We start from the raw sequence: 63,382 nt of genomic DNA on the forward strand, positions 1-63,382 counted from the left end.
GGCAGTGAAAGCAGAGGGTCTCGACGGACCAGAGCAGGGCAGCAGAAGCTGGCTTTGGGGATGTGGAACGTCACCTCTCTGGGGGGGAAGGAGCCAGAGCTTGTGCCGGAGGTGGAGTGTTACCAGTTGGATCTGGTGGGGCTCTCCTCTACGCACAGCGTCGGCTCTGGAACCTTACTTCTTGATAGGGGTTGGACTCTATTCTTCGCCGGAGTTGCCCAAGGTGTGATGCGCCGAGCGGGTGTGGGAATACTCACAAGCCCCCGGTTGAGTGCCGCTTTGTTGACCTGGTAAGCCCAAACGTGTAGTGCGGATGAACTGGGAACGTCTGGAGGATTCCCAAGTCCAAGAGGCCTTCAACTCACACCTCCGGCGGAGCTTTTCAGGCATCCCTGTGGAGGCTGGGGACATTGAACCAGAGTGGGTGGTGTTCAAAGCCTATACTATTGCTGAAGCTGCGGCGGGGATCTACGGTCTCAAGGTCTTAGGTGCCTCAAAGGGCGGTAACCCTCGAACCTCCTAGTGGACACCGGTGGTCAGGGAAGCCGTCCGACTGAAGAAGGAGGCATTCCGGGATATGTTATACCTGGGTACTCCTGACGCAGTTGCAAGGTATCGACAGGCCCGAAGGGCAGCAGCCTCAGCCGTGACCGAGGCAAAGCAGCGGGTGTAGGAGAAGTTTGGCGAAGCCATGGAGAAGGACTTTCGGTCGGCACCAAAGTTGTTCTGGAAAACCGTCCGACACCTCAGGAGGGGGAAGCAGGGAACCATCCAAGCTGTGTACAGTAAGGATGGGACGCTGTTGACCTCAACTGATGGGATGTTAGGGCGGTGGAAGGAACACTTTGAGGAACTCCTGAACCCGACAACTCCGCCCTCTATGTTAGAGGCGGAGCTGGAGTATGAAGGGGGATCAACTCCAATCTCACGGGGGGAAGTCACTGATGTAGTCAAACAACTCCACAGTGGCAAAGCCCCGGGGTGGATGAGATCCGCCCAGAAATGCTAAAGGCTCTGGGTGTTGAGGGACTGTCATGGTTGACACATCTCATCAACATTGCGTGGAAGTCGGAAACAGTACCGAAGGAGTGGCAGACCGGGGTGGTGGTTCCCCTTTTTAAAAAGGGGGGTCAGAGGGTGTGTGCCAATTACAGAGGCATCACATTACTCAGCCTCCCCGGGAAAGTTTATTCTAAGGTGCTGGAAAGGAGGGTCAGGCCAATTGTCAAACCTCAGATTGAGGAGGAACAATGCGGATTTTGAGGAACGACGGACCAGCTTTTTACTCTCGCAAGGATCCTGGAGGGGGCCTGGGAGTACGCTCATCCGGTCAACATGTGCTTTGTGGATTTGGAGAAGGCGTATGACCGGGTTCCCAGGGAGATACTGTGGGAGGTGCTGCGGGAGTATGGGGTGAGGGGGTCTCTACTCAGGGCCATCCAATCTCTGTACTCCCAAAGCGAGACGGTAGCACGTCGGACCAATTTCCGGTCAGGGTTGGCCTCCGCCACGGCTGCGCTTTGTCACCAATCCTTTTTGTGATATTCATGGACAGGATTTCGAGGTGTAGTCGTTTGGGAGGGGGTCTGCAGTTCGGTGGGCTAAGGATTGCACCACTGCTTTTTGTGTGGTCCTTCATTGGTCTGTGACCTTCAGCACTCACTGAATCAGTTCACGGCCGAGTGTGAAGCGGCTGGGATGAGGAGCAGCACCTCCAAATCTGAGGCCATGGTTCACAGCAGGAAACCGATGGACTGTCCACTCCAGGTAGGGAATGAGGCCTTACCCCAAGTAAAGGAGTTCAAGTATCTCGGGCTCGGAGTAGAACCGCTGCTCCTTTGCATTGAAAGGAGCCAGTTGAGGTGATTCGGGCACCTAGTGAGGATGCCACCTGGGCGCCTCCCTAGGGAGGTGTTCTAGGCACGTCCAGCTGGGAAAAGACCGAGGGGTAGACCTAGGACCAGGTGGAGGGATTATATTTCTTCGCTAGCCTGGGAGCGCCTTGGAATCCCCCAGTCAGAGCTGGTTGATGTGGCCAGGGAAAGAGAAGCTGGGGCTCTACACAACATTTTGTGTGTTTCAAAAATATCTTACACTACAATCTTTAAAAAAAAAATGTTTTTGTGGACTTTCCCTTTATTCTGATGGCAGAAAGTTAACCACTGCTCTATCTGATAATGCAACGATCTGAACGTTATAAAGGGATTACTGATCGACACTCCATTCAGTCTTCAAACAAACTCAAAGTGATAAAGCTTTGTGTTGAATTGTCAGCTTCATATAATCTTTTTCCCCCGTATTTGTTATTTTAATTGCATGTATCTTGTCAGTATGTTGTTGAGACATTTGACATTATCTGCCTGAAAAATATGTTCATATTTTACAGTGTGCAGTTAACACAAACTTGCCTTAAAAAGCAAAATACCCTGAATGTGCTACAATCCAGCTGAGAAACTAACACACACACTCACTCACTCATGCACACATGCCACGTTAACACGAAACATATGTCTTCGTCATTAACCATGGTATGAGTGACTTCACCGCAAAATCGTAGTGTAGCCATTGGAGACTCTCAACAACAATTCCCCAAAAAGCCTGGCCTCTGCTGACTTTGACCCACGTAGGATCACTTCACTTTGTGGGAACACCACGGCCTAGTTCTGCCCCTTTGTTTGTTTTGCTTAGCGTCCCATAGAACCCAGAGACCTCTGGAGTAAAAACACAAGACAGTAGCAACCCACTCGTGTCACATTCCTCCGTCTGGGAACGTCCTAACAACCTGTCACAGGATCCAAGTAGTAGTTAATGGCAGGGAGAGGGAAAGACCATGGGAGTCAAAAATATGAAGCTACTGCATGAGAGTTTGGCAAAGAGAAATTAGTTTACATCAACAAACTAAGAAACAGTGGTTGCTGTGTGTGTGTTGTTACATAAATCTGTGCATTAAATTAAGATGATTGACTTTCCATACTGGCTTAGCTTTCACTATATAAGGCTAAACTGGTAAAACTCAATTCACTGCTTCTTGGCTAATATAGTTTATATTTATATAGTTTGTGTTGGATTTATTTTTCTCTCTTTAACCATGCATACATAATTGCATTTTTCAAACCATAGCTGTAGATGTGTCAGATGTTCCTCATCCAAGAATAAGAAGTGGAAATCAGTGATCCCTGGCTTGGGATTCACAACATCAAATTGTATTTCCTGTGCTTCCATACAGCCAACTAGGTGACCTCATGCTCTCTTTTTTGGCCATGCTTCTTTAGCCACTCAATGCTGCAATACAGCAATAAAGACACAAATATGGCTCACTTTACAACGGCTCTCCAGCTCTTCATTTGTCCCGGCCTTTCACATCCGGTGAAAAGACTACACTGTGGGATAAAGAGCTCCTGATCTTTAGTTTCCTCTCACACCACACTGAGGCTCAGTGTATGGCCTGTGGTGTTTTCCCCTCCGGTTTTGGAAGACGCAAACTATTTTGAATGGTTGCTGTCATGATATTGAGGGGTACTCGAGGAGATTAGCGGTAGTGTGTGGCTGCAGTTTGTGGCTCATTATATCCATTATCCCTAACCTGATGGGATGGCTGACAGAATGAAGAAGGTCTGAAGAGGCAGATGTGTGTTCACCCGATCTGCATCTGTATCTGAGTCATCACGTGTCAGTGTGTGAGCACCAAGTTTGTTCACGTTTGTGTTGTGTTAGTGTTACCACAGATTATCAATTAACGGTAATGGTAAAACCGAAACCGTTTTATTAAAGTAAGTCACTATTTTACTTTTACATTTTTGTTAAAGAGTTAAGTTATTTATTCCAATGACACACATATTACATGTTGTTGCTTTATTCTTCCAACCCTTTTCTGTATAATAGTTTGACATTTAAGTTTATACTGTAAGCGTAATGCTTTCTTGCTGCGAGTTAAAGGAGAAGATACCATTGACATTTGTCAGGATGGCGTCAATCTACTCTTTTCTTAACTCTCAGGAAATTAACACCAATCTATATCTTAAAAATGTCAAATGATTCCTTTATCTATGTTTTCTCCATCAGCCCTCTGTGTCCTCCACCCTGATTCTTAAGCAGGAAACCTTCCTCCTTCCCACTGTTTCAGTTTGCTTTTACAGCCTGCCCACACTGTTTACGTGCACTCCATACACTTACCACCCACTGTGGAAAAAAACATGCTCAAGTGGAAATAAAAACATCCTGTCAGTACTGAATAGAATGCAGGTTGAAGCCATGGCATTTGCATAATCAGTCGATTAACTGCCAGTTAAAATGTGCTGCTCTACAGCGTCTTCTAGCATCAGCGGGTCTCATGGCTCCGTGTGGTTGTAGCTTGTAAAATGAAAGTCTGTGCTGACACAGGCGTCAACAACAGCCGCAAACACTTAGCCAGCTTCAATTAGCAGAGCTGTGCATTACCAGACAAAACCACTGTCTCCTGGATGGTAAAAATCAATGGCTGACATTGACACCAGGACTGAATCACAGCAGTCCATCATCTTAACAGAGCGTCTCATTGTCGCAAAGCTTTACTTTCTCTTGGGGAAACAGTGTGTAAACTTTAGTACTTGAGTGAAAAAAGGTCATTACAAGAGGTCCTATTATGCCTTTTGGGGTTTTCCCTTTCCTCTAGTGTGTTATATAGTATTTTTTGCATGTAAATGGTCGGCAAAGGCTACTACAAGAAAGTTCCTGGCCTCCAAATGAAGTTTCTCTACCACACACTCACCCTCTACCTCCATTGGACTCATTTGTGTACTTCCAGCATTGTACTTGAAAGGTTAAGGTGCGGGACATCTCTAAGCGATTTACCAATCCCAACAGTGCCGACCAGCTAACCAATCAGAGCAGACTGGGCTTCAGTTGACAAAGGTCGGGTGAAATGAGATAGCTGAAAGTGGACAAGAGAAGACACCAACTCTTTGCACTCCTCATTAATCCACATTTGGCAGCTGTGTGTCCACGCTTTCAGCCACACAGAGGGCAACATCACACCCTTCTTCATCACCTTCTCACCCACCGCCTCGCCATCATCACCTCAATCTGTTAACCTTACACGCTTATGTTCAGATCCCCAGAAAACTCACCACTGCATCACATTCCTTCCTTCCTTTATAATCCAAGCACATAATAATACATATTTTTTCCATTGAGCAGACAAACAAAGGGGCCCAGAGGTTGTTGTTAGATTACGCGAGGCTGATAAAATATTCCCCCTCATTAGAGCAGATCAATCCTAATACTGCTAAGCTGTGACCAGAAGGGTGGGAGGGCATGAATAACACAGCTTTCTACATGAGCACACTCTGAACACACACACGGGATGATGTCAGCTGAATTGAAAAGCACTTACAACAAAATACCCCTGTGGGGATAAACACTTTTGTTTTGTGACCCTATAAAGATGCCAGCATGGCTGGAGGTGTAATGTCCCGTTGCATGTGTGAAAGCACCAGATAAATACTCTAACTGACAAGCATATTCAAAATGAGTATGTGCTTGATAGTTGCTTGCTTGTAATGAGAAGATTGACGCTACAAATTAATATGAAGCCAGGGTTTGTGTGGCTTAGTACACACACTGGCAATAGGGGAAACAGCAGTGAAAATGTAATATCTTACCAAGAGACTGAAGTACCCAGGGTAGGTGATAACTAATAACTATTTGTAGGTTTTTAGTCATTTTTATTATGTTTTTCAGCAACGCACCATGGCACAAAAGCAAAACCCTGTCACTGTCTAACCTGACATTTGAAAGTGTTGATTATCAGCCAATCTTCTGACTAAATATGATTGTGGATGTATATTTTATACTCTATCCAAATCCTCAAAGCTAAATGTTTTGTTTCCGTTACCCGCTGGAAGAATTACTGAGATACTTTCTTTATACTACACTACGCTGTTGCTGTTTTGGGAAATATCCATTGAGTGCGTTGAGTCCTAATGGATCTGCCTTGATAGCTCTTTGTTAGAGGGCTGGGCCAAGTATTGATCAGAAATGTACATAGGTTCACTGAAAGCACTCAGAGTAGTTTACATTAAAAGGTCAGGGGAGAAAAACTGCTTCTGATCAAAAGAAGACGCTGAGGTTTGTTTTATATTTGATTTGATTTGTCTAAAAGACAGAGAGGTTAAAACTGCTGAATAGGATGTTTTCATTAGCAACCTAACTGCAATTTCCACATTATATAAAAGAATAAAACACAAGCAAAAACATTTAAAATATCTTTAATCATTGGATAAGCTTGTATAATTTACATACTGCATAATACAATTCTCCACATTTATGAACATCGTCAGTTATATGTTAAACATTTCCACTTCACAAAGGAAAAAATAACCTTTTTCTCTGACACATTGCATAACAAAATAATAAAAATGCATCCTGCCATGGAAAAAAACAACTCACTCAAGCAAGGTATTGATTGGGCTAATCCAGTGAAGTGCAGTCAGTCTCTCTGGCTTTTATCTTTCAATCGTCTAAGCTTTGTGTTGCCTTGGTAAAGTTTCGCACCCTGCTCAGAGCCCAGTGTGCACTCAGTAGGGTTTATTTCAATTTACTTTCATTTCTTTGACCAGTTTGGGATGTTAACAAAACCCTCACAGGGAAAAATACGATTCAAGGAAAGGAAATGCTTAATGGCTCTCTTTGAGCAGTTGTCAGGTACCAAGAGACCCACGTCAGTCCTAGGATACATTGTGCTTGTGTGTGTTTGTGTATGTATCAGAGGAAGGAAGAAAACAGCAGGAGACCGGGAGTGGAAACTTCCTCTTAGCTGCATGCTGTGTGCGTTGCTGCTTAGCTCACTGTTTAACCCTTTATTCTGCCTCCAGGGAGACACAACAGTCTGTCCTTTAGCTTCTACAACATGGCTAAAACATGCAGTAAAAGGGCTCTTGACAGCATTTTAGGCTAATGGAAAAGCTGGACGAGCTGCGTGCTAATGCAAAACAGAGCAGTAGTGAGTGTGAGAATGAGGGAGCAAAAATGGCTTAATGGAAAGGAATTTACTTTGCCATGTTGTGCTGCATGAAAATGAAAAATGTTCCTTAATTTAGGGAATTCCTGTTATCTCGAGGAATATGTTTACAATCTGAAGCTTTGCATCCTTTTGATTGCTGCCTCTCAATGACAACACAGTTAACCACTCCCTTAAGAAATTATATTTGATTACAATTGAGAAGGTAGTGTTTTTAGCCCCTACTTTTACTTTGCCGGGTACATAAAAATAATATATATTTTCTATATTCCTAACAGTCATTATGTTTTCAACAATACTTATTTTAATTGAAATACTGAGCTTTCAAAGGCCTTTTCCAAGTTGTTTGATTAGAAAAGTATCATAGTATTTAGGTTATCACTGTTATTAAACCATGCTTTAATGGTTAATTTTAAAATGCATCTGATCTTTTTCATTTACCCGGCCATCATTCACACAGTAGTGTTACACAGACACTAGCAGTAAACACTGTTTTATGTCACCACTAGAGGTGAAGCCTGCCCGCTCTCATTGTCATGGCAACCATGTGGATATCCACTCGTCTATGTAATGCCGTTTGTCTTGCTGCCCAGAATAGCTGGAAGGTGCCTGGCACCTAGATCCAAGGCAAACACACCACACACTGGGCATCTGATACATGCTGGACATCATAAAAAGATGTTGGTAAGATTTCAGAGAGTAAGCGTGCTAGGCTGTGTTCCTCCGTAACCTAAGAAATACTGGAAAGCTTTAAATTACATGTATTTGTCGCACATATGCCAGTTAGTAACACTTCCAATTGTAGCCATGCACATAGCAGCTATTATCCCGCTTTCAAAAACAATCATGCCATAAGCGATGTTTCCTGGCACCTAGACTGTAAGCACTATAATCTTTGCCAAAGAGCAAAACATATGCTTATGTTAAACTGGAAAACACATGACATCTTTGGGTTCAGTCAACCATCACAGCGACACACTCCAGCTTGATGTAATGTGTTTTACAGGTTTAATCCCTGTACTGTAATGATTTTTCCCTCCATATGGCAAATTTGGAAAGAAAACCACAAAATAGCAGAGCAGACAGTCTCTTTGGCATGAGGTGTTGCTTTACAGCCAACACATATGTTAAAAAAGGGAAGATGTTTCAAATGACTTCATGTCTGAGGCTGGATGAGATACCATAGTTGAAATACTTATCCAGTTATGAGTAGATGTACTACTTTTGTATTCTAAGACATTCAATAGGAAAGAAAAAATAACTTTGAGGTTGTTCTAAATCATTTAAGAGTTCAAGGTCCATTTGGAGCACAGTTTTTCTTTCCTGTCTCCAGCACTGGCCTGCAGTGGCTGTTTCTGTGGTGCTGGCTTTATGGTGCTGTCTCAAAGCGAGAGGGCATTGTGTGTGCATGATGTGTGTGTTGGCACAGACCAAACGTTTCCATTGAACCAGTGTGGTGTGGAAAGTGGGAAAAGAAAGGCAATATAAAGAGAGGGGAAACACTTCAACGGCTTAAAAAAACAGAGATGCTGAGTTTACCATCTTACTGTAGCTGGACTTTAAGATTTCTTGATGTGAGATCTGGCAGAAAGAGCTTTGATCAGATGGACTGGCTTTTTGTTGAGTCTAAGTCAACATGGTATAACGACTTTGCATGTTGTTTTATTGCAAGCATGAGGAAAAGAGTGAGATAAACAATTGACTAAATCCAGCTCCAAACTAGGCATGACAGGCCTGATTTGTATTCTCCCCATCTTGAAGTGTAATGTCTGTAATCCATTTTAATTCTTGTCACCCTACCCCTGCAGCATTAACCTGACTAACCGCAGACTGATAGGAGATGTTGTAGAACTATGATGAATGAACTAAAAACGTTTGAGACTTTTCTATTCTCAGAGGCCAGCTGTGCTCAGACAGGCAATCTGACTCACGCACACACGCGCACACACACACACACACACACACACACACACACACACACACACACACACACACACACACACACACACACACACACACACACACACACACACACACACACACACACACACACACACACACACACACACACACACACACACACACACACACACACACACACACACACACACACACACACACACACACACACACACACACACACACACACACACACACACACACACACACACAATGAATGATAATATTAGATTTGAGAAGAGGTTGCTTATATAAGCCACTAGAAAGGCTTCAAAAAATATTGCTGTTCTTCTCTGATTGTTTTAGGTCTTCAACACATTTCTCAAGATACAACCAATAAAGCTCTCAGCACAGGGCATGCAATATCCACCGAGCCACTATAACACATTTACCAGTCAACACTCACATGGCGAGAGCACAAAGACTGGTGGTCAAGCCATTTGTACACGCAAGCAAGAGGCAAAAAAAAAAGAAGAATAAAACAAGTATAAAAACTCAGATTATCCTAACAGCAGTGCAGTCATCTCAGGAGGGAAAGGTACAGGCATATGCAGTTAAGGTTAACACCAATCAGGCACAACATCAGCTTAGAAAATGTACACAAGATACCATAGAGGTTCAAATAAAATAAAAAAGATTCAGCCATATTTAATATTTGCCAACAACCAGTCACGACTAGTACCTGATGCACAGAGTAGCTGTATTGCGATTTAAGGAATATACAATATTGCAGATGATTGGATAAGCACTGAAGGTATTTAGCTCCACAAACACATGAATGAGTACATTATTTCTCAATAAGGGAAACGTTCACCAACCTCAGTGCTCTGTATTCTATTTTAATATCTACTTTTGTCAGGCAGCAACACGTTTGGGAAGTAACAAGCTAAAGGATTTTTAAAAGGTTTTAAATATTCAGGTTTGTTAACAATGTATTAAGTACTACTGTCTAAAACCATCAAGTGCTCAGTTATATTATTGCCTAGGACAAAACATTTGTAGCATTAATGGAATTTCTGACTAAAAGAAGAAGAGAACACTTTGGTCTTCTATTTGTTTTCATGCAGTGCAGTTGTCTCTATCAGTGCTTTTGGACTTATAGGCCTATCACTCGACATATAAAGGAGATCCCAGAGCAACATTCTTTGAGGGGGTCTGTGTAAATAAACGGTAGCTTATGGGAATATTATATTTTAATAAAAAGTTTAATTATAATTCAAATCTTCTAATTTACACAGGTATTGTCAAACAGTCTGAATTTATGTTTCACTTCTCAGGCAGATCGTCATACTGTGCTATATAAAATAAAATAAACTGGGGGAAAAATAAATACCCTGAGAAAACTATGACACAGGATTTCAACATTTTCTTTCCTAACTGATGTGAGGCAGCCTTGTTTGGCTATAGTACGTTCAAAATCCTGAAATGTGCATCCAGCATAATACTGACATCAATGTTTCATAGAAAGTTAGTGCAGTCACGGCGGGGGCCCACCAAGACAAAAACTATTATTTGTCTTTCAAACCCTTGTCTGTCAACAAGGAAAACTTTGCTAGGTCCATCGTACATCAGCAGTTCTCTCTTCTTCTGCTTTGCTTCAGTGATCTGGTCTATAAAGTTTCAGATGGGTGTTCAATAGTGGTTTTAGTCCCCTCTTAATATCCCTCTTACAAAAACGTCACATCTTCTTGCGACTGCACCCATCGCCAGTGCGCGTCATACTCTAGATGCATTTTGCCGTTCATTTTGCAAGTATCCAAGTCGATAGTTCCGTTTTTGTAAGGTTTGATATTGGGGCTCTGGTTGGTTCCCAGTTTCTCGTTGAGGCTCGGGCGCATTGGGCGGGTTGGGCTGCCAGTCTGCGTGTTTGGTTTCTCCAAGACGCCATTAGCCTTGATGACTTGTTTCTGTTTATTGGCCTTAGAAACTGGGATTTCTTTAACAGTCTCTGAAGCCTTCGTCCAAACCGGAGCGTCTTGTTTGGCGCCTTCAGGCTTGGCTTGGGAAGAGCTAAATAGAAGAGCTGGTTTCCCATTTCCAACCCCAGTTCCATTTTCATTTACCCCAGTCCGGACTCCCACAGCCCCAGAAGCAGAACCAGGTGCAGTGACCCCGTGGCCTCCCACTGTCCGGCCCCCAGCAGTAGCCTCTGAGACCATTGGGGTGGTGGAGCAGATGACGGATTCCGAGCTGGATGGGCAATACTCGTCCATGTCATCCGCCAGGGTATCCAGGTAGCTGCCGATGGAGATGTTATCCAGCTTGTCGTTGGGGTCCTGCAAGCTGCTCCAGGAGCCTCTCCAGGAGGTGTCGGGGCCCTCACCCAAGCTGTACTGGCTGCTGGTTAGGCTGCTGCAGCGGCTTGTGAGTGTGCTGCGCTCCTCCAACAGCCATTTTACCGCCTCGATGCCTTCATGGACAGCCAGCAACTGCTGCAAGATCTTCACGTCCACCGAACGCAAGTGAGCCTGCCGAGTAAAGGAGATGCGGGTTATTTACAAAGTTTATGACTATTTCTATGGTGTTATCAACACATAAAGTTCATGTTTAAATAGTCTGCAGTTTGCAACAGCAAACACTTTTTTTAATGGGAGCCTAACAAAACAAACCCAGGGAACCACAAGGACTCTGCAGATATTTATTTTAGGCATTCAGCTTTGGCTCCACAGGCGTATACAAACACCATTATAATGCTATTCAACCTTAAGAGGTTACCATAATTGGAAGTCAAGTATAACAGTAGCTGGCAGGTCAAGTATACCCAGCAACCACGACACAAATAAGGTGAGGTGAAGGGAAGAAGCTAAGAGACAGAATTAGAGGGACAAACTGAGGTGATTGAGAGAAGAGGCAGATGAAGCTGTTTAAATGTGTTAGCAGGGAAATTCTACTGAAACTAAGTCCTCAGAAAAGCTGTCGAGTGATGCAAATTACTGTGGGAAGACATTTGAACATAAGAACATTTTTACAAAGATGTTTAAATGCCCTGTAAATGCTGCAGAAATGCTAAAAGCTTTATTTAGTCATGATGTCATCTGGTATTATAAATGAAGTAATGATTAATCAGAATATAATATGAAGTGTGTGTGTGGGAGGTTGAAAAAGCTAAACGATGAAAAAGAGGGAAAAGACGGCTGCGGTCATGGAAAATTCCTGCCCAGAATACATCAGCAGAGGTCTGCGGTGAAGTGCAGGGCCAGGAGGTGATATATGGCACCGACATTCAGAGCTACCCACCCCTCTCTGCAGATTACCAGCTTCCTTCAGACCTTAAGCCTTAGTCTTTCAGTATCTCTGTTTCCTCCATGTTCCAATGTTTCTCCTTGTTATTTTTTTCTGTTGTTTACTGTGACCCAACAGGGTAGGTCACAGCCGTGTCTTTCTCAAGGCTACTGAAGCAGCATTTTTCTGTAGTCACTAAAATGTACATTAATAAACAGCATACACACATTTCTTACATTATGTTTTTTTCTTCTTCTCAGATAATTATTAAGACAATTTTCTTACACCTACAATATGTACATCTTAGATATCTGATATTCCCAGAAGTACCATTTATCATGAATGATAGATGTAAAACTAATCGGTCAAAAAAATGCGTAATTTGTTAGGTTACTAGTACCTTACTCTAAAGTAAATGTAAAGCATTACTGTGGCTGATTCTTATAGTGTGTAATTGTTCTAATCATTTGACATTTCACATCCAAATATGTTGTAAATGTGGTAAAATAATACATATACAGTCAGTGCATGGTCAAAAAACTGCATGTATAGCAGTTTTCCAATGTTAGATGCACGGACCTGAAAGACCTTTGCTCTATGACCTTTAGGAATCTCTCTCTACTTCCTATACAGTAAAGGATCCTTATGACCCTCCAGATTATGTAAATAAAACCGTGGAGAAAAACATATTGATTCTTCTAAGCTGCCAAGCTGTTTATCTCTTGGTCATGCATAATGTCAATAGCAGTTTTTTTGTAATGAGCCTCAAAACAACAACATAAAACCTTTCCCTGTAAATGTGTTTAGGAGCCTGAGACTCCTCCATCTACAATACAAGCTGTTGAAAATGGAAAAAATGTAAATGTTTTGCGTTTTCATTGGAAATATTGGATACATTGACCTCTTCCTGCCTCTATAAATCCGTTAAATTATGCACTCAGAGAAAGATAGCACCTCACTTTTACAGCCCTAAGTTTAGTATGTGAAAGTCGGATCGTGTTATAACCCACTACGTTACCCATGCCATGTAGCCTACATCATAAGCTCAAACACTGTTACTTCATCAGATCGCCTGAAACTTTTTAATTGGATGTTTGTGGGGTTTGTGAGGACATAGACTGACCCTAAACCATAACCACTACATGCCTAACCTTAGCCAAACCTAAGTCAATAAGCTAAAGCAAAAGTTTCAAGAACTTGAACCAAAAACAAAGTGTTGATTCAAAAATACATGAAGAAGTAGTGGGAACCAGCATTCTGTCTTACAATGCGAAAAGAGCCCCAACAAAAACCTCTCTTTTCAGACTACACCTCCAGACCCGTTTATGGAGAGAGTTGAACTTTTAACTTTTTGGTTTTTAGTTTGGATGCACTTACTTATACCAAAGTGTCTGCCAGAGGACTTGAATCCAACAGTGTGAAAAGATGTTTGTCCCAAAATCAATAATTACAGGAACACACACATCATTTTGAACGCATGAAAAAGTCTCGCTGGAACAGGTGAGAAAAAGCAGAATGGAAAGGCATGAGCTATGTGGTCAATGTGGTGCAGGTATGCTGATGCCAAACTCACAATGTAGGCCAGGGGTGTCCAAACTGTTTTCACATAGGGCCACATACAGAAAAATATCTAAAGGTGAGGTATATTGCCTCATAAATTAAGTTAAAAAGTTGGCTAAATCAATCAAATGTAGGTCAATTAAGCTTGATACTTGAATATGCTTAAGTAAAACAACAGCCTACATCACAGCTTTCCATGGGATATCATTTATTTAGTTGGCAGCTCATTCCATAAAACTTGTTATGTAAATAAGTTATTGGGCTTTTTTTCTTATCAACTAATTTATTTGAAAAGTGGGCTTATAAACACATGAATACTACTGTGTAATATATTTTTTCATTTATATTCAAGAAGTACAATACAAGACAAGAGCAAGTTTCATTGGTGCGCCATATTCCATTATACTTTTGAATTTGCTGAGGGCCGGTTCAAAATGGCCCGTGGGCTGTAGTTTTGACATCCCTGCTGTAGGCAAATACAACTGGCAGACACAGCTCTGACAACAGGAAATGAGGGGAAATAAATAAAGAGTCAGATACAAGGGAGGCAAAGACTGAAGATTCCGATAAAGATATCTACATCTGCTTATTCATACCATCAGTCCACATCAACTGTACGTGGAAAACCTAAAAGCACACATTGCAGTGAGGAGTGCCAGATCTGTCTGTGTGTGGCTGTTAAACGGTTGGCGTCCAGGGCAGAGTTAGACATTTGGGGTGGGGTTCAGGTTTGAGGTTTGAGGTTTTTTAAGCTGGCAGAGACTGTGCGCCTAATGAGGGTGGCAGTAAAAGTAGCTCCGTGCCTGTCAGCGCTGAGGTTGCATAATGCTAATGCATGCTCTAGTCCATACTCACTCGGTTGCTGAGCTGTCTGATAAGATAGATAAATTCATGGTTGCTCTCACACGGCAATGTACCATTCATTCTTCTTTAGGCTGAATTTTACAGCAAGACAGTAGAAATGGATATGTATCCTAACATTTAAACATTGTATAAGTCAATTAATTGATCAAAAAATAAAATACAATTAAAGGCTAGTAATCTGCAGATTTTTTGTTTTTAAATAACTGTTTGTTCTATAAAATGTCTCAGATGGTTATAAATCTTGAAATCAATATTGAAAATATGAAGACGAGATTAAAACTGTTTGTTAAATGAAGATATGCAAATATTTCTATGATGTCTATCTTTGTGCCAAGAGTGGAAACTGTTCAAGTTACATGCATGCCAACTGTGTTGTATTGCTTGCTATGCTACTGTTTGAGCAGAAAGGATTTGATGTTTTTATTATTTAAGGATTGATTAGAGCCATTAATTATAGGATGAACTCATTATGGAGATGACCCACCTGAATGAAAAAGGTCAAACTGGAACCAAAACATTTTTATATTACACCATTCATGATGAGAGCAAGAAGAGGTCATGCAGGTCTCCTGCAGCCCTGAGGACTGAAACACACATTAATCATCTGTTCTCATGTTTGTGCCATCATTACACAGCCAAACAGATTTCAGTTTTCCTGCTCAGGCATGAAGCCAAGCATCTCCCGGCTGATCCATAGGATTCTGGAAAGCTCATTTTCTTGCTTTTTATATCTGGTACAGAACTATATGAGTAATGCAAACATTATTCAGCTCAAAATGTTCTCTGTTTAACTCCCCTTTCCTGTAATACTGTTCAAAAGTGCAAGATGAATTGCAGCTTTTTTTCCCAGATGTATATTTGTCAGCATAAATAGTTTTCAAGTAACACATGGCCTGTTAATAACTCCTCATCTTAGATAATTAAAATGATATAATCAAACTATTTTTGTATGTTTGGCAATCCTTTTAATCTATGATTATACGTGTTGGCCTCTTCACAGCGAGTCTTGGAATAGTGCGTGTGTTTCTTGGCATCCTATTTGTAGACATCTAATCTGTTAAAACACCAAAAATGACAACATTTAAAATAAAAACCCAGCTTATAATAAACCCAAATTATTCCTTAAGTTGAATTTGATGTGTTATGTTAGACCAGTTTTTCATCCTTCTGCAAAATGAAGTAGCAATGTGAATCTGATCAGATCATCCTCTCTTTTTACAGTAAAATGTAGATAAAAAATGCATTATCAATTTCAATTCACAAACTTTGAAAACCATGAGTTTCTTAACACAGACGCAGTCATGATACGGCACACTGTGATAACTTATGCACAGCTGAATTGTGATGCATGACGCAGAGTCCCCCATGTGGGCAACAGCCTTCTAATGTCACATAGCTTCCTATAACAGACTGCTGAATCACTGCCAGCAGGCGCAGCACAAACACACACTCGTTCCCTCGTACACCAGCAAAATAAACACTGGTGTCTCTCTCTCTCTCACGTCCCCTGTTGTCACGATGTCGTTTCACCTTCCCAATCAAACTCTGCAGAAATATGGCAACCTTGCAGAGCAGAAGGACGGCCCTGTCTCACCGTAAACCTCCAACTGCTCCATCTGTCTGCATTCACCTTCAAATGATCTGTTAAATATCCACTCGTTTTTTAAATCTTATTTTCTCTCATATGCCTCAATTTCACAGATCAAAGCATTGTTCCAACTATTTTTCTACTTTCAGTGTCATCTTTATGCCATTCGTTTGTTAATAAAACAATGTAGTACTAACCTTTAAAAACACAAAACATAATGTGAACATAGCCCAGCAGCAATCACATTTCCAATAAAACATATTTGGTAAAAGAAATGTCATTTGTCAACAATTTAATTAGACTAAGTCTTTAAGGAGATAGTCAGTTGCCAGATAGAAGACTGAGATTAAACAGACTTTGAGATTTTGATCCTCTAGAGCTCAGCTAGACACTTACAGCTGACTTCGCAAAGTCATTCATCTGCCCAGAGGTGAAAGACAGAGATAGAGAATGACATAGAAAAGCTTCAGAAAGAGACAAGAAGAAATGGACAAAAAAGGAAGAATGTCATACCCCGAGCAATAACAAACTATTCAGCCTGTATGTCTCTCTTTGAGAGCTGAATGACCAGTGATCTTTATACCCTGCCTATTGCTTTTACATTAGGTTTCTTGCTGTCCCCACCACCATGTTGATTAATGAAAATACTGCAACCTATAGTATTTGTGTGTCGTTCCACCACCTGCTCAAGCAAAATGGGTAAAAAACTTTTAGAAAATTGCTACATAAAATAAGATGTACCTTTCTTAATCCCCGTAGGGAAATTCAAGCATTTATGCAGCAACAAAGAAGAGGTTAAACTTCACACAAATTTAAATTTAAAACTAAAAATGGAAAATTCTAAAAAATATATATATTCAGATAAGTAACGGTTTTAAAACAAACTGTTAGAACAGAGAATAATGAGTAGGGCAGGTATACATTTGAAGTCCGTATTGTTAAAAATATACACATTTATGTGTGTGTGTGTGTGTGTGTGTGTGTGTGTGTGTGTGTGTGTGTGTGTGTGTGTGTGTGTGTGTGTGTGTGTGTGTGTGTGTGTGTGTGTACGTGTTCATAGCATTGCTCCTGGTAAAAAACTTAAAAGCCTGACTACCATTTATTAACTAGGGTTGATGGACATGTTTTTGTCGTGTGAAGTTACATAAGATTTAAAGGCAGTGTCTTTCTTTCAGTGTAACATGGAATAGAGACAGTTAACAAGGAACAGAGCGTCATATCATTATTGATGGTGACACATTAACACTTGCCCCCCACAAATACACACAAAGACATTTAAAGTAAAATCCTTGATCTTAGAGCAGGCAGATGCTGCAGTCTGCCATCCCCATGCTGTGCGGTTTCGTATACAGTAAAGTAACAGATGAGTCATGACTCTAAATCTCACACACACACACACACACACACACACACACACACACACACACACACACACACACACACACACACACACACACACACACACACACACACACACACACACACACACACACACACACACACACACACACACACACACACACACACACACACACACACACACACACACACACACACACACACACACAATCAAGAAATGTAGAAATGTACATGTGCTGATGTTTATATTAATAAGGGCCTTATAGCTTAAATGCATACAGTAAGAAAGTGTGGAAAAAACACATGCAGATTAAATATGCAACGCTCATGTGTGTATGCACTTGTGAGCATTTTTTTTTAGCATTACTCTGCAGAGACTGCACACCTTACTAAGCAGATTTCTGATGAAAGTGCAACAATTCTGTTTCTGCTCTCCCATTACAACTCACTACTCTCATAGATGAATGAAGCAACCGCACAAATACACACACACACACACACACACACACACACACACACACACACACACACACACACACACACACACACACACACACACACACACACACACACACACACACACACACACACACACACACACACACACACACACACACACACACACACACACACACACACACACACACACACACACACACACACACACTCTCTCTTCTCTCTCTAAGCTGTTAGTTTCAGGAAGAGGCTCTTTAACACATCTTTCTCAGTCCTCCCTCCTTTGCAGCAGACATAAATAATGGCTAAAATTGTTAAGTCTGGCACTCTGCCCTCAATAGACTCATACAAACTCTCTAGATGAGTTACATTGAAATTGGGAACTGCTGGCTATGGAGTTTGTTACAACAATTTTTTGTTTTTATTATACCTAATTATTGTCACTATTTGCTTTTCAATGAATACTGTAGGTTTTGGAATGTTTGGGACTTAAGATAGTGTCTGGTCGGATTTTGACAAAACTAGGAGGGAGGGTGTCACTAAATGGATCCAAACTAATGCCATGCATCCTATCCTATCCCGACCTACATAAAAGTATTAACAAGAAGATCCTTCCACAATAGAGTCATTTGGGACCTTGAATTTGGTGTCAAAAATAATGTTTTGCAAAAATGTTGATTAAGAAATTGAGAAAAAAGAGAAGATGTGAAAAAGGCGGACATTTTTCTTGACACTGTGGCGCCTGGTCCTGCTTCTTCTGGCAATGAGATGCTACAATACTCAACTAATACACGCACTAATTCACAAGTTGTTTTAGCAAACTGCAAAAATGTTTCCTTTAAAATTTGGTTTCCTATAGTAGGGTTTTAATAAGCTTCAACATATGGTGATGTATTATGCATCCCCATAATAATGAATAAAACACAATTTGATGCACAATGTGACATGCAGTATATTTGCCCGAAATGCCAATGCCTATGATGTGTAAATGAAATTAAAAATGAAATCACAAATGTAAACCAGTTAAATGCAAGGTGTTAGAACAGGGGCCAAATGGTAGCTATTAGCTCACATTCCATAAAGTGCAGCTGATGAAATTAATGGAGAGAGACTATTTCCTGTTTAGGAGTCTCCAGACCTCTAAAGCATCTGGGCATCGTGAGCTGGCATTGCCACAACACTGGTGTGAAATTAGTTTATGCTTCTACCATGCGACAAAAACTGATATTGATGTTTAAATGTTTCCAGTGTGTTTGGAGCATTTCACTCAGAAGACAGCCTGCTTTGTTTGGAAGTTTGGTGGTGGGGCATGTGCTCTGTTTTACAACCACAGGAATGTATGACATACATGATCACAGAACAGTTTAGTGGTGAATTATTGCTGAAAACCTCTACTGTTTAGATGAGAAGGCGTATATGTAAACAAGTGAGGGACATGTTTGTTTAATGGAACAACTTGACCACTGCTAAACAAGATATAACCTACTGTCAAAATAAAGTGCAGGCTAGGCTGTAAAGAACAAAGAGTTTGTTTTTTAAGCTTCTTCATTTAATAATCATTATATATGTCAAAAACAAAATGGGATTTTCAGACAAAAGGATCAATGTACCAATATATCAGACCAAAGCTAAGTTCAAGTATGTATAGAAATTGGTGTTCTAGTTGAGAAAAAGCACAAATCGATATCAATGTATGAATTGTGATTAGAGAGTCAACAATCTGACCAAACACAGACTGTGAGTTCACCATATCTTTGACAGCTTTAGTGGCCAACTACCTTTCTACCAACCACAATCATCTGCAGCTGTTGACATGGTGAGGAGCAGATTAATCACTGAGTATCAAAAGACATCCATTGATAAATGTCACTGATACATTTCATACAGTGACCTCAATATAAATATTCTTAACTGTGATAAAACAAAAATCCTTGACCTCATCATTCAGTGAGTCTCTGTGTACAGCATTGATAGATAACTTGATTTATGGACCACATTGCTGTACTTCGACAAAAACATACTGCAGGGATGTAGCCTACAGTAAGACCAAGAAATCACTCAAGCCGATTTAAGCCATCATGTTGATTGTTGGTGTATATATTAGCTGATAAGTGTCTGATTCTGGTTCTGAGAAAAGTAAATTGCAGTAACCTGCAACAATGGTAAACTGATTTTGAGGTCATTAAGAAACAAATCTCGGTCACAATTCACATCTTTTACAGATATGTGTTAGTCAATTAGGCTAATAAATATGGTATTACTTTGTGATTGTTTTCCATTCATGAATATGCATTCCAGAGTGTTTTCTGTGTGTTGCAAAGGTTTCTCAACCATCCTTCTGGCATGATAAAATGTTCTGCTAATTTGTGTTTATATATTTACAACAACAGAGTCCAGTGGAGCTGGTTCAAATTCATAATCAATATGATATCTCAATATGATGGGGACTTCATTAAATGCCACATCCTAGAAAATAAGAGGCTGGCACACAACACACACACACACACACACACACACACACACACACACACACACACACACACACACACACACACACACACACACACACACACACACACACACACACACACACACACACACACACACACACACAATCGATTAGAGCACTCTCACCATCTCCATCTTCAATTTCCTGATCTTGTCATCCAAACTCTTCCTGCCCGTGTCCTTACTGGTTTCGTGCGCTGGGGCCAGCTTGGTGTCTCCCCGGTTAGAGGACGCCTCCTCCCGCATCCACCTGAGCAAACCCTCGGGAGTCTTCCGGCCGATTTTCACCTCTATGTCTTTCAGATCTGGGACTGTCTCGCTGGCAGTGCCTTCGTCCATCGTGTTCGTTTGTTTTATCAGAAAATATCCACAAGATTACGTCTTTTTCGTTTCTTTGAAATGTTTGCCTGTTAAACTCGGAGAGTCACCTACAATTGGATTGCATGGCATCCTATGCGACTCCAGCTGAGTTACACTGCGCCAGGAGAGAAAAACAACCTGACAGCATCAACACAACATCGTGTGGTTATCCTAGCAGAAAAAGTGCTTAAAGAAATTCTTAATTTAGCGATATTGTATTGAACAAACTGATGAAGCCCACATATTTAAACAAACCGTTCACCAAGTGTAAGCAGAAACACATCAAATGTTCTTTTCTTTTCCGTATGTTGTTAATATGTCCTATATACCTCCACAGTAGGCTGAGTCCAGTGTCCGGTGTGTGAGCGCTGCAGACCGGTTATGTGTCTGGTTGGAGATCACTACGCGGAGCTACATTGCGCAGATTCCACCTGCATGATGACAGCAACCAGCAGCCGCAGAGTGGGAGAGCCCAGACTGTCAAATCAAGTGTGATAATACCATACAGCTTCCTGTAGGACCTTCAAAATAAAACATCCACAAAGAAACACGGACTATCGTAAACTACCAAATATTTCAAAATAATACATATGAAATTTCGTTTGGGGCTTAGCCGGAAATCTCGGCAGTAATTTCAAAATAAAAGCCCCCGCGCTCGGTAAGGTTTTTGGTTATTGTTTGAATAACGCTCGATACGCACCTCTCAAAAAACCTCCTGGATTAGTCGACCCAAGCTCCGAAACTTCCCCACTACACGTAACATCACTAGTAAAATATGGTTTTAATGTGGACTGATTCACCAGGAAAAAAGTTGCTATCTTGGTTGGCTTGTCAGTGTTAGTTGCTCCAGGTGTGTGTCATTAGGAGGGGATTATGTTACAGGCTTTCAGGAACTCTCCAGCATCCTTCTGACAGAAGACTAATACATATTATAGCATGGCAGCAAGGTGTAGTTGGGCAAACATAGCTAATGTTACCTTACCATACAGCCATGGAATTGAGCCATGGAACAGCAAATCTTGGAGAAGAGGAATGCTAACATCAGATTTTACTGTTTAACACAGGTGTGTTAAACAGTAAAATGGTTTAACTTTTTTCTACTAACGCCACTGTTCCATTACTTTCACACTTGCCAACCTGCTCTACACACATTAAACCAACACAGCATCATTTAATCAACACAGATCTGAACAGGTAAACAAATGTTAGGATTAAGCCTGTGATTATGATAGAATACAAATACAAATTACATTCCTTTGGAAAATCTGTTTAGCTTTACAACCATCATTTTCTAATTGAACAGCAAGGACAGGCATGCTTCCACCCAGCAAGCCTCTATCCGGGCAATAATACACCTTATAATTCAATTTCAGCTTTGTTCAATTTCATAGGCTTCCGTTGCAGCTAATATTTGAGGATTTCAGATCAATTTATTAAAAAAGGCATTTAAATCCAGTAAAGTCCTTGTAGAGGTGGGGTGGGTGAAGAGACAAATCAGTTTAATGAAGTATGACATAAGTGTCTGTTCTTCAGAACACAACACTACTCAATTAAGATATACACACCCGCCTCTGTGGCACCATGTTAACTCTCCTGGCCGACACATACTCAGTCACTGTGTCAGCCACATTACATTACGTTGAAACCTCAGCTAGGAGACTGATTGGCAAACGTGTTGTATTGGCCATAGTTTTGGGCAATCAAAGTTTAAATTAAATGTTTTCTGTTAGAAAACTCAATAATGAGTGTGGTCATCTCTGCTAAGGGGAAACAACATTTGCTAACAAAGCTTTACCTGGAGATTATTTTATCCACTGGTCATTATTAACAAAGACACATGACCAGCAGAGACAGAGACAAAGAGACAATCAGTGTTGTTGTCTGCAGTCAGAGAAGGCCTCTGGAGAGCTGAGGACTTGCTTTTCACTGTGAACACTCTCAGGCTGCCAGAGGGAAGCTAACTAAAAATCTTGCTTAGAAAGGCATAGGGTTTTCAGCTATAAGCACCAATTACATGCAGTGAATCTCAGGGTAGAGTTGTAGTCGAAAAAAGAGATTATTTTGCAACTAAGATTTTATTAAACTTTAATCCTCCAGTAAATAATTATATAAAAACACCACAAAAACACCACAAATCTTGTGCTAACACATCTCTTCGAAATAAGTTATCTGGGTAATCAACTAAGGAAATCAGTGGACTAATCGACTGAGAGTAGGAAGCTCTTTTCAGGGGAATAAGGGAAACAATTTGGCAGCCTACAGCTAAATGGGGAATTGACATCCGCATACATCCATTCTTAATAATGCTTTGGACTAGACAAAATACTGCCAGTTTATCAATGGCATTAATAACTGAGAACAGCTCAGTCAGTTTAATGAGAAGCTATAAAGTCTAGATTAATAATGCGTTCCTGTGATCCTATGATCCTTTGTATTCAGTGTCACATCTTGTGAGGGGCCCCAAATGGCCCTGCTATGCTGCTGTCAATGTAAATGTTATATCTCTGCAGAGAAGGATTTCAGAGAACTTTGATGCTGCGGGGTTACCACCTTTGCTGACGTTCATACTGTTCACCATATACGAGGCGATATTGCCATTCTCGTCTCTGACTGTCTTTCCTTTGTGCCAGAAACTAAGACAGACACCACAACAATGAAGTAGGTTAACAAGGGGTTAGTGAAAAAAACCTTTATCAGTAAGTGGGACATATATACTAATCCTACATTAAAGGGGAGTACTGCTTATGCTATAGGGATTATTAGGGGTCAACATATGACCAATAATACCTTTGTTTTGTCTCTTGGCTGCTGGTCTTTAAAATCCATCATCCACACTGGACCCTTTTTGAGCCAAATTCTGCTTTAAATTCTGTCTTTGGATAGGAGGGTGCATAGCCGCAAAAACGAGCATCTGCAATCATTATGTTACCATGCAATCAGCCTGGTATCCACCATGGCAACCGTTGTCATGAGGAAAACGTTTTCAGATTCTGTACACCCACATGGTAAATGGAAAACACTGCCAACGAGGAGGCAAATCTTCAGAATACATTATGCAACACATCAACAGTAACTACCAGGGGAAGCACAGGTGACTCAACCCTATTCAAACCTGGCTGAGGTGTTTGTGTGTGGCTTTGAATATGCGCTCAATATTTGTGTGGGTTTGCCTCAGGTGAACCAGTTTCTAACCGCATGAGAAACCTGCAAGTTTGGTTTTCTTTAACGTTCTCCTCATTTCCACGTGTGCTGACATACAATGCTTCAAACTCCTTCCTTTTACTGCCAAACTGTTTAGGTTACCTGTGTCTGCTCTAACTTTAGGAAACTGGTTCATTTAGATGGGCAAGATGCTCTTTCTATAATCCTCCTGGATTTTTTTTGTATTGTTTTTTTCCCATTTACAGCTTTTATTTCACCCCAACTGTCAGAGGAGGGCTGATCTCTCTTTGAATTATCCCTCCAACGGGTCTCTTATGTGCTGAGGTTTTGTGTAGTTTTCCCTGCCATTGTTAGAGAGTGGAAACTTGCTTGGGAACCACTTTTGATGTGGGTCTGTAATGCCCATCATTATGCAGGCGATAGTAAGTTTAAAACACCTAGCTACTTTCCTTATTGTTTTACTGGATTATTATGAGGCAAGTTTACCCTCTGGTGGAAGTGTCTTCTATGTACAGTAGAAGCTTTCTGAAACGAAAATGTGCTTTTGTGTGTGCCTGTTTTTCTAAAGTAATTATGACTTGCAGTATAATGAAAACTCAGAGTTAATGTTTGCTTTTAGGTGTTTATAAGTTATATCAACAGCTTATAATCCATGTTTTTCTTTTTAGTTAAGATTAGATAAAATCTTTAGTCATCACATGCATTACAACCAAATGAAGTTAAGACTCATGATATGTAAAAAAGTACATATGTATAAAGGAATCAAAAGAGTGAATAGTAAGGGATATTTCAGAAAACGTTTGGATATATATGGTACAATTTAACAGTATGAACACTATGATATGAAAACCCTCAACCAGATGTTTTCAAAACCTCTGCATCACTTATTGATAATCAACTCATTTTTGTTATGTCTTAATGTTAAAATGTTGTTGTCATTTACAGTTGTAGCTTGAGGTTTCATTGAGTTTCCTTGACAGTTTTCCCCAGTCCACGGTTCCAGATGGTTCACATTCTTTTGTTTCCTACAGCTGACACAGGCAGGGGCAGAGATGGTAAACTTGAACATTCTCCAAAACAAGACTTCAAACCCATGTTTCATTAAACTCAAGGCAAACATAATAGTAGCCTGTCAGGGTGGACTTTAAGAAATGTCAGTTGGTTCTTCTGTAAAAAAATGTTTTTGCGATGTTCTTTATGAATTAGGGACACATTAAAAGACTTAACAAAGAGGAAGTTCATGTTTCAAAAAAGTGATTACGAAAAATATGTATCCATAGTTATACACATCATCCCCCTACATCAGCTGTTCCACTCCCTAGTCACTCCCAAGCCTAACCTGCTCAACCTGTTTGCACCTGGGTGTCAGGAGTGGGTGGGTGACCTCTGTTGCAGCAGATTTCACTGAAGAGTAAGGAGGACACAGTATTTCCTTGTCTTGGATCTTAAAATATACAAAAAGCAGTTTTCTTATTGTATTTCTTGTCTTTTTTTAATAGGAGGAGTAAGACGCCATGGACCCAGACAATAAAGAGGACATTGAGTCTCTCATGGAAGACATGGACTACATCCCAGGCCACTTCCACCTGGACCTCAGCCTCAACTGTGATCCTGTCGGGCCTGTGAAGCTGAGACTCAGAGACACTTACCTGAAACAAGAGAGCCTTAGAGGGGAGCTGGAGGCTGAAGCTGGATATCTACAGTACGCTGTCCGAAATCTTCTGGGTCTGCTGGCTTTCCATTTGGAACACTTTGACACAGCTGAGGAAATATTCAGGTGATCACACACTGTCTTTTTTTTTTTTTTTTTTGAAGGCTGAATATCAGTATCAGTAACACTAACGTTTGCTAAGCAAGAGTTTTGAGTTATATGATTTCACTACAGATCTTAACTAGTTTTGTGTTTTTTCTGTCTTTAAAACAGAAACACCTCACAGGCTGAAATGTGTCTCACTACATATCCTTAATATCTGTGAGCTGACCAAGAAACAACACACTGAATGTGTTCACAGCAACACGAAAGCAGCACAAAAGGCCAACCTGCCCTTTTACCTGCTATAGTCAAACATCAACCAAAGTCAAGAACCCACTTTCATTAAGTCACAGTAGTTGACAGATTGTGAATGGCTACCCCACAAATACAGCAATCTGCATACCAAACATGCGTCATTAGGACCACACAAACATGTGGGTTATTTGGCTATACCCGTAAAACATTAAGCAGGATCAACTAAAGTACGAGTTACAAGAATAAGGCCACTATCCGCAGTGGTATGAAAAAATCTACTGCCCATGCTTACTATCCAATAACATGCACAATAAACCCCAATGTTGTACTAATTATTGAAATTGTATTTCCCTCTGATTAACTATTACATTTTATTTTTAACATTTTGTAGTTGGTATAGTACTGTAAAGGTTATGATACTCATGACTATGTATTTCACAAGTGAAGTTGTATTTTTTTTTATTTGATCTTATCTATGCATTATATTATGTACTTCCTCTTTGCTGCTACTAATCAGCCTTTCCTGATATCTCGGTTCATTGGAATAACAAAACGTAGAGATCAAATGATCAGAGTTCACTGCACGCTAGCATCTCTGTGAGGCTCTATAAAGACACAGCAGTTCTTTAAACTAAATGTCAGCATAAAGATTACCATGTTCACCATCTTAGTTAGTGTTCGCTCATTAGCACATTGAAGGGTGTTTAGTACATCCAGCAGAAATGTCCCTTAAAAAAAGGACAAAAGAACTGATTGGAATTTAGTGGTTAAAGGTCACAGAATCCTCAAGAATGTAAATGTTAACAACGACAATGATAAAGTGTTGACATTAAGGACAAACATGGATGAAAAACTGCAACTTGACTAGTTCGCATAGGCATACAAATGCCAGGTAGTAATTCTAATTTAACCTTATGATGGCATTGAAAAAATAACTAAAGTTATCACAATTCATCCTCAGGGTAACATGAATGCTTGTAACACATTTAATTGAAATCCCTCTGATAGTAGTCAGAATCGCAAACTGATTGTGGCGTTATAGAAAAGGTCAAAACATCACCAGTATCATTTACCCTCTGAAGACCATGAAGGTCTTTTAAAAACAGAATCCAATTGTATGTTTGTCAAAATAAGAATGAAACATTGAGTATTTTTGAAATCACTTTCAATGTTTAAGACCTTTTTATGGAGGAAGCTATTTCTAAACTCTCTGTTTCTATCTATATCTCTGTCTCTTGCCTTTTCAGGAGCATTTGTAAAGAAGACCCTGGTAACCTCAATGCCTGGGCCAACCTGGGTTATGTTTATGACAAGCTTGGTAGAGAGCTCGACGCGGGCGAGTGTGTGGAGAAAGTGTCCCACCTCATGGGCTTAGACGCTGGAGAGGCCTCTCAGGAGGAAACCAGGATTCTGGCAGCCCGCTGCCTGGCTGAGCAGGCTTACGTTTATCCCTACGATGTGGAGCTTGACAGCGAGGACGACCTGAGAGACAGACTGACAGCAGCATTGACGCTATACAACAGAGCCCTGGACTATGGGGGCCATCTGGTGAGATTCTCATGCAATATTACTTAGGATACATCTTTACAGATCGTTAAACAGGTACGATTAGCATGTGCAATTTAAATGTAAGGAGAAGCGTTGAAATAATTACCTTACATCCATCATGCAATGTCTCCTAACCTTCCAGCATTTCATTGTTTGGTATATAATGTTGATGATTCCTTAATATTATTAAGTGTACTTCTCATCTCTGATTTAATTGATCTGCAAAAAAAGCTCTTGTCCAAAACTTACCACTTTTCAGAACAAATGTAAAATGTGGTTTTGACATTTTTTGAAGCAGTTAAGTTATGTGTTATGTTTCCTGTACAATACTTTAATTGTATACCTTACTAAAGACTTGTTGTTGTTTTTCAGATATCAATAGAGGAAAAAAGAAGCTGGTATTTTAAAATGGCCACTATCTACATAAGGTACAAAACAAATACATAAGATGAACCACCACACTACATAATTTGTAATTTGTATTAAGTCATTTTTTCCCTGCAGGCTTGACGACATAGTAAAGACCAAGGAGGACTCTGAATACTCCAGACTCTCTCATTACAATAAGGGTCTGAAGCTTCTCAAAGAAACACTAGATTCAGAGAAATCGCAACACAAAGGTAAACACATCCGGAAAACACGTTAGGAAAACAAGTCAGCATTCTCTATGAACATATCTGCCTTGTTGTACATTTAGAGGCATGAAGTTGAACGTGAAGTGCAGCTCTGCTGAAATTTTTACATGCTGCAAATATTTTGGCCTACTTTAGTTCAAACCTTACATTGAAATCTATACCAAGGAACATTGAGTATTATAGTGTTTTAGTAATACAACAATTGTATTTAGGATGCAGTAATAGCGATTTCTTTAATCTAGAGGGAGGCAAACTACAAATGGTTTAGTCAGAAACTGGTAAACACTGATTTTGTTATCTCCCCTCAGCTCTTGCCTGGTGTTATGTTGGCATCTTGTTGGAGAGGAAGGAGGAGTTTACCACTGTGCCCATGTCCATACATGACTGTGGCTACTCTGCCTCTGATCCTCTATCCTGCTATGGAACTGTAAGTAAACTCAAATATTGAGATATATCACCAAATATCAGGCAAGCTTGGAGAAAATAAGGGATTCTTATACAGTATGATAATCATTTGACTAAAATCAACCTTATATTATCAGTTTCTTCCAGTAACAGACACTGCCCTTTGTAAAAGTTACTTCCTGTGTAACACTTATGCTTCTCCTCATTGAGACATTGGTTGGCATGTGTTAGTGTCAGTGATGTGGTTTAATCCAAAACAAAACCATTTTAATCTCACATATATCATTTTAGAACAATCCCCAATCCCTCTCATCAAATACTACCTATGTTAAACACACTTTAATCCTCCGTTGTCGTGCCTATGCGTCCTGATTTATTAAGGAGGTTAAGTGATTTAGTATAATATTTTCATCCTAACATGCATTATACTTGTCTTTGTCCTCAGGCCATAAACTTGGCTAGTGATGATGCATTCACCCTGAACCTTCTGGCTAAGGTCTTCTTTCTGCTGGGCAAACATGAGATGGCCACAGGGATTTGCAACATGGCCCTTAACGTGCTCCCAGACCCAGAGCTTAACTGGCAGGCTTACTGCACCCGCGCTAAGGTACTGCCGTCCGTCAAAGCATCCTAAAATCAAGCTGGTAAAATTTTGTCAGCTATCATGTTTTTTTTAACAAATTGAATGTTCAACTGAACAAAAATGGTATAAAAAATTAAAAAATCACAGTTTGAAGTGCGGTTTTCTAGTGATACTTTTCAACTACGATTGTCCTCAACTTCTTTGTTGAATAAAAGCTTCAGTTGTTTAACCTACAAAGCAGTTTTCTCCGCAAAAAATCATGCTTATACAGTCACTGTATATGCAAGTAGGACATCTGAGTTGATATGGAACAACAAGCCCTACTGTCAACTCACTCAAAAATCCTGCATGCAAAATGTATCATCACAGTGCAATATCCGTCTTTCGGGATGTTTTCATTACTCAAGCTGACTACCCGATGACAATAAAATAAAATGTTATGTTGTGCAACCTTAGTATTTATATTCCCTTATTTTAATAAAAGTGATTTTCTTTTTTCTTTAGATCAATATGATGCTTTATGTCAGGGACCTGGAGAAGGCAAAATATAGACAAGGTGGAATCCCAGACCGACAAAAACTAGTTGAGGCCAGAAAAGATTTGGACAAAGTCCTGACTGTACGTCCATGTCTGCGGACTCACCTGGAGATGGCACAGGTAAAGACATAAACTTCTTATGAGCAATACAGAAATAGAAAACTAAATATAGATTAAATAGAAAGACAATTTTCTGATTCATGTCTTTTCTTTTTAGGTGTACTACTACATGGGAGTAGATGCCCTTCAGGAGAGCCTTTTGGTGGACGAGGGGGCAGTGAACAGTGCATTGGTGAGTCTGTCCCATGCCCTTCAGTTTGAGCTGGGGGACAGCCTGCCGGACCTGCACGTGCTCAGAGGACGCTGCCTCCTGCTGAAGGGCGAGGAACAGAATGCTGCAGACTGCTTTAAACTTGCTGTGGAGTTGGAGAGGCCGGGGAGCACGGACACCACAGCCCTGCGCTGCCTCCTGCAGGCTCTCTTGACTCTGTTTATGCTGGGAGGCCCTGACCCAAGCCTCGCCATTGCCCAACTGGAACTGTGGGTGCAAAAGGCAGAGGGGAAGTACCCTAAGGACATTGTAAAATCCGAGCTCAGGTGCCTTTACAGGACTCACACGGAGGAAGTCACAGAGTTATCCCGCGCTCTGATCAGGACAGGCCGACTGGACCTAGTGAGAAGGCTGCTGGAAACAGTGGTGCCTAAACAACTGGTGAAGAAGAGACCAGTGGCTAGGTCTTACTCCTATACATGAAGCAAAAATGTGACTTTAATAGATACAGGGACATGCAGTAAAAAAAAATCACAGCATTTCACAGATTAAAATGAACCGTTTAGAGCAACAGTATATTTTTTTGTTGTTAATCTACTGTTAAGATTTTATTAACTGACTGTTGGCAAGGCTGGACCTACAGACTTACTACAGCTGGAGTGTTATTGTTGGATATTGCTTTTTAGGTTTGCTTCCTGGTGGAAATATGTTTCTTTCACAGTTAAATAATCTCTAAAACAGTGTTATATTTCAATGTGTTATTACTGATTACCAAACGAGGTACAGTATACAACACTAGGATGTTTCTTGCTATTAATAAAAAAATAAAAATGTAAACACTTGTTATGTTATTTATGGTCTTGATCCACAGAAACATTTAATTAAATCAAACACTGGATTAATTTAAAACAGGGCATCAAGGGTCTTTGAATGTTTTGAAGTGTGTTGATATGGTTTGGCCATTGGAGTTCCAGATCTCAGCCACAACTGTGCTCATGTGCTAATGAGTTAATGAGGTATTCGTGTAAACACAAAAAGAAATATAGAGAGAGCTTTGTTACCCGTGCACTTTATTAATTGCAACACTGACATTTCATTGTAACAAAAGATAGCTGTAAGGAAACTCCCTGTATTAAAATCCCCTTCTGCCAACTATATAGAATTATGGCTGAAGATGTTGTTGTGGAAGAGCCAACTTGGCTGTTATGTTAGCAAGCTATCTGTATTTGATTTACATGTGTATGTTACATTCATGCCAGGCACAACATATCTCCTTGACTAAAAACAAAAGAAAACTATTATTTTTTGCTGGGATACTTCAGTTTGCCCCTTCTGCATCCTCTCTCAAATGTAATATAATTAATTAAAAGGGAATTTCTACAGGAGAGCATATGTTTTCCAGCATTATGTCGAACCTCTGTCTACCAGGATAAAGAAGTTATAATGTTAATATTTTCTTTTGGAAAACTTAACCAATGAGAAATACCTTCATGCCAAATAGGTTTCTCATTAAACACTGACGTTTCAACTTCAGCTTAATTTCACTATGAAACACATCAAGTGTATCCCATCAGTGAGTCAAACACAGCTAGAGGTAAGGTTATGCCATTAAATTAGCCATGAATATCATGCCGTCATTTTCCCTGTCCTAAAAAAGTTGTACGATTCTTTGCAAAATGTCAGTGTCTGACTGGTTTGCCGCACCTGTGTTAGTGCGAAAATGAACACAATGCTGATGATGCTGCTTTAGCTCACCTTGCCTTTGGGTTCAGGCAGGTTCTACAGCATTGTCTGGCTTACTTGCCCAATGCACGAGGTGTCACTCCTCATTCAAGGCATATTCTTCCCCTGCAGTTGGACCTGACAAAAACTCTTTCAGCTTAATCAGGTGAGGTTTTTAATTTTGCTGTCAAGAAAATCTATATATTTATTTTGAAAGTAAAATTAAAGCTATTTTTTTTATTTGGTAGCTCACATGATCCAGTAAAGAGGAGGTAAAGGCGGGACAAAAAGTGTTTATTATTCTTTTATTTTGAACATAGCCACATGCATCATATTTGTAATAGTATTTGTAATTCAGGGCAGAATACTGTTCAAAGTCACAGCTAATTTACGAAAGATTAACTGAAATTAATCTATAAAAATAAATAAAAGTACCTGTTGGTATTACATTTCCATAATTCTACATGGAAATCGTCTGTGTTTAGTATCATGGTGGCTGCTGCTGGGTCCATGGCTATTTAAAAGGCAAACTGCGGTCCTTCACTCAGTAAAAAGTATAACACTCACATCAGTGCTGCCCAGGCCTTCAAGACACACGCTCATACACTCCGAGGAGTACTGTGTACCAGGGGCGGTTTGTGTATTAGGGCGATTTGGGCGACGCACCACCAACAGGAAAGAGGGAATCAGCTTTCTAACACAGCGGCAGTCAGAAATCAAGGCTGAATTAATCTCACCATACACAGTGGCCTACGATGACAATCATTCTCTAACAATTTGTTGCTGATATAAAATTAACATAAAGCGGTGATTTTATGATTCTAATATCGAGGAATAACTCAATAACACTGGTTTACATCACAATAGAGCCACCTAGAGTGTCCACGCATGTGAATCATTCGGAACATATTTGTGCATTGACTTCACTTCACTCAAAAAATGATGCCCAAACTGAAAGAAATATTCTCCCAACCTAATGAATACATAATCAACAGCACGACTCAGCTATCCTGCTGCTTCTTTTTTTGGGGACCATTTCACGCGAAACCTTTAGAATATTATTTGAGTGTTCAGACCTATTCAAACCTTCATAATGACATTTTTCATTATGAAGGTTTGAAATGAAACTTAATTCAAAATGAAACTTTGTGATAAAAATGTAACTGACTTTGCAGAATACGAAATTATGTGTTATTCCAGTTATCAATGCTTGATATAACTCAACAGTCAACTGATAAGCAGGTTCAATCTTTGTTTTTCCTATATAGGATTTTTTGTTTTTTGCTAGTATTAAACTGACCCCGAGTTTCAGGTCAACACAGCCCTACTAATATTTATGCATAGTTCCTTAAGATGAAAGAAAGCTCGACCGCCAAAATGTTTCCAAAACAAATTGTACAAATATTGTGGTGGCTTTTAAGATTTTCTTGCTAAACCAGTTTTCTGTGTGTTTACAGGTACATTTCTATCCAGCTGTGGTGAAGTTACAGAGCCAATGGCACACCCTTTGACAGACTGGAACACGGGCCTCTTTGACTGCTGTGAGGACACCAGCACCTGTAAGAATCAACTCCACAACCTTCAATCCTATTTATTAAAATTACTGTCGGATTCATTTGTTAGCTTTCAGGATTGACTCATTTGTGTCATTCTTTAATCTAATAAAGCCAGTTACTTTTGATATTACACCTCTATTAAAACTGCTTGTTTTTCAGGTTGCTATGGTTTCTGGTGCTGCCCTTGTCTTGCCTGCACAGTTTCAGGGAAATTTGGAGAGAACCGTTGTCTTCCATTATGTGACATGCTCAGCCCCGCTATAACAGCAGCCTGCGGCCTGCCTCTGTGTGTGCCTCCTGCAGCCCTGGCTCTACGGGTTGGCATTCGACACAGATATGGTATCAAGGTATAACACGTGTAAAACTGATGCGCAGTGAAATCTTAAATCATGTTTGAATTTAAGCCTTGTGAACATCCACAGAAAATGTAGCCAATAACAATATGTATACACTTGAATTAAGCATCAATAATGATATTGCCTGCATTCCTACAAGCAATAATATTAAATTGAATCGGGAGGAGATTGAATATACAATTTTTTAACGTAATATTATTGCTTTTAACTAGCCTAATACAGTTATGTGAAATCTGTTGACATAATCCCTTTAATTAAAGTCAACATTTCATTTTTTTCAGGATAGATAATGTAACACATTCCATAATAATAAATCAAAAAAGGGCCTTATCAGTACTCTGGTTCTCCACAGGGTTCCCTTTGTAAGGACATCGCCAGTTCCTGTTTCTGTGAGTGGTGCTCCTGGTGTCAGATGCAGCGTGAGTTAAAGTTTCGCAAGAAAAACACGGTGGTCGTTGTCAACATGCAGCCTCCACCAATCATGAATGTTCCTGGATACCAACCTTCTGCTGGTTTCATGGCTCAACCAGGAGTTAGATACTGAGCCTTGCAACTTCTCATTGGTCTGCTCTGTCTTATGAAAGATTTTGGATTTAGTTCAGATTATCGGTGGTGTTGTGGTCCTTTAGTGTAAAAACTGATTATTTTTGGCTATAGGTTTGGGAGACAGTGCTTGTTTGTACCTTGTTTTATTTTGTTTATTGTAATCATTTTGAAACATGTCTCCTTGGCATTAACGTCTGCAGGTTCAATTTCAGTCCCAAACTGCCAGAATAATGATAATCATGCCAAGGTGAAAGTTGGTAGATATGACCAGTCACTTTTTAAAGACTAAGGAAAGCGTTGTAAATGTCTCAAGATGATGGATCGGGAGAACTCTTGAAAATAAACCTTCAAATGAGAAAAGGGGCATTGAAGAAGAGGTCTTCAAATTGTTTGCTGAACATTTCCAAAATACTTACTTTTCTTTGTCTCTCAGGTTTTAAATGTAAATGTATGTTGGAGGAAAATGTGTAATTAACGTGCATGACTTTGTCTAATGAAGTTTACCCAATGGATGTTTGAAGGATATTTATACCAAAGTGGATTTCTCTAACTATGGGTGTGAATTACTATTTTTGATCTACACGCAGCATTAATTCCATAAAAGTTACAAAAAGTGTTTTCTAGAAAAAGGATTCTTTAGTTATTCAATCTTAACATGATTCTTTCCATTTACCAGTTACCATGTAATAATGTGTTGACTGAGTTTTTGACCATAATAATAAATAATACAAAACTGACCTCACCTTGGTGGATGCTTTTCCCCCTAATCTGTTAATATTTTGGTCACGTTTTTGTCATCCAGAGTTGCATCTTTGGAAACAGCCTGATTTACAGTTCATCACTGTGTCCAATGAGTCTCTACTATCATTTTAGTATCAGGTAAAGACAGTTAATATATCAAATGAAAATAAATTTACAGAAGAAAGGACAAAAACTAAAACTTGATAAAAGTAAGAATTTACATAGTGTGAAGACAGCAATGCTAGGAGACAAATCTATACTACAGGTGTTGTCTTGTGCGCACCTACAGTAGAGTGTACTCAGTCTCTGATTATATTGCCAATGTAAATCAGTGGTGGAATGTAACAAAGTACATTTACTCAAGTATTGTACTTAAGGACTATTTTTCCATGCTTGTACTTTACTTGAGTATTTCCATTTAATGCTAAATGTACTTTTACTCCGCTACATTTCGGAGGCAAGTATTGTACTTTTTGCTCTACTACATGTATTAAATACTAAAAGTTTTTGACTACTTTGTACATGAAAACACAATGTGATGCAATACGTTAGCTTTTTATATGCACAGTAAAAGTATCCAAAATTGGCTCCACATTGCCAAACTTCAACATTAAAATGATTTGAAATGTACATTAATTTGCTACTGATAAAAACAAAATAATATTATTCTACAACACTGTAGAATAGATCCATTCTGCTAAATTAGTACTTCTACTTTTGATAAACAAAGTACATTTGACTGTTAATACTTCTGTATATATTATTAAATTCATGATGTTTACTTGTATTGGAGTATTTCAAGACCACAGTAATTCTACTTTCAATTAAGTAGAGGCCTTGAGTACTTTTTCCACCACTAGGGGAATTGCAAATTGCCTCATGCAAATAAGTCTTGAATGACCTCTTCAGACCTCTGTTAAAACAACAGTTAAATAACTTGATGTAATCTCAATATCTGCTCATTTAAAGTCACCTATGAGTCAAATGTAAGGCTTCTAAAACGTTTCAAATTAAAAAATAAATATTTAAAAGATCATTTTAATTGATCCATTTCTCTAATCAGTGGAAGAAAAACATGTTATCAATAAAAATAATGCCCTGTTTTCAAACACACATAGGAAAAGTTTTATCTTTAAATGTCTACCATATATAAATAAAAATCACTTAAAACATGATGTACACATTTTTCTTCCCAAGTAGTTTTGTTGTCAGTGCTTTGTGCCAATGGATTAGGGTTTCCAGTTTTGTTTGAATTCTGCCGTCCAACATGCAAAACCTGCCACACCCAATTAAAGTCACATCCTTTCATTATTTGACAGCTTCAGAGTCACCTAGACGGTGCCCAGCTCCATCAGGTAAAATATATTTGTAGTAATGGTCGTTTATAAGTTTAATGGCAGGCAGTAAATGTGAATTTAAAAGTATAAGATGAATAGAGAAGTGGGGATTCTGCGGACAAAAATGATTGATTTGAACTTTGTCTGTTTCACAGCCATGGTAGTTTTTGTAAATGTATATTTATCATAATATCAGAGGCATCCTGGGTCCTTCTGAATGTCACCAGCTGGTTTGTGTTAAAAAACACATACAGTATACTAAATGTTGTATTTATCTGTCATCTAGTATTGTGCTTGTACCAATAGACTTCATCAAGTTTTAAGTTGTTTTATTTTGTAAGCCTATCATTAACATACTTCACTTTGTGTAATACTCGCATAATGTATAGCTATCAGTTTAGAAATTGAATTTTACTGTACTATAAGGACATAATTCACCATTGTCTTTGATTTCAACAGCAATATGCTTATGTGCCTTTTCTTTCCTATGTTTTAAAATTTAGTTTGTTGTTCATCTTTATTTTCTCCTCTAAAATGTATACAGTATAAATGCGAGGACAATGTTCCTTCTTTGACTGCATTTTATTTTGGCCAATGTTGCCACCTTTTTTTCAAAAAGTTCTCTTAATAACAGGAGAAGAAATGATTTGCCAGTGGCTGTTCTGCTTTTAATATGTCAAAGCCGAGCCCAGTTCATTTTCATCCAAATAAGTCATGCAAAGAGCTTCGAAAACCAAATCAAATTATCTACACAAAGTCCAATCTAGTGCAATAATTACGTTTTTAGGCAAGGGCTCCAACTGAATAAGTGGTAAGAGATTTACAAAATTAGCTTTTTGTTTACCACAAGTGTTTTTTGCTTTTGTCACAAAGTAGACACTTCACAGGTGATTTAAATACCCCAGATTTGAATCACACAGAGTCAAGTTCTTTGGTTTATAAAATGTATTTTACAAGTTTTAAAAACATGAAATAGCAAAAATATACATTGAATTGTTTCCTATTGTAGATTAAAAAGGATCACAATAAAATACTCCAAAGATTATAATAGATAAAACGAAGGGATCAGGGCTTTACCCAGCTACTGGCCATAGACGAGGAGAGAGAGGGAGAGAGGGAGAGAGAGGTGTGAGAGAGGTGGTGTCCGTGTGTGCCTTCAGTTACCAGCACTCTCTTCCTGGTCGAGAAGTATGAGGGGCCGTTTAGGCCATAACTATGAGGGGCCGTTTAGGCCATAACACACTGGAATTCTCTCCCCTTCCCACTGAAACTGTCTCTGCACACTGAAAAAATATTTCACGGCACACTGGAAATAACTTTCATATATATTAATGGGTGTCAAAACACACTGGAATACTTGCCTCCACACTGTAGAATTGCACAATAAAAGCACAAGAGAGAGAGAGAGAGAGAGAGGGAGGGGGGGTTTGTGTGTGAGAGAGGGGGGGAGGGCGCGAGAGCATTTTTCAGTGTAACCGGAAGGCATTTCAGTGCGTCCGGAAGACCATTAGACTAGTAGGCCTAGTGAGAAGAACATGACATTTCAGCGTTATTTCATTGCATATTTTTTTGTGTTTCAATATGAAGGTGCAACTTTTTTATATTTTGATCAGTCTGCAGGCCTTATTCGTTATTGGCAATCGCGAGTACATCGTTTATTTTTTTTATTTATTTAAAAAGGTTTAGAGAAAAAAATAAAATAAAGTCTTATAATGAACTAAAACAAGTTAATCGAGGAATTCATGGAGTGCTAGGTCATGAAGACAAGTTATGGCACAGATATTAACAAGGTCCGGCGCAATGCCAAAAAGCGAGGCTATTCCTTGCCAGTTAAGCCCAAGACCCATGCGCAACTCTATCTGTTCTGCTGTCAAATCGTACCGTGGGCGACCAGTGCCGCTTCTATTAATAGGTGGTACAATGGTCATTTCTCTCGGAAGATCGTCATCGACCTGTTGCAGAACAGCCATCATGCACTGATATAATTGTTCAAGTAAAATTGTACACGGTCTTCCCTCCAATGTATCATGTTGCCGTACAATGTTTGTTATGTGGAATATTGTCCTAGCATGGGCTTCAAGTTCACGAAAACACCTCACATTTGGATATACCTGAATTATTTCGAGACAATGTAGAATTTGCGAAAATATCTCAATAACATCTTCGTTGTTTGACCTAACTGATACGTGACATGCGAGGAAAATTATTAGGCCTACAATGATCTGTTTGTGCATCATTTTATGCTTTTGTCGTAGGCTACCTGAACTCGTACAACGTACAATGAACCTGTTATCGTCTAATGGCTTTCCGGACGCACTGACATGCCTTCCGGTTACACTGAAATGCCTTCCGGACACACTGAAAAATGCTCGCGCGCTTCCCCCCCCACCCCCCCTCTCTCACTCTCTCACACACACACACACACACACACACACGCACACAGACATTCTCTCTCTCTCTCTCTCTCTCTCTCTCTCTCTCTCTCTCTCTCTCTCTCTCTCTCTCTCTCTCTCTCTCTCTCACTCACTCACTCACTCACTCACTCACTTGTGCTGTTATTGTGCAAATCTAGTGTGGAGGCAAGTATTCCAGTGTGTTTTGACACCCATTAATATATATGAAAGTTATTTCCAGTGTGCCGTGAAATATTTTTTCAGTGTGCAGAGACAGTTTCAGTGGGAAGGGGAGAGAATTCCAGTGTGTTATGGCCTAAACGGCCCCTAAGGCAGCGCTGGGGTGACGATGTGCGTGTTTGTCGTTGCAGCATTAGATTTAACCGCTCGTACTCCCGACAGTCTCGTCGTTCCGTTTCAAAGCGTCGTACCGTCTTGAAATCCGATTTCCTGCACGCCTGCACCACGTCAGGTCCTTATCTCGTCTCGTCTCGTCTGGTCCTCTCTCTCTCCTTCTCCCGGAGTCTTGTATTAGATCAGTCTTAATTATGCGATGGCTTCAGGTGCGTCCTCGGGTGTCTCACCAGTGTCCCAAATAGCCTGCCAGGTGAATCAAACAGAAAACAAAAACAAAAACAAAAGCACTGCACTCCAATAATATTTAAGACACAACACCACAACTCATATTATAAATAAAACATGCATACACAAGTCACTTACTACTCTCACTGTGTGTTGCCATCTAGTGGACACGAGAGAGTTAACAATCTATCAACAAATTGATATGGTCTTGCTTAATGTACCTATTGAATCGGTCCCATTTAATCATTATCAGACAAAATTTGCCCCCCTGAGATTTTTTTCAGGAGCCGCCACTGCTCAGGTGTCTCATCGGTGTCCCAAATAGCCTGCCAGGTGAATCAAACAGAAAACAAAAACAAAAGCACCGCACTCCAATTAAATTTAAGACACAACACCACAACTCATATTATAAATAAAACATGCATAAACTGGCTTTCTGGCTGCACTTTGTGACACTTTGCTCTGATTTTGTGTTACAGGTTAATTGTTCACTGTGTGTAGTTCAATTTATCCAACATCCGATGGAAGCACAACCTGAGAAAGACTGGAGCAGTGATCTCTTTGACTGCTTTGAGGATGCAAGTACATGTAAGAAATAAAACCATGACTTAAACCTTTTTTAAATCATTTTTGCAATATCAAACCCTTATCCAGCAAGTAACTCTGTTAGTGTATCTCCCTGTTGTTTTTCAGGTTGCTATGGTTTCTGGTGTGGCCCTTTTCTTGCCTGCACTGTTGCAGGACGGTTTGGTGAGAACCGTTGTCTCCCATTATGTGACACAGCCTGCGGCATGCCTCTGTGTGTGCCTCCTGCAGTCCTGGCTGTTAGGGTTGCCATGCGAAACAGATACCATATCAAGGTAGGATGCTTCTACGCCTATATGTACTAGATTTCACAAGACACATTTCATATAAGTAAAGCAGTTTACAACTTACAAAAACAAACTTTTTTTTGGTTGCTTCTCTGCAGGGTTCTATCTGTAACGACATATTAGTGTCCCTTTGCTGCCAGTGGTGCTCCTGGTGTCAGATGCATCGTGAGTTAAAACATCGCAATAAAACCCCCAATTTCATCGTGGTGCAAAATCAACCCATTGTACAAATGCAGCCTGCTGCAATGATGATGGTTCCCCAAGCTGGTTTTGTGAGCCAACCAGGAGTCACCGTGATATCACACTGAGCTCTATGGATTCTCATGTGTCTGCTGGGCCTAGTGAAGGAAGTTCAGCTCAGGCTGCTGTTGATTTTGTAACACCGTTTTTTAAAGTGTAATCACTTAAAAAAAACTAAATGCAATCGCTTTGAATTGTGTCTCTGTTTTGTCAGAGTATTGAGTGTAAGTTTCTTAACTATAATGACAATCATTGTTTAAAATTTCTCAGGAAAATTACTTTGCATGTATTGTGTCAAGGATAGGATAAAGAATTTTCATTCCACCAAAATGATTTGAGTGTGGTCTAAATAAAGGAATTAATAAAGTTGTAGAATGAGGAATAAAGTACTACTCAGCATCTTCATTGTAAATGCGGTTCACCCTAAAGGCCAACAGAGGGCACTCTATGATCAAAATTGATTGCCAAAAGACTTCATCGATTACAAAAGAGGATACACCCAGGGGTGTAGTGGGCGTTGGACGCGGGGGTACGCCGTCCACCCACTTCTCCCGACGTGATATATAAAAAAATAATAAATATAAAATAGCTTAGGCTACAACTAAAAAAAAAATTAAAAAAAATAGCTTACAACTCAAATGTCAATCCGGAGATATTGGCAATGGTGAGAACAACCTACATAGGCTACATAAGACATCCCCAGTATCTGTCCGTGACCTATATTGGCTACGACATGAACATAACATGAACATTCGATAATCGTCATCAACCTGAGACTTAAAACAAGACAAAAAAAAACAACGAGAACGTGGATGTGATGTGTAGCCTATTTTGATTTCAGTGTGGTTAGTGTAGTTATTAAAATGTCAAATCGACAGAAAAGTATTGATTTTTATTTTCGGAAAGATGTCAGCAATGAAATTCAGGAGCCAGAGACGTTGACTGAGCCACAAGCCAGCACCACCACCGAAGTTCCCACATCTTCTGCTAATGCTAGCGCGGAGGTGGTGGGGAGCTCCCATATTTCTATGGGGAGCTCCGACAGCTCACCGTTCGCGATCTGGACTGAGGAGATGTGGAAGAGAAAAAAGGAGGCCTATCCCTGGATCGACGCAAAGGACGGGAAACTGGGCTATATGACACCTGTGTGTATTTCTGCATGTTAAGCTGAATATATGTATGGCTTTTTGGGTGGGAGTGTGTGTGTGTGTGTGTGTGTGTGTGTGTGTGTGTGTGTGTGTGTGTGTGTGTGTGTGTGTGTGTGTGTGTGTGTGTGTGTGTGTGTGTTTGGGGGGTGACGTCACAAATAGCGTACCCTCACTTAAAAAATCCCCACTACACCACTGGATACACCCATCCATTGCAATCATCTTCTTTGGTAAACTAATAGTGTAATACTCCAAACTTCTGCAATAAAATGGACTAGCCAAAGATCATAATTCATACATAAACATATTCTTAGTGATGATGGCCGTCTCGTTTCACATAAGCATTGAGCACAATGTGCAGCGAACTTTTTTCTTTTCTTCTTTTCCTGTTTTCTTGGTGCTGTTCTCGTTTTCTTTCCTTACTGAGGACGGTTAAGCCATCATGAATCCAAAGTTTCGTACAAATATAAAAAATATTATTCAAAAAATATGTTCTGACAGGTTAACAAATGTTTTAGTTTTATTTGGTCATCGCTGACGTTAAATTGACCGGACTTTGTGCAGATTGATATGACGCAGGGCCGCCCCTCCCTGCGTCATATCAATGAGTGCCCTACGCAGTGTAGGGCCTCACATTGCGCTGGGGGCCTCATATTATGCACGCTAAATTTGCCCCGCCTTGAGACGAGAAAAAAACAACAAGAAGTTCGAGCTTCAACCGAAGGTGGGTATTTCGTATAGGTGGAATGTAGCTTTGGCCATAACATAAACTTCAGCTGCAATTCAGGTCATGAAAGGCAGTCTCTGTATAGCCTATAGGTTCTATTAGGCTAAAGCTTAGTATAAAGCTTAGCTTAGGCTCTAATGTGTCTACAAAATTAAGCAATACTTTTGAACCCTGCTTTATCCAATGTTCAGATTTCTGACCTGGAAATATGTATGCAATGTATGCATTTTTCAGTTTACACCTTTAAACTTAACATTTCATAAGACTTGTAAAACAAAAAAGTGTTTTTTTAACGTTCGGTATCAACTGGGGAAGCTTCATGTTCATGGTGACTGTGGGGTCTCGCCTTAATTCCTAACAGTCCAAATCATGTGATCCACAACAGAGAGGGCCTCGTGACAAAATGTCGCTTAGGGCCCCAAGTTGACCAGGGGCTGCCCTGATATGACGGCACAGTCTCTTGATAAGAGCATCACACCTTTATATTTAAATGACTATCTTAATGACGAATAAAACATTTAAGAAGTTGAAAAGGCAAATGTTTCTTTTAATACATTCCATTTCACTCCCATACCGGACATTATTACTACTTAATTAATAAATTAATGATAAGACCTACCTGACATTTTTAGAATTTTAGTGTTTTCACTGATTTGAACCAATAATCAATAATGTAAATAAATACAATAAAATGAAACAGCTAAAGTGCATATCAGCAGTTTTTTAAATTTAAACTCTTATAATCTTACTCGTACTCTTATGACAATGCATCACATACATTTTATGTAAATATGTTAAGGAAAATTCAGCCGTTTCTGTTGAAACTTTTTTTTATAGTTTCCATGACATGTGACCCAGTCCCTCCAAATCAATGAACCATTCTTTTTCTACACATGACGAGTAGGAAACACCTCTTTTTATTGACTTTTATTTTATCTTATTTTTTATATTAATATTAAATATTCATCAATGTTGTTATGTCATGTGACACACTGACTCCAAGTCCACACCAGATATATGTAATATGTTTCTATGAATATTTTGTGAAAATCTTACTGTTTTTGATTGAAAAGTCTTAATTGTTTTAATACTGTCCATATTGTGTGATTCTAGGACTCCAAGTCAATGCAGCATTGTATCACTTTATGTGGTGGAAACTTCTGAAGCAATGGAGACGAAACTCAGAGATACACTGGAGAGCAGGAACTTGATGACAAAACACTGTTGGGTTTATTCTGAGTTACGGCCGGAGAATTGACAAGACATAGAATAGGAAGAGGTTTAAACTAGTTCCAACTGGATAAACAACATTCTTCAAACGTCAGACTAAACAAGCTCAGACATCTAGGTCACAAATAAGGTGTTTACCGGAGCATAGTGGGCCAGATAAACCAATCTTAGGTCAGCATGAGCTTGTACCCACTGTGGGAACAACAAGGCTTCGGAAGCCCAGGCCTTAATGAAGATAACAGCAGCTGCAGGACCACAGAGAGGAAGACATGTAACTGAGCTAAAGATTTACAAGCTTACACAAAATATTCCCTAACACTTTACAGGACAAGTAGGACAAACCTCTTCATTGGATTTTAGTTGACCTTCTTTCTATAAATAATTTAATGAAAATTCAACATTTTCTTTATTGGAGATCTAATTGTAAGCAGCATTGTTATACTACACCGGAAAGCAGGACACACCTCTTTAAACAATATAAATGTAGACCTATATAATTATTAGAACAATTTTCATATAAAACAGAAGAACCAAAATCCAATAGAAAACAGCTAGTTGTGCCTGCCTTGAAAAATAACCGGTTGCAGGAACAAGAGATAGGTTATCAGGAATGTGTGTTAAGGAAGTTATGATCAAAACAGAAACCTAAAAACAATGGTACAAGTAAACTAAATTCCTTAAAAGTATTCCTGGTGCTCTGGATTATAGAAGGATAGGATCTATTACAAGGAACTCAAAGGAGTTATGTTTCATTGTATGCAAATGTCACTTGTTGCTTGTTTACCACCCAACAAATACAATCTGTTTTTAAAGAGGTGTGCATGGTTATCTTTGTCTTGTGAATATGTTTTTTAAACATTAATGCAAATGTCATTAAACAAAAGGGACACCTCTAAACCTATAAACAAATGATTATAATAACTTCATTAATAGGATATGCAATGTTGTGTGGAACTAAAAACACCAATTTAACTTGGAACTGAATTAGACAAACAGACAAAAAGGAGGAGCAGATAAAATATCAAAGACACGACAATTATGAAAATGTGCTATCTGATCAAAATAAATAATGATTGGTTACCTTGATATGAATTCAAATTAAATCACAGACTTCATATCGATTGATCTACCTTTTCTGCTGCAACACCTTAAAAAGTGAAGTCTCTGGGTTTACTTGCAGAGTGTTTCCTTGACCTCACCTTCAAAGAACAGCGAGGAAGTTAGTGTGGGGATGGGTCAAATGAGGTGGACTAGGATTACATATGAATTTCAATATGAATACCCTGTTTATACCCCTGTTACCCCATAAAGGATGTTGAGATTTCACAATAGGATACATGGTGGAGTACCTAAACAAGCTTAAAGTACAGTGTACATCTTTTTTTATTTTAAGTTCAAAGGCTAGAACATCAAACTATCAGTTTCATTTTCGTAATGTTGTGCCAATGGATTCAAGTTTTGCAGCATTGTTTCTGTTTATCTGTATGACACAGATCACCTTATATATCTAAACCATCAGGAAGGTTCTCCTTCATTCACAGCTTCAGTGTCGCAGAGGTCTCCAGCTCCATCAGGTAAACATTTCACCTTTATCCTAACTGTATTGAGATGAATTTACAAGTATAAAGTGATGAGGAAGAGGGTTTCTGAAGACAATTTTTTAAATAATTAATTAAATGTATACTTCTATTACAATATGATAGATTCTTAGGAACAGATCTCAGTCTTTTGGTTTCTTTCTGCAGCGGCAAAGCACACCCGCGAATGTTAAATATTTGGTCTTTTTGTTTATAACCCTGCAGAATTCCTCTTTTTTCTTAAAAGTAAATGGATTTTAATGGACTTTAAATCAATTATTTAGCAAAAATAAATTAGAAAATATAATGGCATATTTCAAATTGTATTTGTTTATGCTATTTTATTTTTATTGTAACGTATAATGCCTTGTCTTTATTTTGCTGAACACCTGTTCAGCTGCTCATTAACAAATATCTTATCAGCCAATCACATGGCAGCAACTCAATGCATTTATGCATGCATGAACGTAAGTGTATAAATATATATATATATATATATATATATATACGGTATATATATATATATATATATATATATATATATACGGTATATATACAGTGGTATGCAAAAGTTTGGGCACCCCTCTGAGATTTCATGACAATTTGCTTTTCCTTTATAATAGAAGATCACAGCAACAACATTTGTTTTCCTACAAAGATGTAGACGTTTTAGTGTTTTCCAGACCAAAATTCTTAGGGTAGCATTACATAGTTTTATTATAATAAAATAAAATGCAAAAAATGGGATGTGCAAAAGTTTGGGCACCCTTATAAATAGCATTCATTTCAACACCTGTACGGATTTATAGCTGACAGGTTGCTGCACAAAATTGCTTTGATTAGCTCATTAGACCTTCAATTACAAAGACAGGTGGAACCAATCATGAAAAAGGCTATTTAACATAGGTAATAGCTGGCTGTGCCTGGCCTAGGTTCTTTCTTAGGGAGTGGCAAGATGGGGACCTCAAAACAACTCTCCACTGACCTGAAAGCTAAGATAATCCAACATTATAAATTAGGAGAAGGGTACAAAAAATTATCTGACAGGTTTAAACTGTCTGTCTCCACAGTCAGAAACGTAGTTGTGAAATGGAAGGCCACAGGAACAGTCCGTGTGAAGGAAAGATGTGGTAGGCCGACAAAAATAGGGGAAAGGCACAGGCGAAGGATGGTGAAAATGGTCACAGAGAAGCCACAGACCACCTCCAGAGAACTACAACAACATCTGGCTGCTGATGGTGTAGTTGTTCACCGTTCCACAATCCAGCGTACTTTGCACCAGGAAGAGCTCATTGGAAGGGTGATGTGCAAAAAGCCTTTCCTGAGTGTTAGTCACAAGAAGAGTCGCATGAGGTATGCAAAAGCACATCTGGACAAGCCAGAAGCATTTTGGAACAAAATACTGTGGTCAGATGAGACCAAGATTGAGTTATTTGGTGGAGGATCTATCATGTTATGGGGCTGTGTGGCTAGCACAGGTACTGGAAAACTTGTTAAAGTTGAGGGCCACATGAATTCCTTACAGTACCAGGAGATTCTTGACAAGAATGTTCTAGAGTCAGTCACAAAGTTGAAGCTACGCCGGGGTTGGATTTTTCAGCAGGACAATGATCCTAAGCACCGATCAAAATCCACCAAGGAATTCATGCAGAAGCACAGGTACAATGTTCTGGAATGGCCATCCCAGTCCCCAGACCTTAACATCATTGAAAATGTATGGATTTATTTGAAGAAGGCTGTCCATGCACGGAGGCCAAGAAACCTGACTGAACTGGAGACGTTTTGTGTGGAAGAATGGGCCAAAATACCACCTGCCAGGCTTAAGGGACTTGTCTGTGGCTACAGGAGGCGTCTACAGGCCGTTATTGCAGCAAAAGGAGGCAATACTAAATATTAATGGAATTATTTCTTAGGGGTGCCCAAATTTATGCACATGCCTATTTTTGTTTGAATGCACATAAACATGTTTCTGTTTGACCAATAAAAGTTATTTCACTACTGAGATGTTTCTGTTACCATAAGGTATAACATATGTTAAAATGAAGTTGCTGCTTCAAAAGCTCAGCAAGTGACAAACTGATGCAGTGGTTTTCCTAAGGGGTGCCCAAACTTTTGCATACCACTGTATATATATATATATATATATATATATATATATGCTTAGTGCAGCATGCTCTGCATTTCTCACAGGAATGTATTTTTTAATAGCAATTTATCTGAAAAATATTTGTATTTCCTTTACAAATGCTTGTCGAGATCAAGAAGTTGGAAGGTTAACATTTAAAGATGCTTCACATTATCTCATATACAAGTTGTGTAATCAGTCCAAGATCTAAAGTCATATTACAATAAACCGAAACTGTCAAACTACTCCTCAGGTAGCTACTTTCATTTCACATTGTTGTGTGCAATTGATTCATTTTGAGGCATTGTCTAACAGAAAGACATCAGACATGCAAAACAAGTTATTCAAGGCTCTCCAAGACCTGATCAGTTCATCTGCTTAAAGGTGAATGATGCCACAAGAATGGAATGTCCATAGGTGCTCCAACTAAATAACTAGTAAAACAATTGCAATATATGAGCTTTGTATAATCAGGATTTTTTGTTGCTTTGCTCTGATTTTTGTGTGAACAGGTACATTGTTTACTGTGAGGCTAAAGTCATGCAACATCAGATGGCTGGAAACCCTGATACAGACTGGGGCAGTGGTCTCTATGACTGCTTTGAGGACGCGAGCACTTGTAAGAATCAAAATCACTACTTTTTTCTTTTATTTGGATATTCAAACCCTTCTTTAGCAAGTAACTGTTGAGTATCTGTGTGTTTTTCAGGTTGCTATGGTTTCTGGTGCTGCCCTTGTCTTGCCTGCACTGTTTCAGGACGGTTTGGAGAAAATAATTTTCTCCCACTATGTGACATTATCAGCCCTGCTATAACAGCATCCTGTGGAATACCCCTCTGTGTGCCTCCTGCAGTCCTGTCTTTAAGGGCTGCCATTCGTCACAGATATCATATCAAGGTAGGATGTTTGCAAAGCTGATGCATACTGGATGTCACATGTCACATTTCATGACAGTGAAGCTACTGTATGTTGAATTTCCAACACAAGGTTTATTTCTTTGGTTCTCTGCAGGGTTCTCTCTGTAAGGACATCGCAGTGTCCTGTTTCTGTCTGTGGTGCTCCTGGTGTCAGATGCATCGTGAGTTAAAACATCGCAAAAAAGGACCCAATGTCATCGTCGTGCAAAATCAACCTGTTGTACAAATGCAGCCTACAGTGATGATGGTTCCCCAAGCTGGTTTTATGACCCAAACAGTGGTGATGTCACAGTGAGCAATGCGGTTTCTCATTGGGTCTTCTGAAGGAAATTCAACTCATGCTGCTGTTTGTTTTGTACTGTAACACCAGTATTGAAGTGCAAGTTTGTCAATAAAAAAACAGACAAGTGCGATGACTTGAAATAAAAAAATGCAATCATTTTATCAGTTTGTTCTCCTTGACAAGAGAAAGAAAACCCTTCTGCTGTGATCAATATGCAGCACCAAACCAAAATACTAAATCAAAAAATGGTAAAGTGCAGCAGCTGGCTCCAGTGTTGAGGGTAGGTCTGAGCTCTGTAGCTTCTCATTGGTCAGTTGTGTCTTTTATGCAGGACTTGCTTGTTTTTCTCTAAATTTAGCGATTATTTGTGTTTTTTCCCAAATATACTTATAAAATAATCAGTTTTCTAATTTTCAATAGCTCCCATCTCATGTAACCCAGTGATTTCAAGTTAAGTATTGTTTTACTTATCTGGAAAAATACGATATACCATTTTAAGCTATTGAAAAAATAAAAGACTTTTCAACAAAGAAAAAAAAAATATTATAACAATTTTCATATAAAAAAGAATAAATAACATCCAATAAATAGAGGCGTATCTGGTCCAGTATGGATTTGGGGTCACATGACATGGAAGCTATTGAAAAAAAGAGAATTTATATTTTGGTAAAATATTTTAGTAAAACTAGTTCAAGAAACGTCAGTAATGAAAAGAGGCATGCCACATTAACTTTAATTTTTATAGCATAATGTTTACTTTGGCGGGTAATATAGCACAGATTTACTTAAAATGCGGTTTTATGTCCTTCAAACTAGTGACAGCACTTTTATAAAACCCTGTGGTTAAAGCGAGGGCTGGATGTGAGATAGCCATCCTCTCACTGCCGACAGGGTGAGTAAAATGATTGAAGTAAATCGAACCAGAGAGATGAAACTGGGAGTGTTGTTGCAGAACAAAGACATAGCAAAACAGGAAATGAGTGTTATTGTCAAGAAAGAAACATTCAGGTAGAAGTAAATTCCTTCACAGATAATATCGTGTCAGATAAACATTCCTCAAGTGCTCTGGATTAAAGAAAGAATCTAGTACACGAACTCAAAGGAGTTATGTGTCGTATCGAAAGGTCACTGGTTGCTTTTCAACGAGGAAACACCAAACAGATGAAACCAGGGTTCTTAAAGAAATTTGCAGTTAACCTTGGCTATCTCTTTTAAACTAAAAAAAAATGTCATTCAACAAAGGGGACACTTTCAAACGTACTCACTCATATTTAGAGAACTTCATTAATTAGTGTAAGAAAAGTTCTGAGAAAAAAAAATGCTATTCTTAAGCTGCTGCAACTTTTCACACTTAATGAAAAACTGAGTTCGTATTGATTCATGTACCTTTCATGCTGCCAAATTACACTACATTACATCTAGCTGACGCTTTTTTTCTAAAGAGACTTACAATAAGTGCAATAAACCATGAACAATCAAACAGAACAGCAAGACACATGCAGTACATGAGTTTAAGGCATGTGACGTGTATATGAATCGATGTTGCTTGAGTTCACTGACCTAGCTTGCATCCTCGACTCCACTTCTAAATAAAACTTGAACCCAATTGTATTGCTCCTAATACACTAAGCTTGTAATTTGAAAACAAACTGAAAACAAATGTTCCTCTGTCACTTATGATTAATCAACGTCTTTAGAAATCAGCAATGTAAGCCCGTGTTTCTTTGTATTAGTGTTTGTGGGGTTTTGTTATCCTTTGTTTTGATAATTGGATTCAAGTTTTGCAGCATTGTATATTAAGTTGTTCAACATAGACAGGCTGCCACTGCTTATCCAGCTCTATTCAGCTTTAGCCCTGTAAAGCCTGACACATCAAATAATAGTCAGGGAATTAATTATTTTTTTGTTAACAAAATACAGAAATGACATACAGTATACTTGATAATTATTTACATGTATGAGGGTTCTCTCTGAGAGAACGTTGCAGTAGCCCGTTTCGGTCCGTGGTGCTCCCGGTGTCAAATGCACCGCGAGATCAAACATAACATAATTCCTGTTGTCATCAATATGCAGCATCAAACCGTGGTACAAATGCAGAATCAAAACATGCAGAATCAATACATGCCACAAATGCAGCCTGTCTTTGTGACGATGGTTCAATCACCTCCAATGGAGTTCTGTGGCATCTCATTGGTCTGTTGGAAATATTATTCTGCTCAGAGAAATACATCTGTTTATCTAATTTTGGGGTTGAATTTCCCATCGGGGATTCATAAAAGGTACAACTTATCTTATCTAAGTAGGTATGTATCAGTGAATCACAAAGATCCAAGCTCATTTGTATTTGGTTCCCATGGTACCAGAGTATGAGGAACAACTTTCAGTTACTAAATAGTTATAATAGTTATAATAAAAAAATGTTAGCCATTCTTTCAAATTCTTTTTATTTTCAAATCCTTATTTCTGGGTGTATCTTAAATCTTCCTTTGTTTCTGAGAGTTTGTTGAAAGTCAACGAGAGGCCTGCTAAATGAATCAGAAACACTGCTATATCCACACGGTCGACTGCTTTGGCAACTTTCTTCTGAAAGCCAGTTTCCTATTTCTAATTTACTGAGAGGATACTTATAACTTACTTTACTTGTTTATAGCTATTGCATCTTTTGATTAGTTTAATTAATGGTAGGTCATTTTGTTAATTTATTTTTCGAATAAACAACGAGAATAAAACAGATTTTCAGTCTCCAGTTTATAGATCTACAGAAAGAAACACAAAATCCACATGGACTATTTTCAGTGATTTAATTTGTTTTGTATTCCTTTGTATTGATACTTGGTTTCCTGCTTTGGATCACAAGAGACTTACACATGTTCCATTGTGTCTTTTCTCAAGGAGTAAAGTCAGTTCACTGATGTTGAAAAGAAAATGTGTTTTAAAAGTCCCAAGATTTAAAGTACCATATTTTTACAATCCTCGTATTTGCTTTCCCGTGGAAAACTGCTCCCAGAAGGGCGAGCCCTTTACGACTACGATGAAGCTGGGAGAGCCTGCCTTGATGAAAAACCTGTTTACAGGACAAAGAGACAGTGAATCAGGATATGAAAGTGAAGCAAGGTAGTCAAGAAAGAAACCTTGGCACCATGGTAGTAACACATTCCCTACAGATTCCTAACATCATCTTTCATCCAATTAAAGTTGCCTATAAACTAAGAGACAGCAAAAACCTGACAGCAGGGTTTTTAATGAAATGTGCATGTTTTTCATTGTTGTTGTTTTGTTTGATAGGGAAAAAAACTCATAATTTAATATCTAAATATATCACACTTCAGGAGAAATTACTTCAAATATGGACGCACCTTTTCTGCTGCAACACCTTCAAAAGTGAAGTCTCAGGGTTGACTTGGTAGAGAGTGTCCTTGACCTCATCTTCAAAGTAAAGCTAGAGAGTGTGGGGTGGGGGGGGGGGGGGTGGGGTTTAAAGGAGGATAATTAGGATTAAAACTGCATTATTATTATTTATTACATGGCTTAGATGAAACCTTGATTAGGATTGGTAAATTCTGACATCTCAGAGGTTAATACGACAGTAGTACAGACCGCTGTTAAGCACTAAGATGACCGTTGCTAAGGAGGATCAATAGAGAGAAAGGAGAAGAGGTTAAAAGACGGAGCGCTGGACGTCAGATAAATCAACAGAAGCAGACACACAGGAAGTGGAAAATAAACTGTGAAGGGCTTGGACAGTCACAGAAAACATCAATCAGAGCTGCTTTCATTTAAAAAAATCAATAAAATCATTTCAATTAATACTAGGAATCAAGTCGTTAGATTTGTTTTTCTGTATTAAAGTACATGGCATACATTTTTGCAAGTGTTTGAACTTGACTGCTATAAAAAAAAAATGATAATAAACTGTGTAATCAAAACTAGATTAAATCCACCATTTTTTTAAATCACAAAGCCATCCCAGTATAAATCCTGCATTCTGTTATATCAAACCTTCACTTAAGATTGTAGAGTTACATTTTTACAAATCAGATTTCTTTAGAAAAAGGAGTGGCATTATGTAGGAAATCAGCGTAACTTTTTAAAAGTTATGCACAACGATCGAGTAGCAGAATAAAATAGTAAAAATTACACCCTTTGTTGACTTATTCAGAGTGGTACTGCAAATTGTTGACATCTGTTATGGTGAAGAAAAAATGTTTTTTTTCAAAGTGCTTTTAACTTAATTTACTGACTTTCTAAAGGAGTGACTGAGAGGCAATAAAGGAAAACACACAAACCTGCAAATTCTGTGGATGGTATTTTCTTTCTGCATCCCAAGGGGGGAGTTCTTCTCCAAACATTACCGCCAGATGATTAACAAAACTGAACAAGACAAGTAGAAAAAAGTCATATTGTAGCATTCTAACAAACAGTACAAACAAGTTTAACTTTATTTAAGTGAAATGGGGAAAGGAAACAAGAAGATAAATTCAGGACGTGACAGAAAACATTTACCAGTCGTTCTCGCAGAAAGCAGAGATGAAATCAGTCTGCTGGTGTTCAGGATAGAGGAAGAGGACCGGCCAGTGCAGAATGTGCTGCTCGTCCAGGAACACCTGAGCTCCTGTGGCCTCCTGAGAGCTGAGGCAGTCGAGGCTCAGCTGTGACATCGCTGCCGAGGAGCTTTCTTCCTTGCTCCGAGGCTTGCTGGACTGGAAGAGCTTGATGCCTCGATCCTGCACAAAGCACACAAAGAAAACTGAGAAAAATGGCGTATTGGATGTAGAATAGTGTGAGTTTTGACTTATTGTTTCAGATATAAAATCATTTTCACAAACCAATTACACAATCCTATAGGCTAGTTGCTTAACTGAGAACATGTTTGAGTTTGATTCACCTCTCAGTTTAAATGGTATGCTCACCTTAATAGCAGCCAGAAGAGCTTCTTTCTCACCCTGCAGCTTTTTTTCCTTGATTTTAGCCTTCCTGGCATCTCTCTCTGCTGCTCTCTGTTACACAGAAAGACATGGCTTTATACTTGAGTGGAACTAAAACTTCCACCCCAAAAACACTTGAACTCATTAGTGATTATGCCTTGTGTTTATCTGCTGTAGATCTCAGCTCCTGCAGCTTCTTGTCAGAGGGATGGACCTTGAGCCCCTCATCACACCACTGAACGCCCTCTGCAAAGTTACGCAGCTCTATACAACTCTGAGCACCTGCAGAAACACACACAAGATATACAAAGATGTCATTATTTTAAGCATTGACTTACTTTAGCAACGTTAATGCAATTTTCAAGAAGAAGATAAGCTTATATCGCACACCTCTGATCAAGGCTTTCAGGTGGTCTGGTTTGATCTTCTTTGCAGCTGCAGCATCGTTGAATGCAGAGCGCATGTTACCTGGGGGAAAATACAAACAGAAAAATAAAAATGCAAACAGAAGAAGTGAGGAAGAAATAGAGAAAGAAACACATACAGATTTGAACATCTTCCCATATTTAGAATCAGCTTTATTGGCCAAGTGTGTGTACTGTTACTTATACTACAAGGAAAACAAAGCCGAACATAGCAGTAGTGGTAAGGGTGTTGGTGTATATGAGATGATAAATGTAACAGGTTGCTTGCTATACATGAGGAGGGTGAATATGACTTTATATTGAGAGTATTCAGCGGCATATCCAACATATATTCACATGTTTTGGGTAGTACAGTTTGAATTTACGCAATAGAAATATACGAGTTACTGGAAAAGTGTGTGTTTGGTGTACCAGGATTATTCCACAGGAATTCTTTCTGATACTAAATGACTGATGTTTAGTGTCCATCAGAGTGTACATTTTACCAACTGTGTTATTTTATATCTTAGATATGTTCTAAAGGCTTTTGAAGGGTGCCAGATAACTACGAAATATATTGTTAATTGAGCATCAAAATCCTGATGCTAATAAACCATTATAAGTCTGTATCCTTAACATTTAATGTATTTGTGAGGCATGTAAAGAGATCCTTACCCAGGTGGAAGTGTGCTGCTGCCCTATTGGTGAGCAGGACAGTGTTGAGGTCCTGGTCTCCACATTTCTTTTTTAAACCTGCTGTGTAGGACAGTATGGCTTTCTTGTAGTTCTTTTCCTTGAAAAACGCATTTCCCTCATCTTTCAGGTTGGCTGCTTGCTCTGACAATAATGAGGGAAATGAAATAATTCATTAACAGTTTCTGACATTTACAAAAGCTGTTTTTTTATTTAGGATAGCGAACACAGTTTTTGTAAAGGGGCTGGTGGTCCACCTACCTTCTGGGGGGGCGTCTTCATCATGGATCATGGCCTGCAGACAGGCTAGTTCCGGGTATGTTTGTGGGTCAATCTCTTCAGGGGCTTTTTTCATGAACATAGGTATTTTATCAAACTCCTGAATGAGATTTTAAAAAACCCATTGTGGATAGACAACATACCTCTGAGTTAGCATGCTAGCCAACAACAACAACATTAAAGTTATAACGTAGACATATCTCTTCTCTTGGCAACTGATAGATTGTAATGCTTACCTCTTCCCAGTTGTCTTTACTAAAGGCATTTTCATATGTATTTGTCTTGAATTTATCCATGAATTCGTCCATGCCATCGTCGCTGTCATCCTGAGTGCCCGCCATCTTTGGATCAGTGTGCGTTTAAAGCCTGTTCCCGTTTAGAAATGTGCTGTCAACTATGAAATAAGACTACTGCCACAGCACACTATCTGTAATAATGTTAAATCTTCTAGAAAGAGTTGCCCAGCTCATTGTTTACACATGTGCACGAGCGGTACTACGTGTATACAGATCCGTGCGGAAACATAGCTTGGGCACATTAGTTCCGTGGCCGATGATATAAGACTTTACTTAAAATACTTAAACTTTAGTGAAAGATAGAAGTAATTTTTCCAACCTGGGTATTTTTACGTTATGCTTTATTATTTTTCAACTCAAATACATTTGTTAAGGAAAAACAATTTTTACCCCACATAATGAACATAACATATTATAAGCTTTGCACTACTATTCATCCCTCAAAGGACATGGTTTCTTTTTCAGTTTTTCCCAATTGCCAGCATTGTGTTGTAATGTATGTTACAGTTGCAAATGTATATTAAAACACAACAGTAAATCATTATTTATGTACACCTCTCATGTTTTATTTTAAAAGATTGGCAAATGTATTGTGACATTCTTAAATTAAATGTATGTATGAGCCTCATGGCAAATGTCAAGCCCCTTGTTATTACAGAAAGTAATGTCAACCAGGATGTATGTTAAACATTTGTATAACTTTAAAAATGATCTCTCCTTCTTAATAAAAAAAAACTTTAATAAAGAACTATAAGGATTTAATCTTCTGTCCCCATCACCTCTATGATTGCATCATGCACAAAGTACACACGATCATAAAATAAAACCTTTATTTCCACATTCACAGTTGTTATTCATACAGTTTCCACTCTTCCTAGTAGATCTAAGAGTCCATCTTTACTTAGAAACATTGTCTCACCTGTCTGCTGACAGATAATCTCAAACCTGGGAGCTTCTTCCATGGCTCCCTGTCCCACTACAATAACATACGGGTAGCCCAGTCTGTTGGCATCCTTTAGCCTCTTCCCAATGGTCATCTGCGTACGGTCATCAAGAACAACTTCCCCTCTCAAACGAGGCAGAGTCTCTCCCAATGAGTGAACCAGTTCCTCAGCTAACACTGCCGCCCCGTCCATCTTACTGCCCTTCTTTGGGGGTAAAACACACGCCTGGTAGGGGGCCAGAAGGCCAGGCCAGCGGATCCCCTCTTCTGTCGACAACACCTCAATGGCTGCCGCGAGAATACGGGTAACCCCAAGACCATAGCAGCCCATCTCTGCAATACTAGGCTTGTTCTGGGCATTGCTGAAGGTTGCATTGAATATATTAGAGTACTTTTTACCCAGGTAAAAGGTGTGGCCGACCTCTATACCCTTAGATTCTTCCAGCTGGCCAGTTTTGCAGTTAGGGCAGTCACTTCTGTCTGGTGACAGGGTCTCTACATTAGCAGAGAAGGAGCAGTTCCTACAGACCAGAAGTCGGTCCTCACCGATGTCTGCTGGCAGCTGGAACTCGTGGGAGAGTTTACCGCCAATGTTGCCCGTGTCCGCCTGCACCTGAACGCAGTGCAGACCGAGCCGTGCGAAGAGCCTGGTGTATGCCTGGCACACAGATTGATAGGTCTCGTAAGCTGCTTCTTCACTTACATCAAATGAGTACATGTCCTTCATGTAGAACTCCCGCCCTCGAAGAAGACCAAACTTAGGCTTTGGTTCATCTCTGAATTTACGGGTGATCTAATAAAAAAAGAAGAAGTACGTTAGAAATTGCAGCTTTATCAACAAATACACTGATGTCAACAGGTATACAGTACATGGTACCTGATAAAGGAGCAGAGGGAGCTGTCTGTAGGAGAGAGTAGCTTGGTGAGCCACCAGAGTGGTCACTGCCTCCTCGTGTGTGGGACCCAGGCAGTAGTCGGCTCCATGGCGGTCTTTCAGACGGAACAGCTCCTTTCCCATCAAGTCCCAGCGCTCACTGGTTTTCCAGAGATCTGCTGAGCACAAACTGGGCATGTCCAGCTTCTGCCCACCGATGCCCTGCATCTCTTGGTCAATAACTCTCACCTGTTGATTTAAGACAGCAGTTATTACATGTGGTACCATAGGGAAAATGTTGTACATTTACACATGTATTCACTATCTTACCACCATAATAGACTTTGCTGTGATCTTTCCTTTTTCTGTTAATGTTTTTTTTTAAAATGGTATCTCAGTCCGCCGGATAGCTCAGTGGTTACAGCTGAGGGTCCATATGCCTAAAACACTGCCTAGTCAGCTGGTTTGATTCCCTAGCCAGCCAAAAAACAAAGTCCTCCCCTCTGTCTCCCACTTTCAACTGTATTAATCTTTAATAAAAGGTGGTCAAAAATATCATTAAAAAAAACTAAATTCTATCTCCTCAGGCCTCAAAAGTATACAGAAAAAACAAAATACATCTGTATGATTCATTTTTATTTGAATTAGGGGTTATTTCTTTTTATAGCAGGATGAAGTAGTCATTTCAGAAAAATCACATTTAGGTTGTTGTTTCGTGCATGACCCAACCAGATTTACCATGCCCACTTGACATGTATCATTTCTTTTAACAAAAACGAGTCTCACCAGCTTCTCCATGGAGCGGACTGTGGCAGGGAGGTAGTAGTAACAGCCAGGGTTGGACGGATGGATGAGCCCTGCCTGCAGCATGAGTCTTTGACTCTTACACGTCATCTCCCCTTGCAGCCGGCTGTCCTGTCCCACATCACGCAGGTTTGCAGGCTGGTAGAGGCGTGACACCAGGAGTGTGGGTTTGATTTTTCTGGAGTTGTTCGGGGCGAAAACAGCAGCTTGCTCAGCACACCCTGAATGTTTCCTCCGGGGTAGTACTGCGGTTCTGTTGAGGCGCTGGAAGACTCTTGACCAAACCTGATTCATTATGGGCTCCTTGATAAAAGCAGACCTACTGAATAACACAAATCAGTTGGAAAGAAATAAGTACATTATTGAAGAGGAGGAATGAGCATTATTGTTGTCTGCATTTATTGTGTTATTTTACCATTTATTCAAATGCTCTACGTTAAATTTCTATTTTGTAGAACTCTGCAGGTTTAGATAAGTAATACCATTTTAATCAATAAATACATACAACAAAAATGATGTATTATTATTATTATTATTATTATTATTATTATTATTATTATTATTATGTATACAAACAATACATTATTGGTCTCTTCATTGTTTCTACACTGTGGTATTGCTAGTTTTGCTTTTAAGTACAAATTAAGAGTATTTTTCTAACTATGGTAAAGGTACTCATGATCTAGGTAAAATTATGTTTGCAGGTAACATTACAGGTGAATTCAGGGTCGCCACAGATAGCTAATAATTTCATTCATTTAAATAAGCCACAGACGTATAACGAAATGACTTTTGTGAATGTAGATACCACTGACACATGTCCTAAGTGTGCTTAGCAGACAGTTGATAGACTGCTGGACTTAGACATGTCTCTAAATCCTGCTCTGATGGATAGTTTAGCAGTTTGGCTAGCTTTATTACCATTAGCCTCCACATTTAGCACATAACAATGTAGTTAAGGTCACAGAACAAGTACACAAGACTTACCTTTGGATCGACAATGTGAGATTGTTCCAAATATATTAGGAGAGAAAATAAGCTAAGAGTTTCATTTCTATTAAGTTCACAGACTGCAAAACACTGAAGGTCCCTGCACCACACTGTCTTCTTTAGCTACTCACCCGGAGACCAGTTGATTTGATGTCACATCGCCCCCTGCAGGCCTGGAGGAGTACCGACGGTTCTTATCACACACACACACACACACACACACACACACACACACACACACACACACACACACACACACACACACACACACACACACACACACACACACACACACACACACACACACACACACACACACACACACACACACACACACACACACACACACACACACACAGGTACACATAAAACCCTTGAATCTGTTCCAAAAGGAAGGCTTTTCCTCCTTCTTGTTTCTCCTTCTCCTTAGTGATTACGTTTAAATCTCCATCAAAGAAGCCCTCACAGTTTTAAAGCCTTCTTTTGTTGCACTGCTCCTCAAGGGCCTTGATTTCTGCCTTATCATTGTTTTCCTTAAGAGGGGCATTTTTGCCTGGAGTGCTTCTTTGTCTTTACCTCAATGCAATTGCTTTTGACTTGATGATCATTGTTTTTTAACTGAAGGTATAGATAACTTCATTGGTCATCAACAGACACAAATATTAATTGATGACAAACAAAAATAAAATAAATAGGTTTGTCCTTTTTGTCCAGTGTAGCTATACAATGCTGCATTGATTTGAGCCACTGTCACATGAAATAGAAGCTATTGAAAATCAATTAGATTTTTTGACAAAAAAACAGCTGAATTCTTAATTTAAAATATTCAACAAAATAAATGTTGGACTGAAATCCAGTATGAAGTGGCATGTCCAACTCTTTCAATGCCTTACTGATTTGATTCACTGGTGCCTGACACATGAATGGTCTAAAAAGATATGCCACATAACACAAATTAGTCCGGGGCAAGATGGCAGTATGGAAAATTACAGCAGATTTGTGGATATGATGGTAACTAAGTGAAACCCTGTGTATAAGAAAGAGAGCGCAGGTCAATCCAGAGCAAATGCCTATCGAAATTCAACCAAAAATCACCCTCACAAATAATTAGCTTAAGACAGACACTTAGGCAATAAAGTCAAACTGAGAAAATAATATGCGATTGCATTGTTAATGTTATCTGAAAAAGTCCATCCATCCATCCATCCATCCATCTTCTCCCGCTTATCTGTCAGGGTCGCGGAGGTAACAGCTCCAGCAGAGAGCCCCAAACTTCTCTTTCCCTGGCCACATCAACCAGCTCTGACTGGGGGATTCCAAGGCGCTCCCAGGCCAGCAAAGAGATATAATCCCTCCACCTGGTCCTAGGTCTACCCCTCGGTCTCTTCCCAGCTGGACGTGCCTGGAACAACTCCCTAGGGAGCCGCCCAGGTGGCATCCTCACTAGGTGCACGAACTACCTCAACTGGCTCCTTTCAACGCGAAGGAGCAGCGGTTCTACTCCGAGTCCCTCCCGGATGACTGAACTTCTCACCTTATCCCTAAGGGAGATGCCAGCCACCCTGCGGAGAAATCCCATTTCGGCCGCTTGTATCCGCGACCTCGGTCTTTCGGTCATGACCCATCCTTCATGACCATAGGTGAGGGTAGGAACGAAGATGGCCCGGTACACAGAGAGCTTTGCCTTCTGGCTCAGCTCTCTTTTCGTCACAGCGGTGCGGTAAAGTGACTGCAGTACCGCTCCCGCTGCTCCGATTCTCCGGCCCATCTCACGCTCCATTGGTCCCTCTCTGAAGAACAAGACCCCAAGATACTTGAACTCCTTCACTTGGGGTAAGGCCTCATTCCCTACCTGGAGTGGACAGTCAATCGGTTTCCCGCTGTGAACCATGGCCTCAGATTTGGAGGTGCTGATTCTCATCCCAGCCGCTTCACACTCGGCCGCGAACCGATCCAGTGAGTACGAAGGTCACAGACCGCTGGAGCCATTAGGACCACATCATCTGCAAAAAGCAGTGATGCAATCCTTAGCCCACCGAACTGCAGACCCCCTCCCCCACGACTATGCCTCGAAATCCTGACCATGAATATCACAAACAGTATTGGTGACAAAGCGCAGCCCTGGCGGAGGCCAACCCTCACAATCGGTCCGACGTGGTACCGAGGACCCGGACACAGCTCTCGCTTTGGGAGTACAGAGATTGGATGGCCCTGAGCAGAGACCCCCTCACCCCATACTCCCACAGCACCTCCAACAGCATCTCCCTTTGGACCCGGTCATACACCTTCTCCAAATCCACAAAGCACATGTAGACCGGATGAGCGTACTCCCAGGCCCCCTCCAGGATCCTTGCGAGAGTAAAAAGCTGGTCCGTTGTTCATCTGAAAAAGTGCAAAACACAAACCTAAAAAACAAAACGAGTATACTAAGATAATCAAAGACAAAGTGAAGAATGCATTCAACTATACTATTACAATCATGAAATCGTTACCTTTTGTTGACATTATACTTTACTGCAGTCTTTGTTAGTGCACTTTCACCGGAGTTAAAGCATTTTATATCAGCAATTTGAAACCATTATTCCTTCAGTGAGTCGATGACACACGGACACCTGATGGCCAGCTCACACACACACACACACATTAGGATTGTTCCTTTTCCATCCGCTTATCTAGAGGCTCTTGGTGTAAGATTTGATTCTAAGAGAAATGGACGACTGATTGTCTCCTTCAGAATCCCATTAGGGTGGATTTTATCTGCAAACATCTCCTTTGCCTGTTTTTGATGTAATACATACTTATTTAAAGGTTTGGAAATGTATTTGAAAATAATATATAAATGTAATTTTCAAAATCAGTACAATATACATTTAGTTTCACAATGAAGTCAGTTTTGTGAATGATACAGTTGAGTTATTCATATTACACATTTTGACAAAATTGGTAATCAGGTTCTTATCAATGACTTCATTTGAATACCAGAAATGCTCTGTTAAGTTTCCTTGATAGATTATTCATCATTGTTGTTTATAAATTCTATTACATTTGAATCTTAACCACCAGGAACGTTGTCCTACAATTGCTTTGACTTGTGTTCTGCATGATTAAGGACGTTATAAACAACTTAGGCTGAATTTTGATCCGATCCTCTGTTGTTGATTATGGCAGCTGGGCATCTCCATCTCTCATTCAATAAATTACTTGAACTGCATTTCAATTACATCTTCATAAATATGCCTACAATTAAACAGTCTTCTCCTAATTTATTGCGAGTAAACAAATCCTCACCTACAACCACTGCCGTTGAAATCTTCATGTTTTAAAATGGAATACTGAAAACATGTAAGAGCTTTGTAATTTAATAGAAAACAACAACTACCCACGGTAATGAGAGGGAACCTGTTTTGTTTTACCCCAGCTGCTGATCAGATTGCTAAAACCAAGTTTATATTCTGTTAAATTGCATAAAACACTCTTATTGTTTGAATTCAAATGAAAAACCACTGATTTGACTCAAGACACAACATCAGCAAACACAGCTGAGAGTATTTATAGAGAACCAGAAGCACTTGTTTTCAGTTTGTTAGTTAGACATTATGTCAGCCTGCTGATTAATGTACACGTCATTTAGGGTTATTTAAGGTCATTTTGTACACCTCTCATTTAATCATTGAGGATAGTCGGACAAACCTGAGTAAACTATGACGAGAGAAGCTTTTATTACAGCTATCGATGCACATCAGCTTGACAAATACAGACAAAATATCCCAGACCCAAATGTAAAAACCTTTTTGTTCCACTCTCTGCATGGTTTGCTGAGATACCTTACACAAAACTAGGAGCCAGAGCTGCATCAAAAAAAGACAGACGTAGTCTCGCTAAATCAATAAACCTGTGTCTGGTGATTCTGCTTGATAACCTCAGCTTAAAACAAACCCCAAATCAAGGTCCACTTACTGGCTTTTGTTGAGATTTTAAACGTATCACAGAGTCATCAGGAGCTGCTGCTCCATTTCAGTAGAAGACCATGATATTCACTGACCTATTGCCATTGCATTGGTTTCTCCAATTTCACAATGGCTGACCAAATGATATTGTGTAAAGATCAGCCAGTTATGACCCATTTCACCTTTCAGTAATCCACTGTTAAAGACTTAAACTAATCTAATTAATGCTACAAATGTCTAACTCATTAATAAAACTCAAGGTCTTATCCCAGTAAAACACAGAGTGTTATTCTTGTTACTTCTTATGAGGTTTAATCAAGCTCCATCAATCTGCTGGGATTAACATATCTATATATTTTTCTCAATATTTATGATAAAGAACAACAATTAAAAGATTTCTAATGACTTTAAATGTTTAAAGAAGTCCATTTGATATACAGAGCATTTGGTCTATTCTATTATGAATTTGTTGTTTTCTACTAACATACTGTAGGGACAACCACACAGCCAACCGAACATGATATAATGTCATTGACATCCTAAGTGGGACCTCCACCGTCAATGATCGAAGTGAAATGTCCTGCTGAGTATCGCACCAAGCCATCAGCAGCACCATAATGACCATCATGATGGGACAGTCAACATTGACTTTTATCCTTTCATATGGACCAAACTGCTGTAAAGACAAAGAAGAAGGGCCATCAAATGTTGTAAACAGATGAAACACCTGTTTTGGAATCACTTTGCATGGCTTAATTTGCCATACAGTGCAGTCGGTGCAATCACAACCATACATCACATAATGGGACAGGAGGCATCACTCATCTAATGTGATTGTCAGTTGAAGGTTGTT

At 39.5% G+C, this 63,382-nt stretch overlaps 7 protein-coding genes across 13 annotated transcripts; 4 read left to right on the forward strand and 3 right to left on the reverse strand.

Moving 5' to 3' along the window:
- Positions 1-9,579: 9,579 nt before the first annotated feature.
- On the reverse strand, positions 9,580-21,637 carry lurap1 (leucine rich adaptor protein 1). 2 transcript variants are annotated; one of them, XM_063892256.1, is made up of 4 exons: positions 21,574-21,637; positions 21,203-21,394; positions 20,640-20,988; positions 9,580-11,424 (listed from the first exon to the last, which is right to left on the reverse strand). In XM_063892256.1, exons 3-4 carry the CDS (start codon positions 20,850-20,852, stop codon positions 10,624-10,626), a joined length of 1,014 nt encoding a protein of 337 aa, XP_063748326.1. In that variant the 5' UTR covers positions 20,853-20,988; positions 21,203-21,394; positions 21,574-21,637; the 3' UTR covers positions 9,580-10,623. The 2 variants fall into 2 exon arrangements, with proteins under 2 accessions (XP_063748326.1, XP_063748325.1); XM_063892255.1 differs by having other exon boundaries at positions 20,640-21,394.
- A 3,791-nt stretch (positions 21,638-25,428) lies between these two features.
- ttc22 (tetratricopeptide repeat domain 22) lies at positions 25,429-30,861 on the forward strand. 2 transcript variants are annotated; one of them, XM_063890595.1, is made up of 9 exons: positions 25,429-25,446; positions 25,535-25,812; positions 27,291-27,591; positions 27,964-28,019; positions 28,096-28,211; positions 28,535-28,653; positions 29,077-29,238; positions 29,719-29,871; positions 29,969-30,861. In XM_063890595.1, the coding sequence occupies exons 2-9, from the start codon at positions 25,550-25,552 to the stop codon at positions 30,503-30,505; spliced, it is 1,707 nt and encodes a 568-aa protein (XP_063746665.1). In that variant the 5' UTR covers positions 25,429-25,446; positions 25,535-25,549; the 3' UTR covers positions 30,506-30,861. The 2 variants fall into 2 exon arrangements, with proteins under 2 accessions (XP_063746665.1, XP_063746664.1); XM_063890594.1 differs by lacking the exon at positions 25,429-25,446 and having other exon boundaries at positions 25,455-25,812.
- Positions 30,862-31,815: 954 nt separating this feature from the next.
- On the forward strand, positions 31,816-34,940 carry LOC134869186 (cornifelin homolog B-like). Its single transcript, XM_063890643.1, has 4 exons — positions 31,816-31,910; positions 33,202-33,303; positions 33,460-33,647; positions 34,009-34,940. Exons 2-4 carry the CDS (start codon positions 33,240-33,242, stop codon positions 34,198-34,200), a joined length of 444 nt encoding a protein of 147 aa, XP_063746713.1. The 5' UTR covers positions 31,816-31,910; positions 33,202-33,239; the 3' UTR covers positions 34,201-34,940.
- A 244-nt stretch (positions 34,941-35,184) lies between these two features.
- On the forward strand, positions 35,185-40,801 carry LOC134869185 (cornifelin homolog B-like). 2 transcript variants are annotated; one of them, XM_063890641.1, is made up of 5 exons: positions 35,185-36,298; positions 39,509-39,588; positions 39,735-39,843; positions 39,949-40,115; positions 40,226-40,801. In XM_063890641.1, the coding sequence occupies exons 1-5, from the start codon at positions 36,211-36,213 to the stop codon at positions 40,433-40,435; spliced, it is 654 nt and encodes a 217-aa protein (XP_063746711.1). In that variant the 5' UTR covers positions 35,185-36,210; the 3' UTR covers positions 40,436-40,801. The 2 variants fall into 2 exon arrangements, with proteins under 2 accessions (XP_063746711.1, XP_063746712.1); XM_063890642.1 differs by lacking the exons at positions 35,185-36,298; positions 39,509-39,588 and adding an exon at positions 39,048-39,280.
- A 4,018-nt stretch (positions 40,802-44,819) lies between these two features.
- LOC134869913 (cornifelin homolog B-like) lies at positions 44,820-48,501 on the forward strand. Of its 2 annotated transcripts, none has more exons than XR_010166469.1 (4): positions 44,820-44,836; positions 44,966-45,046; positions 47,687-47,793; positions 47,884-48,071. XR_010166469.1 is itself a non-coding variant. In XM_063891865.1 (4 exons), exons 2-4 carry the CDS (start codon positions 47,715-47,717, stop codon positions 48,384-48,386), a joined length of 468 nt encoding a protein of 155 aa, XP_063747935.1. In that variant the 5' UTR covers positions 44,949-45,046; positions 47,687-47,714; the 3' UTR covers positions 48,387-48,501. The 2 variants fall into 2 exon arrangements, 1 of the variants encoding a protein (XP_063747935.1); XM_063891865.1 differs by lacking the exon at positions 44,820-44,836 and adding an exon at positions 48,186-48,501 and having other exon boundaries at positions 44,949-45,046.
- A 2,659-nt stretch (positions 48,502-51,160) lies between these two features.
- On the reverse strand, positions 51,161-55,197 carry ttc4 (tetratricopeptide repeat domain 4). 2 transcript variants are annotated; one of them, XM_063891864.1, is made up of 10 exons: positions 54,912-55,197; positions 54,658-54,741; positions 54,379-54,540; positions 53,690-53,767; positions 53,457-53,581; positions 53,285-53,371; positions 52,878-53,098; positions 52,661-52,745; positions 51,731-51,813; positions 51,161-51,438 (listed from the first exon to the last, which is right to left on the reverse strand). In XM_063891864.1, the coding sequence occupies exons 2-10, from the start codon at positions 54,686-54,688 to the stop codon at positions 51,339-51,341; spliced, it is 972 nt and encodes a 323-aa protein (XP_063747934.1). In that variant the 5' UTR covers positions 54,689-54,741; positions 54,912-55,197; the 3' UTR covers positions 51,161-51,338. The 2 variants fall into 2 exon arrangements, with proteins under 2 accessions (XP_063747934.1, XP_063747933.1); XM_063891863.1 differs by having other exon boundaries at positions 54,658-54,775.
- A 315-nt stretch (positions 55,198-55,512) lies between these two features.
- pars2 (prolyl-tRNA synthetase 2, mitochondrial) lies at positions 55,513-58,736 on the reverse strand. Of its 2 annotated transcripts, none has more exons than XM_063890692.1 (4): positions 58,714-58,736; positions 57,575-57,914; positions 56,792-57,037; positions 55,513-56,707 (listed from the first exon to the last, which is right to left on the reverse strand). In XM_063890692.1, the coding sequence occupies exons 2-4, from the start codon at positions 57,884-57,886 to the stop codon at positions 55,826-55,828; spliced, it is 1,440 nt and encodes a 479-aa protein (XP_063746762.1). In that variant the 5' UTR covers positions 57,887-57,914; positions 58,714-58,736; the 3' UTR covers positions 55,513-55,825. The 2 variants fall into 2 exon arrangements, with proteins under 2 accessions (XP_063746762.1, XP_063746760.1); XM_063890690.1 differs by having other exon boundaries at positions 58,580-58,717.
- Between the last annotated feature and the right edge of the window lie 4,646 nt (positions 58,737-63,382).

The sequence above is a fragment of the Eleginops maclovinus genome, chromosome 9 (assembly GCF_036324505.1).
Source record: "Eleginops maclovinus isolate JMC-PN-2008 ecotype Puerto Natales chromosome 9, JC_Emac_rtc_rv5, whole genome shotgun sequence".
NCBI lineage: Eukaryota > Metazoa > Chordata > Actinopteri > Perciformes > Eleginopidae > Eleginops > Eleginops maclovinus.

What these genes read in the sequence shown, in the direction of transcription:
- LOC134869186 (XM_063890643.1), top strand. Translation starts at nt 33,240, where the DNA reads ATGGCACACCCTTTGACAGACTGGAACACGGGCCTCTTTGACTGCTGT. An exon ending in CTGTGAGGACACCAGCACCT is followed by an intron (nt 33,304 to 33,459) that starts GTAAGAATCAAC and finishes CTTGTTTTTCAG; the next exon opens with GTTGCTATGGTTTCTGGTGC. An exon ending in GACACAGATATGGTATCAAG is followed by an intron (nt 33,648 to 34,008) that starts GTATAACACGTG and finishes GGTTCTCCACAG; the next exon opens with GGTTCCCTTTGTAAGGACAT.
- lurap1 (XM_063892256.1), bottom strand. Translation starts at nt 20,852, where the DNA reads ATGGACGAAGGCACTGCCAGCGAGACAGTCCCAGATCTGAAAGACATA. An exon ending in GGAAATTGAAGATGGAGATG is followed by an intron (nt 11,425 to 20,639) that starts GTGAGAGTGCTC and finishes TTTACTCGGCAG; the next exon opens with GCTCACTTGCGTTCGGTGGA.
- LOC134869185 (XM_063890641.1), top strand. Translation starts at nt 36,211, where the DNA reads ATGCAAAACCTGCCACACCCAATTAAAGTCACATCCTTTCATTATTTG. An exon ending in TGTCCCAAATAGCCTGCCAG is followed by an intron (nt 39,589 to 39,734) that starts GTGAATCAAACA and finishes TTTGTGTTACAG; the next exon opens with GTTAATTGTTCACTGTGTGT. An exon ending in CTTTGAGGATGCAAGTACAT is followed by an intron (nt 39,844 to 39,948) that starts GTAAGAAATAAA and finishes GTTGTTTTTCAG; the next exon opens with GTTGCTATGGTTTCTGGTGT.
- pars2 (XM_063890692.1), bottom strand. Translation starts at nt 57,886, where the DNA reads ATGAATCAGGTTTGGTCAAGAGTCTTCCAGCGCCTCAACAGAACCGCA. An exon ending in TCCGCTCCATGGAGAAGCTG is followed by an intron (nt 57,038 to 57,574) that starts GTGAGACTCGTT and finishes TTAAATCAACAG; the next exon opens with GTGAGAGTTATTGACCAAGA. An exon ending in TCCCTCTGCTCCTTTATCAG is followed by an intron (nt 56,708 to 56,791) that starts GTACCATGTACT and finishes TTTTTTTATTAG; the next exon opens with ATCACCCGTAAATTCAGAGA.
- ttc4 (XM_063891863.1), bottom strand. Translation starts at nt 55,016, where the DNA reads ATGGCGGGCACTCAGGATGACAGCGACGATGGCATGGACGAATTCATG. An exon ending in CCTGAAAGCCTTGATCAGAG is followed by an intron (nt 53,582 to 53,689) that starts GTGTGCGATATA and finishes GTGTTTCTGCAG; the next exon opens with GTGCTCAGAGTTGTATAGAG. An exon ending in CTCTTCTGGCTGCTATTAAG is followed by an intron (nt 53,099 to 53,284) that starts GTGAGCATACCA and finishes TGCTTTGTGCAG; the next exon opens with GATCGAGGCATCAAGCTCTT.
- LOC134869913 (XM_063891865.1), top strand. Translation starts at nt 47,715, where the DNA reads ATGCAACATCAGATGGCTGGAAACCCTGATACAGACTGGGGCAGTGGT. An exon ending in CTTTGAGGACGCGAGCACTT is followed by an intron (nt 47,794 to 47,883) that starts GTAAGAATCAAA and finishes TGTGTTTTTCAG; the next exon opens with GTTGCTATGGTTTCTGGTGC. An exon ending in GTCACAGATATCATATCAAG is followed by an intron (nt 48,072 to 48,185) that starts GTAGGATGTTTG and finishes GGTTCTCTGCAG; the next exon opens with GGTTCTCTCTGTAAGGACAT.
- ttc22 (XM_063890595.1), top strand. Translation starts at nt 25,550, where the DNA reads ATGGACCCAGACAATAAAGAGGACATTGAGTCTCTCATGGAAGACATG. An exon ending in ATGGCCACTATCTACATAAG is followed by an intron (nt 28,020 to 28,095) that starts GTACAAAACAAA and finishes TTTTCCCTGCAG; the next exon opens with GCTTGACGACATAGTAAAGA. An exon ending in CTCTATCCTGCTATGGAACT is followed by an intron (nt 28,654 to 29,076) that starts GTAAGTAAACTC and finishes CTTTGTCCTCAG; the next exon opens with GCCATAAACTTGGCTAGTGA.